We start from the raw sequence: 72089 nt of genomic DNA, 5'->3' as shown, positions 1-72089 counted from the left end.
GTGAGTGTTGAGCCATCCCTGCATACCAGGGATAAATCCCACTTGGTCCGGTGAATGATCTTTCTCAGATGTTGTCAGATTTGGTTGGCTAGTCTTTAGTTGTGGATTTCTGCATCTATGTTCATCATGGAAATTGGTCTGTAGTATCTTTGGTCTCTGTTGTATCTTTTTCAGGTTAAGGTTATGGTGGCTTCATAAAAGGTGTTTGGGAGGATTCCCTCTCTTTCTATTGTTTGAGGAGAATTGGAGATAGCTTGAGAAGAATTGGAGTTAGGTCTTTTTTTTTTTTTTGGCAGGCAGAGTGGACAGTGAGAGAGAGAGAGACAGAGAGAAAGGTCTTCCTTTTGCCATCGGTTCACCCTCCAATGGCCGCCACAGCTGGTGTGCTGTGGCTGGCGCACCACGCTGATCTGAAGCCAGGAACCAGGTGCTTCTCCTGGTCTCCCATGGGGTGCAGGGCCCAAGCACTTGGGTCATCCTCCACTGCCTTCCCTGACCACAGCAGAGAGCAGGCCTGGAAGAGGGGCAACCGGGACAGAATCCAGCACCCCGACTGGGAATAGAACCCGGGGTGCCGGTGCCGCTAAGTGGAGGATTAGCCTATTGAGCAGCGGCGCCGGCCAAGAGTTAGGTCTTCTTTAAATGTCTGCTAAAACTCAGCAGTGAAGCCATCCAGCTCTGGCCTTTTCTTCGTTGGGAGGGTCTTTATTACTGATTCAATTTCCATCTTGGTTATTGGTCTGTTTGCATTTCCTAAGTCTTCATGGCTCAATTTAGATAGGTTTTATATGTCTAGAAATTTATGTCTTTCTTCTAGGTTTCCCAGTTTGCTGGCATACTGTTCTTTGTAATAATTTCTGATTTTTTTTTGTATTTCTGTGGTGTCTGTTGTTACATTTTGTTTATCATCTCTAATTTTATTAATTTGAGTCTTCTCCCTTTTTTTTGGTTAGTTGGGCCAATAGTATGTCAATTTTGTTTATTTTTTTCTAATAACCATTCTTCATTTTGTGATCTTTTGTATTTTTTTGTTTCAATTTTATTTATTTCTTCTTTAACAGTTTATTTTCTCCGAGTAGCTTTGGATTTGGTTTGCTATTGTTTTTCTAGGTCCTTGAGATGCTTTCATAGCTCATTTATTTGATGCCTTTCCAATGTCTTTTTTAAAAATATTTTTTAATTTATTTTTTAAGGAATACAAATTTCATAAGTACAGCATTAAGAATACAGCTATTCTTCCCACCATACTCACCCTCCTACCCACACTCCCAGCCATCCTGCTTCTCCCTCTACCCTTCTCTGTCCCATTCTCCATTAAGATTCATTTTCAATTAACTTTGTACACAGAAGACCAACTCTATACTAAGTAAATATTTCAACAATTATCACACACACACACACACACACACACACAAACTGAGAACTAGTTTTACAGTTAACTCTCATAATACAACTCATTGAGGACAGAGGTCCCACATGGGGAGTTAGTACACAGTGCCTCATTTTTTTAAAGATTTATTTATTTATTTGAATATCAGAGTTACACAGAGAGAGCAGAAGGAGAGAGAGAGAGAGAGAGAGAGAGAGGTCTTCCATTCTATGGTTCACTCCCCAATTGGCCGCAACCACTGGAGCTGCACTGACCCGAAGCCAGGAGCCAGGAGCTTGCTTACTCCACACAATATTTTTGAAAGCACCTGCAGGATTTTATAAAACATTTAACCCATTTAGGCCTTTTGGCCTTTCTGATTAAGATAACCATCATGTCTGACGATATGAGATCATTAGACTTTTTAACTTTTGGACATCTGTATCAGTAGCTTTTTACATTATCATAACTTAAAATTTAGCACCACTTCACATATTGACAGTACCTTTAATATAATCCAAATAGCCTTATTGGTTGGTGTCTCCGCAAGATGAGAGACATATATCCTTTGATATTTCCAGGGGCCCAAGTGGAAATACCGAAGTCCAAAGAATTTGGAACTTTAATTTTTTTGAATGCCTGTCAAGGATGCCAAGAAGGCTTAGAATATCTAACTGAAATAGAATCCATTAACATCATTACATCCCTTAACATCATGTAATATAGACCAGATTTGATCATTGATACAAAGTGATTACCTTAGATTGAGTATATATTCAAACAAACCATAAAAAGATTGAGCTGCTTTTAAACAATCAGAGCTTAACTGAGACATGAAGAGAACACAATAGATTACTTCCACAGAACAAAAAATCTGTGTCTCTTTGGTCATTCCAAAAATCAGAAATAAAATCTTAAATATGAGTTAGCACATGGAATCATCCCATAACATGGAATAATTTTAACAGAGTAAGAACTAGGGAAGAAGAAAAGAGTTTACTGGAGATGGCTAGAAAATAGAGTTTGGTCAAACAGTGCCAGTCCTTGTTACTACCTAGGTTGGTGACTAGGCAGGTGAAGTCACAAAGAAACACATTGGAAAGGCATCAAATAAATGAGCTATCAAAGCATCTCAAGGACCTAGAAAAACAATAGCAAACCAAATCCAAAACTACTCGGAGAAAATAAACTGTTAAAGAAGAAATAAATAAAATTGAAACAAAAAATACAAAAGATCACAAAATGAAGAATGGTTATTAGAAAAAATAAACAAAATTGACATACTATTGGCCCAACTAACCAAAAAAAAGGGAGAAGACTCAAATTAAGAAACAGAGTGGGGGAATAAAATCCTTCCCAGTAAATCTCCTCTGAGGTATATAATACATAGGGAGGACCAGACAGAAGTGACTCAAAGAGGAGACCTGAGTAGGAAGATAGGGGATACCAGAGACATGCTGAGACTTGTCTACGCAAATTCAGGCCATGTGGGGATTTATGGGAGTCTAGATTGAAAAGCTACCTGTCTGCAAACAGGATATTTAAACTTTAACAGAAATAATGAATGAAATATCTAGGAAATACTTGCTAATGGGACCAGAAAATTGAATTCGTAGAAACTGGGGAGGCATGGCAAGGTACAGAAGGCACTTAGAAGATCAGAGATAGACAGGGATTTTTCAGGATCTGGAGTAAAGGAAAGACTCATTGAGGTAGGGAGCCTGCAGCCCATGGCCTCGCTCCAAGCTGTGCCCAGTCTCACTGACAAATTTACCTCTGAGGAAGGAAGAACACACTGCAGTTTTTGGATGACTCCCCAACAGGTCATCCGGGAGTGGTGTCCAGTCAGGGAGTCCTTACAAAATGCCAGAGAGTGCATAAATTGCTTAAATTTTAAGATTGCTCCAAGCCCGTCTCCCATTTGTGCGTGTTGGACAGATCCTTGTGAAAGGAAGTTGAGTTGGACCAAACCAACATTCCCAGAGCTCAAACTAGAAGTATGAAGAATGGAGCCTCTGGCCTTATAGCTGATGAGGACTTCAAAAGGACAAGGGATTTGCTCCCTGCAGGAAAGTGCATTTACCAGCCCAGCACCATTCTGGTGGTCGGGGTCTGGTGCCTGGGCAAGAGACCTTCTGAATGCACTGGTGTGTAGCCCCAGCCAGAATCCATCAGTTATCTCAAGACTTTCTCCTGATCCCATGGGAACGGCCGATCCACACTGGAGAAAAGAGGGGTTAGGATAGACCTTGGCTTAATCAGAAAGCCTTGCCCCTGAGTCTTAAGATCGGCAGCTACACTGATCACTTTTAACTGGCTGACAGGGATGTGGTGCTTTTAAAAAGATGAGAGGGCCGGCGCTGTGGTATAGCGGGTAAAGCCGCAGCCTGCAGTGCCAGCATCCCATATGAGTGCTGGTTTGAGTCTCGGCTGCTCCACTTCCGATCCAGCTCTCAGCTATGGCCTGGGAAAGCAGAAGATAGCCCAGTCCTTGGGTCACTGCACCTGCGTTGGAGACCTGAAAGCTTCTGGCGCCTTGCTTTGTAACAGCACAGCTCTGGCTGTTGTGGCCAACTGGGGAGTGAACCAGTGGATAGAAGACTTCTCTCTGCCTCTGCTTCTCTGTAGCTCTGCTTTTCAAATAAATAAATAAATCTTTAAAAAATATGAGAGAGTTACTATGAAGAGAGTAAGACTCTCAGAAGAAAAAGCTAGAGCAGTCCACATGCTCACCAGTATGACGGGATGATCCGACGCTGGCTGGAATTGAACTCCAGTGGGATTTGCATCGTGTTGGCGTTGCTATACGAGTCACGGCACCAAAATGTTAAAGGGAAATGGTGGAGAACATATTATTATCTCAGTTCTTTGTATCACCTGGAAGAAGAATTTCCAAGCTGACCCTCAGAGAGATTTAAAAGTGAGATTTATTAGGGTCAGAGACATCCAGCTAGGGTGGCATCCAGGGAGGCTTCCAAGAGGGAAAGCCCCCCTTACTGCATTTTTAATGTGAGCTGCTTAGTTCAGAAAATCAGCAGGGTATAAATGATTTACCTCATTATTTAGTGTCACATTCTCCAGAGGGCTGTGAAGTACTATGTGTTGCTTTAGCCACAGCACATTTTTGCCATCCTTGTGTTGTCAATTTCAATTAGGGCTGAGGACATTTAATGAATAGTTGTGGGTGGCCAGGGGAGGATCAGGTCAGATAGGCTGATGGGCATTTTGACAGGCTAGCATATTCTTCAAACCAATTTATTGCTATTTTAATTACTTTGGCAGCTCTCCTTAGAACCCTCTCCAAGTCCCTCACATTAGAAAGTCTTCTCATCAGTGCAACCCAAATTATCAATGATTAAAATGTCATAAACCTTCCAGCTGTCTTCTAGGCTCATCATATGGATGGACTCTAACATTTTTATAGTCTGAGATGTCAAGCTGATTCTCTGGTTGCCATTGGAAACAGTTTAGGCCTCTTAAAAACACCGGATATGCTCTTCAGGTCAATGTAGCTTATTCATATTGGGACTACTGAATAAATCAATTTGGACTAATGAATATTTGATAGAGAATTCAAAGAGGTTTCTCGTCAGAAATTTGTACATTATAATGGGCACTGGGAAACTAACATAAAGAGATTTGTATGTTGTTTGACTCAACCACTTACAGAATTAAATGTAATTTTGACTTTGTTGGGATATGGAGAATATAAGCTTAAATAAGTATGTGACCATACACACACACACACACACACACACACACACGGGAACTTCTAAAAGTCCATGGAAAAATTGAATTGAAAGATACTTTTATTTTGATGCAAAATTTTTTTTGAAATTGGCTCATAGTATTTTCCTAATATACATCTCCATAAGCCATTTTATGATCCTTTAAATTAGTTGATTTCATTTCTTTGCATGAAAATAAACATCTTTTAATTCACTTTTCTGCAATCTTTTTGAAGAACCCTCATTTTGTATGCATGTCTCTGTGTCCACCCACACAAACATTTATAAATCATTTTCACATTTAGAAATGGTCATGATATAATTGTGGGGGAAGATCTAATTTGGATATAGTAGCAGCCTTGGGAGTATAAGAGAGATGTAGGTAAAACAAATCAAAAATGAAGAAATTCCTAGAATTTCCTCTGAGACAAAGCAAAGTGGAAATGGAGCAAAAGTGGCTTGAGAAGAAGGAGCAAGCAAGCCAGTTGGTCCATTTTTTTTTTTTAAAGATATATTTATTTATTTGAAAGTCAGAATCATGGCGGGGTGCTGAGAGAGAGAGAGAATCTTCCATTCGCTGATTCACTCCCCAAATGGCTACAACAGTAGGGGCTGGACCAGGCTGAAGCCAGGAGCCAGGAGCTTCATCTTGGTCTTCCATGTGGGTGCAAGAGCCGAAGTACTTTGGCTATCCTCCATTGCTAACCCAGGCACATTAGCAGGGATCTGGATTGGAAGAGGAGCTACCAGAATTGGAACAGGTGCCCATATGGGATGCTGGTGCAGCAGATGGCAGCTTAATCCGCTATGTCAGAGCACCGGCCCCCTAACTGGACCATTTTGCCTCCAGTGCAATGTTTCCTACATGGTATCAATCTTGGCTTCTTTTTTTTTTAAAGATTTATTTATTTATTTGAAAGTCAGAGTTACACAGAGAGAGGAAAGGTGGAGAGAGATAAAGAGGTTTTCCATCTGATGGTTCACTCCCCAATTGGCCGAAATGGCCAGAGATGCGTTGATCTGAAGTCAGGAACCAGGAGCTTGTTTCGGGTCTCTCACATGGGTGCAAGGGCCCAAGGACTTGGGCCATCTTCTACTGTTTTTTCCAGGCCACGGCAGAGAGCTGGATAGGAAGTGGAGCAGCTGAGTCTTGAAAGGCGCCCATATGGGATGCCAGCACTGCAAGCCAGGGCATTAACCCTCTGTGCCACGGCCCGGCCCCCAAAATCTTGGCTTCTTAAAAGGCTCCAACTGTTGAGATCTGGGGTGTGATCGAATGATGGACACACAGGATGGGGAAAGAAGTAGTATATCTGGTATCTATAGCTGTATCCAGAACCTTTCCAAAACCCAGTGCTTTATTTATTTTTTATTTGAGAGTCAGAGTTACACAGAGAGAGGAGAGGCAGAGAGGGAGAGAGGAAGAGAGAGAGAGGGAGAGAGAGGTCTTCCATCTTCTGGTTCACTCCCCAATTAGCCACAATGGCTGGAGCTATGCCGATCCGAAGCCAGAAGCCAGGTGCTTCTTCCAGTTCTCCCACGCGGGTACAGGGGCCAGAGGACTTGGACCATCTTCTACTGCTTTCCCAGGCCACAGCAGGGAGCTGTATTGGAAGTGGAGCAGCTGGGTCTTGAACCGGCGCCCATAAGGGATGCCGGTGCCTCAGGCCAGGGCATCAGCCCACTGTGCCACAGCGCAGGCCCCAAACCCAATGCTTTAAAACAACACCTATTGATTGTCTCAGATTCTGTGGGTCAGGAAACCCAGGCAGGACTTTGTAGACCTCCAATCATTTTGGTTGAGCTCATTCATGGGATGCTGCTCACCTGAGGGCTGGTGGGGCTGGGAAGTCCCAGATGGCCTCACTCATATCTCCACCTGTCTGTTTTCTTTGTGTGGTGTCTGTTTCCATCAAGATGGTACAGAGTTGAGTATGTGGTGACTCAGGGTAGTAAGAAAGCAAAAGTAGAAGCCAGTGTTGTGGTGTAACAGGTAAAACCACTGCCTGTGATACCATAGGGACATCCATAGGGGCACTGGTTCGAGACCCAGCAGTTCCACTTCCAATCCAGCTCCCTGCTAATGGCCTGGGAAAGGCAGCAGAAGATGGCCCAAGTGCCTGGAACTCTGTGTTCACGTGGGAGACTCGGAAGAAGCTCCTGGCTCCTGGCTTCGGCTTGGCCCAGCTCTGGCCATTGAAGCCATTTGAAGACTGAACCAGCAGATGGAAGATCTGCATCTCTCTGTTTCTCTCTCTGTTTCTCTCCCTCTAACTCTACTGTTCAAATGAAGAAAAGCAAAAGTGGAAGTTGCAGGCTTCTTAAGACCCAGGCCAAGAATTGGTACAGTGGCACTTTTGCCAATTCTATTTGTCAAAGCCAGGCCCAGTGCCCGCCCAGGCTAAAGGAGGGACATAGACTCCGCCTGTAGCTAAGAGGCAGTGCATGGGACCACAGAAATTGTGGGTGGTCCTCTTTGCAGATAGTTTCTCACAGACAGTGGCTCAAATTTGTGCTACAATTGCCTGGTGCCTTTGTCTTCCTATAGGCAGCAGTGACAAAGTTTTCCAATTTTATGGGGGCAGAAGATAATACTCTGGTCCACTGATGCCTTTTCCTTCCATTCTTTGAGAAGAAAAAAGGTGCAGAAGGGAACGCCATGGTTTTGACCTCAGACCTGAATTCTTGCTCTCATTTAACTGGGAGCTGTGTGATGTTGGGCCCACTTTTTACCCTGTGGACATTACTCTCCTCCTCTCTAGTTGGTAGTCAGCAATACCTCCCTTCTAGTGTGGTGCTGAGATGTAACTGAAATTACTTATACAGTGTGTATAGTCCAGTGCCTAGTAAAGTAGGTGCCTTCCCTTTCCCTTTGATTTGGGAGAGGCATACCTGTGTGCTCATAAGGAGGGTGAGCATGCAATTTAAGGTCTAAAGGTACTGTTGAGTGTGAAAGGAAGCATTAATAATTACAGCAGATAAGAGGCAAAAGCAAGGAGCATCCCATGCAAGCTGGGTTATCCTGGTCGGAAGGACCTGCAGATCAGGGGCAAAGAGGGCGGTGACTGTTACCTTTGTTGAGAATTTTCTAGGGTTTGTTTATATTGAACGTGTCTTAAATGAAAGCTATAACACAGATGAGGACACTCTCCAGAGAAAGTCAGAATTCATAATAGCTGCAGGACAAGATTGTTTGCGTTCTATTACCCTGCATTTTTTTTTGTTGGGGATGATGTATCTTACAGCAAATTTATCTTCTGTGTGAAGATTAAAACAATAAACTCACAGAAAAATTAATCAAATTGACTGGAGAGCACCTTCCACACACACACTTCTCTCTTTAGATCCTTTTTCGATCTCTGCATTACTAAAAGTTCAATTTTAGGAAAGAAAAACTGAGAGAAAGTCCAGGGGAATTCATGTCCTTAGAGTCTGGTACAGAAAGTTATGTTCCAAACATCTTGATGGGGACGAAGCAGTAATGACAAGTCCCATTCCAGACAAAACCTCTCAAAGTATTGTTCATAAAGAAAAATATCAGGCCCATAATGTTAATTGGAAGCTGTTTTGAGAGGTCTGTACGGTTTATAGACTCTTGTGAGTCCTTAATAGAGATGTAGAGATGGCAGAGGAATGGAACAAGTTGAAACTGAAGAAAGATGATTCCAGTGGTGTGTTATCATCTTTTCAGGTATGATGTTAAATATTAGGTCCATCTAGAATAGAACAGCAGAACTTTAATTTTTAAATTTTAAAAATTTTATTTTTATTTATTTGAAAGGCAGAAAGAGGGAAAGAGAGAGATCTTTCATCCACTGGTTCACTTCTTAACGGCTTGCAATAGCTCAGGGTGGGCCAGGCTGAATAAACTGATTAATTTTTAGACTTTGTTATGGATATATAGTTTAGTATGCTTGAAGATGCATTAGGGGTAGCTTAACATGCAGTAGGTTCTTTTTTTAAAAGATTTATTTATTTATTTTAAAGTCAGAGTTACACAAAGAGAGAAGGAGAGGCAGAGAGGGAGAGACAGAGAGGTCTTCCATTTGCTGGGTCACTCCCCATTTGGCCACAACGTCTGGAGCTGCACTGATCTGAAGCCAGGAGCCAGGAGCTTCCTCCAGGTTTCCCACACAGGTACAGGGGCCCAAGGACTTGGACCATCTTCTACTGCGCTCCCAGGCCATAACAAAGAGCTGGATTGGAGGAGCAGTTGGGACTTGAACTGGTGCCCATATGGGATGCAGGCACTGCAGGTGGCGGCTTTACCCACTAGACCACAGTGCTGGCCCAGTAGGTTCTTAATATACATTTACTACATCTATTACCATGGTAATAACTTTCCTGTTTAAATTTGGAAATCAGCAGTGCAGGAAATAATCTGTAGAAGCACAAGCTTACAATAAAACTTGCTATTCCTGGGCAGACTTTCGGCACAGCAATTAAGACATCTGCTTGGGGTGGCCACATCCCGTATTAGGAGTTCCTGAATTCAAGTCCTGGCTCAGCTTCCTGCTAATGCAGACCCTGGGAAGCAGCAGGTGATAGCATTAGCATTTAGGTCACTGCCACCCAAGTGAGTTAATTCAGTTCCTGGCCCATGGTCTTGGGCTGTTGTAGGCATATTGGGAGTTAATGCATAAATGTCTATCTCCTTGCTTGTCAGATAATTGTTGTTTTTAAAAAGAGGCAGGAGAAATATGATCATGTATAAATATACATATTTGTTTTAGAGAACTTTTGGGAAATGCACATTTTTTGGTAATTCCATTTTCCATGAACTTCTTGCAGTAGCCTCATAAATAGCTTTTAGTATGGTTCCTGACATGAATCTTGAGATAATATATTTTTTTTGTAATTTCAGTTTGGTTGCAAATGTTTACTTTTTTCCCCTCAATCTCAGATGATTGCTTGATGTAGTGTAGAATTCTGGGTCAACACTGGTTTTCCCATTTTGGAAGATGTTTATTGTCTCTGGCATTTATTTAGGGATATGCTGGTAAATGCTTTCCAGAGACCAGGAAAAGAAATCTGATTTGTAGCATTTATTGATTTTTGTGGGATAAATACTCCCACTAAGTCTGATTTCAAGCTACTAACATTTGAATGATTGGCTCACAAAATTCCTGGAAATTTAACCACGGCACTTATGAGTTGGTGCAGGCTGGCTGCAGTTTACTGCAATATTTACTATTGTTGTTCATCCTTATTTACTTATTTGAAAATCAGAGAGAGAGAGAGAGAGAGAGAGAGAGAGAAACCTTCCATCTGCTGACTCATTCCCCAGACGGCTGCAACATCCAGGCCTAGTGCAAGTAGAAGCCAGGAGCCCAGAACTGCATCTAGGACTCCCACGTGGGTGGGAGGAACCCAAGTAGTTGTGCCATGTTCCACTGCCTTCCCACGAGCATTAGTTGGGAGGTGGATCGAATGAGGGGAAGCCAGGACTTGAATTGGTGCTCTGATATGGGATGTTGGTGTCTCAAGCAGCAATTTAATCTGCTGTTAACTAAAAAAAAAAAAAAAAAAAAAAAAAAAGGTACTTCGGAACAGGAGGCAGGTGTTCCAAGTGGTGGATTAACATGCTGTGTCACAACACTTAGTTAATATTTATTTAGTGTCCATGTGGCACTTTTATATGCATTAACTCACTTAATCCTCCCCAAAAACTATTATGTATAAATTGTCATTCCCCCAAACTATTATATAGTTGTCATCCCTATTTCATACTTAGGGATTCTAAAGTTTTGAGAAGTTAAATGAGTTGTAGGGCAAGTGTTGTGGCAGTGCCTAGCCTATTCCAGTCCTGGATACTCCTCTTCTGATCAAGCTTTATGCTAATGCGTCCTGGAGAGGGAGCATTTGATGGCTCAGATACTTGCAGCCCTGCCACCCCCATGGGAGATCCAGATGCAGCTCTGGGTTCCTGGTTTTGTCCTGTCCCAATCCCAGCTGTTGCAGGCATTTGGGTGATAAACCACGGAATGGGAGATCCATCTTCTCTCCCCCACTCCCACCTTGTCTCTCTTTCATACTGTCTTTCAAATAAATAAATATATAAACTTAAAAATTCAAAAAATTAAATGATTGGTAAAGTCACAATTAAGAGGAGCAGAGCCAGTACAAAGCCTATAATCAGGCTCACTCAAAATTCATTATTCAAGCCAGGCTTTTCTGTGTCTTTTAACTCTAATAACCATTACATTAAACTGTGAACATACATATATAAAAGTGCAGAAATAATAATGGAATGGCATGGTGAATTTTACAAAATGAACAAGCTCATGTCCAGATAAAAAGCAATAGAAATTCCATTTATATACTGCACATGTATTCTCTACTTTGAATTCAATTATTGATTTTGGCAATTTATTTTTATTTTTATTTTCTGTGCACATGATCATTTCTTCTATAAGTAATCACCTTTTTTATTTCTTTCCAATTAGAATTCATTTTTCCTTACCTTGTCCTGTGGGTAGGGATATCTATGAAACATTTAGATATAGTGAATCAGGCACCCTTTATTGTAGACTAAATATTACTAGAATAAATGAAAACTATGTTGATATGTTATCTATTTTGTATTTTTGTGTTTTCTTTCCCAATACTTTTTTTTTTTGATGGGAAGAGTTAGACAGTGAGAGAGAGAGAGAGGGAGAGACAGAGAGAAAGGTCTTCCTTCCGTTGGTTCACCCCCCAAATGGCAACTACGGCCAGCGCGCTGCGCCAGTCTGAAGCCAGGAGCCAGGTGCTTCCTCCTGGTCTCCCATGGGGTGCAGGACCCAAGCACTTAGGCCATCCTCCACTGCACTCCAGGGCCACAGCAGAGAGCTGGCCTGGAAGAGGAGCAACCAGGACAGAATCCGGCGCCCCGACCGGGACTAGAACCCAGGGTGCTGGCACCGCAGGCAGAGGATTAGCCAAGTGAGCCTCGGCACTGGCCTTCCTAATACTTCTAATTTAGATTTATTACTTTATTGACAAGATTTATTTATTTATTTGAAAGGCAGTTAGAAAGAGAGAGAGAGAGAGGTATTCTACCTGCTGGTTCACTCCCCAAATGGCCACAGCGGCTAAAGCTGTGCTGATCTGAAGCCAGGAGCCAGGAGCTTCTTCTGGGTCTCCCATGTGGGTGTAAGGTCCGAAGGACTTGGGCTGTCTTCTGCTTTCCCAGGCCATAGCAAAGAGCTGGATTGGAAGTGAAGCAGCCAGGATTTGAACCTGTACCCATATGGGAAACTAGCACTGCACGCAGTGACTTTACCAGCCACACTACAGTGCCAGTCCCTAACAAGATTTTTAAGAACAAATTAAAACCAAAGCCCTCAGTTAGTTGCCCATTCCACTCATCTGTATTAAATATTTCTTTCTATAATGTCTTAATAACTTTTCAAAAAACATGTCAAATCTGTGAAAATATATCTAACACATATCAATTTTATGCATTTCTATTCTATAATGCAAAGACTTTTTTTTTGCTTGAAACAACAGAAAATGATGGTCTAACAGTACTAGAGGCTAGCAGGCTGAAATCAAGGTGTTGGCCCGGATGTCTGTTGGTTCTAGGGAAGAATATTTTCTTGCTGGCAATCCTTGGGGTTCTTTGACTTACAGGTACACCACTCTAGTTAAATGACCATTTTCTCCCTGTGTGTCTAATTTTTTATGGAAAGTATTTAAAAATGTTTAATTCACAATAATTGTATATATTTATGAAGTATAATATGATATTTCCGTACATATATACATTGTATACTGATTGAAATCGAGTAATCAGTGTTTCCCCATGGATGTTACTTTATAAACAGAGGCTTGGAGTTTCTTTCTTCCGTTTGTTCATACACTATATGCTAGGTTATTGTGAACTATGGTCTCCCTGCTGTGCTTGTAACACTAGGAACTTGCTGCTTTGCTCTAACTCTGATTTGATTCCCATTATCCAAGTTTCCTCTTTCCCTCCAACCCCTTCAGCCTCTAGTAATCACTATATTCATATTGAGCATTTTTAAGCTTTTAAATATGAGGGATAGTTGTGATATGAAGGATAGTATGTGATATTTCTCCTTCTGTATCTGGGTTATTTCACTTAACATGATGTCTTCTCGGTCCATTCCTTTGACTGCAAATGAAAGAATTTCATTCTTTTTTATGGATGAGTAATATTGCATTGTGTAGTCATACTGCTTTAGAAAAATCCATTCATCTGATGACGGGCAGTGTTATTCCGTACATTGGCTATTATAAACAGCGCTGCAAAAACACGACCGCCTACCGGGTGCCCATTGCGCATGTGCACAGGCTTAGTTCTGGTTTCTACCGTTGGCGATGTGAGGGGGCTTCTTCCAGCTCTCGGAGGCGGCGGGGACCTGAGGGGCGCTCAGACCAGAGCTGCTGGGGTGAGAGGCACAGATAGGAGTCTGATCGCAGAGCAGAGCTGATGTTTCCAGGGTAGCACTGGGGCCGCCCCTGCTCCGCCATTCGTGACTCGGCTGTTTAACTGCTGGCGCTTGGTGCTGCGTCTCCTGGTGCGGTGGACGAGTCCTGTTTTCAAGGGCAGATGATGTTTAACAGCTTTGAAGGATCTAAAACGTGTGTGTCTGCAGACAGCAATAAAGATGAAGAATTTGTAGAAGAGTTTAACAGATTAAGAACCTTCACTGGTTTTCCAAGTGATAGTCCTGTTTCAGCAGCAACACTGGCTCGAGCAGGGTTTCTATATGCTGGAGAAGGAGACACTGTACGATGCTTTAGTTGTCGTGCAGCAGTGGACAGGTGCATGTACGGAGACTCAGCAGTTGGAAGACACAGGGCAGTATCCCCAAATTGCAGATTTATCAATGGCTTTTATTTTGAAAACAGTGCCACACAACCTACAAATCCTGGTGTCCAAAATGGTGAATACAGAAGTGCAGACGACCTGGGAAACAGAAATCATTTTGCTTTGGACGGACCATCTGAGACTCCTGCAGACCCTCCTTTGAGAACTGGACAGATTGTAGGTACCCCAGACACTGTATACCCGAGGAACCCTGAGATGTGTAGTGAAGAAGCTAGATTAGAGTCCTTTCAGAACTGGCCAGATTATGTCCACTTAACTCCCAGAGAGTTAGCCAGTGCTGGGCTCTACTACACAGGTATTGATGATCAAGTGCAGTGCTTTTGTTGTGGTGGAAAACTGAAAAACTGGGAACCTGGCAATCGTGCCTGGTCAGAACACAGGCAGCACTTTCCTACTTGCTTCTTTGTTGTGGGCAGGGGTGTTAATAATCAAAGTGAATTTAATATTGTGAGTTCTGATAGGAATTTCTCAGATTCAACAAATCCTCCAAGAAACCCAGCCATGGCAGATTATGCTGCTCGGATCATTACTTTTGGATCATGGAGATACTCAGTTAACAAGGAGAAGCTTGCAAGAGCTGGATTGTACTGTTTAGGTGAAGGTGATCAAGTAGAGTGCTTTCACTGTGGAGGGGGCTTAACTGACTGGGAGCCCAGTGATGATCCTTGGGAGCAACATGCTAAGTGGTATCCAGGGTGTGAATATGTATTAGAAAAGAAAGGACAAGGGTACATCAATAATATTCATCTGACCCATTCACTTAAGGAGTCTCCAGCAAGGGCTGCTGGGAAAATACCATCACTATCCGAAAGAATTGTTGATCCCATCTTCCAAAGTCCTGTGGTACAAGAAACTCTGAGAATGGGATTCAGTTTCAGGGAGATTAAGAAAATGATGGAGGAAAAAGTACAGAGGTGTGGGAGCAACTATAAATCACTTGAGGTTGCAGATCTAGTGACTGCTCAGAAAAACAGTCCACACGATGAATCAAGTCAGGCTTCCTTGCAGAAAGAAGTTAGCACTGAAGAGCAGCTAAGGCGCCTGCAAGAGGAGCGGCTTTGCAAAATCTGTATGGACAGAAATACTGCTGTTGTTTTTATTCCTTGTGGACATCTGGTCACTTGTAACACATGTGCTGAAGCAGTTGACAAATGTCCCATGTGCTACACAGTCATTACTTTCAAGCAAAAAATTTTTACATCTTAATCTGACTTCACAGTAGGCCTGGTTGTGTTCCTGTTATTTCCCTGATTGAACGGGTGATATGAGCTGAATTTAAGTAATCAGCATTGAATTCCATTAGCATTTGCTCCAAAGTAGAGAAAAAAAGATAATGTTTTATTCGGCCATATAAAATTTGAATTTCTGGCTTTTTCAGGTTATTAGCTGTATTTTTCTTCCTATTTTTTTTTTACTGTTATTTGAAACCTTAAAGAACATCTAATTATAACTGATCACAATGTGCATTGGTAGTATGGTGACTAAGTGTACGTGAATTAATCGTCTGAGTTTCTCATTCTTTTCAGATAGGCATAACAAATGGAACATTCTCTAGAAACATGGAAATAAATCTCAATCACATAATTTGTTTTATTTTTCACACTGGTGGAAAGACAAAAGATTATTTTTAGATGCTTGTCTTTTGCCGGCGCTGTGGCTCACTAGGCTAATCCTCCACCTTGCGGCGCCGGCACACCGGGTTCTAGTCCCGGTCGGGGTGCCGGGTTCTGTCCCGGTTGCCCCTCTTCCAGGCCAGCTCTCTGCTGTGGCCAAGGAGTGCAGTGGAGGATGGCCCAAGTGCTTGGGCCCTGCACCCCATGGGAAACCAGGAGAAGCACCTGGCTCCTGGCTTTGGATCAGCACGGTGTGCCGGCTGCAGCACGCCAGCCACGGCGGCCGTTGGAGGGTGAACCAACAGCAAAGGAAGACCTTTCTCTCTCTCTTTCTCTCTCACTGTCCACTCTGCCTGTAAAACAAAACAAAACAAAACAAAACAAAAAAAACACCCAAAAAACAAAAAAACAAAACAAAACAAAAAAACCCAAAACCAGATGCTTGTCTTTTTGTTCCAAGAATCTGCCCATTTTCTTTTAAAATTATAAATCCATAGTTGTGTGATTGATTTCAAAAGAGCAATTTTGTTGTCTTAAAGAGGGTATTCAATGATATAACACTGTCTAGTCAACATGTAATGACTTACCTGGAAAGATGTCAAAGATACTTTTAGTGTCAAAGTAAGTTTGTTAAGTAGCAAAACACTGCATATTATGGGTCGACTCAAGATGTGCATGTGTTTTATGTATGTGTAGAATAAATGTTTTGGAAATAAAACTGTTAAATGTGGTTTCGTTTGGGGGCATGGGGTAGAAGGATGGGTCCCATAGTAGGTTACAGGGTCTTTCACTTTCTATATTTTTCCTTTTTATTCTGTTTGAATTTTTATAAATATGTATTGCTTTTGTAATCAGATTTTATAGAAAGTATTTTATTGATGTAAAGGCTTAGGCATGTTCAAATGCCTGCAAAACTATTGATTGGTAGTTTTACTCTTTCTAATCCAAGAAGGCAGGGAAGTTAATCTTCTTGGTACCAATGTGAAATTTAAATGTTTTTATGTTTTGCCTGTTTTGTGAGTGGAAAATACTTGAGTGGTAGTTTTCTGTCACTTCTTATCTATGACCTTATCTTGTTTCAAAATAAATATTTCTTATTTTTTAAATTTAAATAAAAAGCATGGTAGAGCAGGGGTCTTTCTAATACAATGATTTTATGTCTTTTATATATTTACCCAGTAATGAGATTGTTGGATCATATGGCAGTTCTGTTTCTAGTTTTTAAAGAAATCTCCATACTGTTTTCCATAATGGCTGTATTAATTTATATTCCCACCAACAGTGCATAGGGGTTCCCCTACTTCCATGTTCTTGCTGGCATTTGTTACTTTCTATCTTTTTAATAATAACCATTCTAACAGAGTGAGGTGATGATATAGTGGTTTTGATTTGCATTTCCCTGATGGCTAGTGGCATTGGGCATTTTTTCATGTGTTTGTTAACAATTTGTATTTCTTCTTTGAGAACTGTCCGTTCAGGTACTTTGCCCATTTCTTAACTGGATTAATTATTTGTTGTTGAGTTTTTTGAGTTCCTGTTATATTCTAGATATGACTCCGTCATAAGATAAGTAGCTTATAGATATTTTCTACTATCTGTTGGATTTCACTTCATATTTTTTCCTTTGCTGTGCAGAAGCATTTTATTTAGACACAATCCCATTAGTCTAGCTTTATTTTTGTTGCTATTACTTTATCAAAAGGCTTATCCACAAAGTCATCACTGACATTAATGTCCTGAAGGATTATTCATGTATTTTCTTCTAGCAATTTCATAATTTCAGGTCTTACATTTGGGTTTTTGATCCATCCTCAATCTATTTTTGTAAATGCTGAAAGGTAGTAATTCAATTTTTCTAGCACCACTTTTTTTTTTTTGACAGGCAGAGTTAGACAGTGAGAGAGAGAGAGACAGAGAGAAAGGTCTTCCTTTCATTGATTCACCCCCCAAATGGCCGCTACGGCTGGTATGCTGTGACGATCCGAAGCCAGGATCCAGGTGCTTCCTCCTGGTCTCCCATGAGGGTGCAGAGCCCAAGCACTTGGGCCATCCTCCACTGCCTTCCTGGGCCACTGCAGAGACTGGAAGAGGAGCAACCAGGACAGAATCCAACACCCCAACCGGGACTAGAACCCGGGGTACTGGCACCACAGGTGGAGGATTAGCCTAGTGAGCCATGGTGCCGGCCTAGCACCACCTTTTCAAAAGACTATTCTGGGGCCGGCTCTGTGGCACAGTGGGTTAACACCCTGGCCTGAAGCGCCAGCATCCCATATGGGCTCCGGTTTGAGTCTCAGATGCTCCACTTCTGATCCAGCTCTCTGCTATGGCCTGGGATAGCAGTAGAAAATGGCCCAACTCCTTGGGCTCCTGTACCCATGTGGGAGACCCAGAAGAAGCTTCTGGCTCCTGGCTTCGGATTGGTGGAGCTCTGGCCGTTGTGGCCGATTGGGGAGTGAACCAGCAGATGGAAGTCCTCTCTCTCTCTCTCTCTCTCTCCTTCTCCTCTCTCTGTGTAACTCTGACTTTCAAATAAATAAACGAATCTTTTTTTTTTTTAAAGAAAAGACTATCCTTTCTCCAATATGTTTTCTTGTACCTTTGTCAAAAATCAATTTTTTGTACATGTGTGGATTAAATTCTGGGCTGTCATTTGTATTCCATTGATCTGTGTGTTTATATGTATCATGTTGTTTTAATTACTATAGCTTTGTAGTATGCTTTGGAATCAAGTTTTGTGATACCTCCAGCATTTTTTTCCCTCTCAGAGTCCTTTGGCTATTCTGGATTTTTGTCGTTCCATTACGAATTTTGGGATTGCTTTTTCTAATTCCGGAAAGAATATCGTTGTTATTTTGATAGGGATTTCATTGCACCCACAGATTATTTTAAATAGTATGGCATTATATTGATGTTAATTCTTCTGATCAACAAAAAGCAATATCTTTTCATTTTTTGAATCCTTTGTGATTACTTTCATCAGTGTTTTAAAATTTTCCTTTTTGAGATCTTTCACTTTTTTGGTGAAATTTATTCATAATTTTTAATCTATGTGTATGATATTTCTTAGTTTCTCTTTCAGCAAGATCATTACTCATGTATAAAAATTCTACTCTCTTTTGTATGTTGATTTTATATTCTGTGAATTTACTGAATTGGCCTTTCTATTCTAACAGCTTTTTTGGTGGAGTATTTAGGTTTTTCTATGTGCAAAATCATGTCATCTGCAAATATGGATACTTAGACTTCCTCTTTTCCAATTTTGATGCCCTCTACACTAATTACTATTGCTAAGCTTCCAATAATATACTGAGTAAGTATGGCAAAAGTAGACATCCATGTTTTTTTTTTTTTTAAAAAGATTATGTGTTTATTTATTTGAGAGGCAAAGTTACAAACAGAGGGAGAGATAGAGTTTATTCCCCAGTTGACCGCAATGGCTGAAGGTGGGCAAATCAGAAGTCAGGAGGCAGGAGCTTCTTCCAAGCACTTGGGCCATCCTCCACTGCTTTTCCAGGCCATAAGCAGAAAGCTGGATCAGCTGGGAGACCAACCACGCCCATATGAGATGCCCATACTGCAGGTAGAGGTTTGCCTACTATGCCACAGTGCTGGTTCCGCCATCCATGTCTTGTCTCAGATCTAAGGGGAAATGCTTTCAGCTTTTTTCATTCAGTTTGATATTTCCTATTGGTTTGTTATATAGACCCTTTATAATTTCGAGGTATGTTCCTTGTATTACCAAACTGGAGTTTTGTTTTTTTTTTTTTTAACATGAAGGAATGCTGAATTTTATCAAACGCTTCCTCTATATCTTTCAATATGAGCAAATGGTTTTTTTTATTTCTTCTGTGACTACCCTTGCATCCCTAGGATAAATACCTCTTGATCTTGTTCAGCCCAAGCACTTTGGCCATTTTCTGCTGCCTTCCCAGGTGCATCAGCAGGGAGCTGGCTCAGAAGTGGAGCAGTTGGGTCTCGAGTTGGCGCCAGCTTCACAGGCGGCAGCTTTACCTGCTACGCCACAGCTCGGTCTCCTCTTCAGATTTTAAATTAAGAATGCGATCAGAGCTGTGCTCAGATTCACTGCCTTTTTTGGAACTGTTTTGACTTTTTGGGGCTGCTGCTGTCTGCCTTCTTAGCATTAGCACTTCCTACAGACATCTTACTTTTAGCAGCAACTCTGTTCTGTTTTTCTCTTTTAGATGTCTTTTTTGGTGGTTCCGCTTCACTTTCTTTATCTTCATCACTACAAGATTCAGCTAACAGAACTTCTGGGGTTGGTCCTCTTCACCTTCCTGGCCATTCCAGAACTGTTCTGTTCCTTTTTACTGCCTTCATTGGTAGCTTTTTCAGAGTTTGGCAATGGTTTGCAGAGGCTTGGGATGCATGAAGAGATTCAAAATCCTCTTCGTAGTTTCTTATTTATATCTGATTGTTTCAGTTCCAGACCTCCAAGATTCTCTTTAACATGGCATTTCTAAAATTTTCATCATTTCTTCCCTTTTATACTGAATCATTCCTTTTTCAAATGGAAAACTATTGTACTGACTCACATTATTCTTTAAGGAAAACACTGTCTCATCTATGGTAAAGTAATGTCTATAGATTTTTTTAAAAGAGATTTATTTATTTTTGTGTGAAAAGCAGAGTTTCAGAGAAGAGAGAGACATGGAGAGACCTTCATCCACTGGTTGACTCACCAAATGGTTGCAGTAGCCACGACTGGGCTCGGATGAAGCCAGGAGCCCAGAAATTCAGCTGGCTCTCCCACATGACTGGCAGGGCCGAACACTTGGGCCATCGTCTGCTGTCTTCCCAGGCACATTAGCAGGGAGCTGGATTGGAAGTGAAGCAGCTGGGACTTGAACCACTGCTCATGGAGAATTCTAGTATCTCAGGCAGTGTGGCTTAACCCAGTGTGCCACAGTGCTGGCCCCAGAAGTGTGTGTAAATTTCTAAGTTCATCTGTTTTCTTCTTGCTCAGGAAAGGTTATCTTTTTCTTTTCCCAGTTTATGCCCCTCTCTTGTGCAATTTAAGTGACTCTCTTTGTAAGGAAGAGACTTGTATTGTCACCCTTGCTATGTTTTTCTTTAACAGATAGACAGTGACAAATCTTTGGCATTTGGGTAAAGGTGTTGTCTTCCGTGATTGCTTCCAGCTTGTCAGGGGAATCACGTGGGCACTACCTAGGACTGCCACTTTGCCAGGAGCTTGGGGTATTCCAGGGTTCTGCCTGCAGGGATCCAGCAGGTGGTAGAGCCCAATTTAAAAAAGGATGATCCACTCCATAAATGTCTGCCCTTATTATCCAGGGGACTGTATGTTGGCCTCTGCAGGAGGAATTTTGTTATGGTATGATGAAAGAAATCTTGGTTCTTGTCTCATATTGAAGAAGAATTTCCATGCAGACAGGGACAGTGAGCAAACTAAGATATATTTAAGTGAGAAACCTCCTGCTGCAGCAGTCAGGGGGGGCTTTGAGGGAGGAATTGCCTAGGAAACTTGCCAGTGCTGGGTTTTTTTATACACAAAAGTGCCTATCTAGGTTTAGCCAATCAGGGAGAAGCAGAATGACAGCTAACAACCCATCAGAGGGCTACAATAACAGCCAATGAGGAGGCTGGAATAACAGTCAACCAGAGGGCTGGTGTAATAACAACCAATCAGAGGTAAGGATGAAACCCATCATGGAGCTGGAACTGAAATCCTGTCTTGCCTGTTCATGATAAAACTAAGAAACCCATCAGAGGGATGGGAATTGGTAATGCTGTTTAGCACACAACAAAACTAAATGTTGCTACAGGGAACCTGTGGGAGGAGTTGAGTACTTTGTCTACTCTTAATGGGACTCTGCTCCTTTTTCTCATTCCTATTGGGATCTGACTTAACTGCTTATTAGCCCATCTAACCCCTCGGAAGTTGGCACTGAAGAGGTTGACATCCTCTTCATAATGATAATGATTGCATTATCATTTAGAAATTGATTTGCTGTATTCTGGAAGAGATAATTTGAATTGGTTTGTTTACAAGAGGAGTAACCGGGACAGCCCCAATCAGGACTAGAACCTGCGGTGCTGGCGCTGCGGGCAGAGGATTAGCCTAGTGAGCCGCGGTGCCAGCCAATTTATTAATATTTTGAGATGTTTTAGTTTTTCTTTGAGAAGTAATTTTATGGATATATTCTGAGTGATGGCCATCCTTTATAGTTTGGTGAGGTGTGTTTTGTGAATCAGCTTATTGTTTACTTGAATATTCTATTTCATCAAAATTTCTCTCTCATGTTTAAGAACAGCTTTTGCCCCAGTTTATATGTTGCTGTACAGCAAACTATCTTTAGTGACTTAAAATTATATTATTTGTTTTACACTGAAATATGAAATTTGAGCAGAGTCCAGTATGAACAGTTTGTCTCTCTTCCATGTGATGTCAGCTGGAATACCTTTAAACCTGGAGACTACTTTGTATCATTGATGAATTTGTTCACACTATCTAAGAAGTTGAATTTGTTGTCAGAAATTTATCCATTATTTAAAATTAACATTTTAGTATCAGTGGGACCACAGTGATGTACCTTTGTTTAAATTTTTAAAAAATTTATTTTCATTTTATTTGAAAGAGAGACAGAAAGAGAGGCAGACAAACATGGATCTCTCATCTGCTAGTTCACTCCCCAAATCCCTGTAATAGCCAGGGCTGGCCAAAGCCAGGAGCCAGCAACCAATCCGTGTCTCCCATATATATGGCAGGACCCCAAGTACTTGAGCCATTCCCTGCTGCTTCCCAGGGTGCACACAGGCAGGAAGCTGGATTGGAAACAGAAGAACTGAGATTCAAATCAGGCACTCTGAAATGATGCGGGCATCACAAGCCACGACTTAACTTCTGTGCCAAACACACAAAGAAAAAAATTCACTTTGATAATTTAGACAAGCAAGTTTTTTTCCTTTATATCACACATCATATTTTACTGTGTATAGGAAATGAAAATGATTAATAATGAAGTAAGACTGTCTTTTCTAATCTTTTAAATTGTTTTGCCTTTAAATATATTTCTCTTATTATTTAAAGTACAGGGACAGACAGTGCTAGAAATGGATAACTTCTCCAATCGCCTTTAAATAGTTTTGCCCACAGCTATCTCTTTCATTATTGAAAACACAGTAGATTATAATGGATGGTTAGGGTAGTTTTCCTAGGAAAATTTAAAATTGCTTTATCTGAATACTGTAGTGAGAATCCGTTGTTGACAGCTTCCTCCAAAGACTGTGGGAAAGCTGCTCTGACAACATAGCCTTCAAATATTGTGCTCTAAAGAAGAATGTGGCTTACTTATGTCTCACATGGGAGTTTTGAGGTGAGCAGTCCAGGCAAGGATGTCTCTGCTGCACACAGTGATTCTGGGATTAGGTTTCTTGTGTTTTGTGGTTCTTCCCTGGTCTGGGGTCTTATGTTTATCTGCATGGTCAATCTGAATTTCAGGCGCCCCCCAGGTAATTTTTTCTCACAAATAAGTGAAAGGTCAAGTTGGACACTAATGCTTATTTTAAATTGATGACAACAATCACATGGCTACACTTGGCTTCAAGAATGGTGAGGAAATACAGTGTTAGTAGGTCAACTATTGCTTAAATTATATTATTTTAGAATAACAGGATAATGGATTTTCGTAGGCAATTAGCAGTGTCAAATACTAATGGTAGTACAGGAATTGGCAAGAAAGGAAGTGAGTTTTTGGGGGTAAGTTCTGGAAAAACTTTGCTATTGGTTTAGTCATAAAAAATGATTTAATGTGGTTAAATTGCTTTCAGGAAACTGAGAATTTATTCATATTAGTTTCCCAGTTTGGGACGGCTGAGATATCACAATACCCACCTCTCTCTCTCTCTCTCTTTCTCTCTCTCTCTCTCTCTCTCTCTCTCTCAAGATTTATTTATTTATTTGAAAGACAGAGTTACAGAGAGGCAGAGGCAGAGAGATAGGTAGATATGTAGATAGATAGATAGTTAGATAGAGGTCTTCCATCCATTGATTCACTCTCCAGTTGACCGCAATGGCTAGAGCTGAGTCAGTTTGAAGCCAGGAGTCAGGAGTTTCCTCCCTATCTCCCATGCAGGTGTGGGAGCCCAAGGATTTGGTCCATCTTCTACTGCTTTTCCAGGCCATGGTAGAGAGTTGGATTGGAAGCGGAGTAGCCAGAACTCGAACTGGCGCCCATATGGGATGCCAGCACTGCAGCTATGACCTCACCAGCTACATACACCACAGCACTAGCCCATCATCTCTTTACAAATGAATCAGAGTTACATTAACTGTCTGTTCCCTGGGACAATTTCTGGTCGATTGGACTTTGATTCCAAAACACAGACACAGAAGTTTTACTTTGCCAAGTGTTAAAGTGATGGAAGACAGGAATGACTTTCTGAGCTACTGCAATTGAGGTGTGAGTTTACTTAATGGGAATACATTAAGTGCTGCTGATTGAGGATGAACCTTTTGATACCAGCTGTTATAAAGCATTCTTGATTGGCCATTTTATGCTTTTGAAAATCTTGTATTAAATCTTCCTAAATGTGAGTTGATGAAATAGAACCATTTTGTCTCCCACACCACACATCTAAAGGGATAGTTATGCTATGTCCCAAATTGGCCAAATCATCTTTTTTAGCATTGAAAACATTAACTTGCAGGAGGTATATGAAAAATCTCTATAGCTTCCATTCAATTTAATGAGAATATAAAGCTGCTCTAAAAATAAAATCTAATAAAAATAAACACTGGTTTGTATGTAGAATAATATGAAAAATTCACTATATTTAGCTAACCTAGTAACTCAGTCTGCATATGGCATTTTATTCTTTCTGGCCCCTCCTCATGCTCTCCTCTCTCCCATATCTCTTGTTCCATACTTACTTCTCAGACACCTTTACTTACAAATCAGTCCCTGTGAGTGGCATGATGTAGGTTGGGATGTTTGGAATACATAGGGATAATGGTGTTGGGACAGACTTGACAGGTTTATGAGTGATCCTGGAACATTTTGCTAAAACTACGGAGATGAATTCTTGTGTATTTTTGTTTTTGAAACTGTTTTGGCTCTACTCACTTTGCTACTTGAAGTGTGGTCCCTGGAAGAGTCACATCATACGAGATTGTTAGAAATGCAGAATTGGAGGTCCTACTTCATACTTTCTGATTCACAGTGGGGATACTAACCACACTTCCCTGTGGGAAGCACTGCGCTGGAAAATAAGATATTTGATGAAACCTGGTTATCTAGTTTCTTATAGAATTTTAATAAAATTACTCCAGGTTTACTGCCCCATAGATAAAGCACTTTAGTCAAGTCTCATCTCCTTGAGACTTTAGAATCATCATGGAGGAGTCAGTGTTGTGGTGTAGTGGGAAAAGCCACTGCCTGCAATGCTGGTTTGAGCTCTGGTTCCTGTCCTGGCTGCTCCACTTCCAATACAGCTCTCTATTTATAGCTTGGGAAAAACAGCATAAGATTCCAAGTTCTGGGCCCTTGCCACCCACATGGGAGACCTGGAAGAAGATCCTGGTTCCTGGCCCAGCTCTGGTCATTGTAGCCATCTGGGGAGTGAACCAGAGGATAGAAGGCATCTCTCTCTCCCTTTCTCTCTCTCTCCCCTCTGTTAATTTTGACTTTCAAATAAATAAAAATTTCTTTTAAAAAATTTTATTATTATTTATTTATTTATTTGACAGGTAGAGATAAGATAGTGAGAGAGAGAGACAGACAGAGAAAAAGGTCTCCTTTCCGTTGGTTCACCCCCGAAATGGCCACTATGGCTGGCACTGTGCTGATCCGAAGCCAGGAGCCAGGTACTTCCTCCTGGTCTCCCATGTGGGTGTAGGAGCCTAAGTACCTGGGCCATCCTCCACTGCCTTCCCAGGCCACAGCAGAGAGCCGGACTGGAAGAGGAGCAACAAGGACTAGAACCCAGTGCCCATATGGGATGCTGACACTGCAGGGGGAGGATTAACCAAGTGAGCCATGGCGCTGGCCCCCAAAATTTCTTAAAAAAGAAAGAAACATCATGGAAAAGGGAGGGAGGAAGGGACTATCATCATGTTCTTAGAATTGCATCTACAAATCCACAGTGAATCTGTTAAAAACTAATTAAAAATTACAATAAAAAATTAATGAAAAGAAACACCATGAAGCCCTATGGTTCACCAGATAATTGAAGCAGCTCCTTTTAGTGTAACCTGGTGTGGCAGTTTGAACTGACAAAAATGTAAATGCAAAGCATAGGCTGAGAGAAATGATTAATAATACAGATATCTCACAAAGGACTTCTCTCTAGAATACATAATAAACTCTACAAGTCAATAATAATAGGATAAACCAGGAGAAATGGTAAGACATTTGAGTGGACACCTTACAAATAACGTCAGTAAGCATATGAAAAGATACTGCACATCATTGGCACAAAAATACAAATTAAAGTTATAAGATTTGATTTGCAAGCCCACTTGACTGACTACCATGAAAATATGCAGCCACACAAAGTGATGGAAAGGATGTGGAACACTGTGCCTTGCCACTGAAAGTATACAATGGTACAAACTTAAAAGTTTTGCATTTTCTTAAAATGTTAACCATGACTGAGAAATTCCACTTCTCTGGGTGTTTACCCAAGAAAGAAGAAAACATATATCCAAGAAAAGATTTGCATAAAAATGTTTGTAGCAGTATTATACATATGGTTCCCAACCTGAATCCAACTCAAATGTTCATCAACAGGTGAATGCATAAAGGCACCATGATGTATCCATATAACAGAATGTCAAACAGCCATCAAAAGCAATATATGTAGCAATATAGAAGAGCAGGATAGAGCTATGTAAAATGATAGAAGTCTAATCTTCAATAGTTACAAGTGGCATGATTCTACTTACCTGAAATTCTGGTAAAGGCAACTTGTCTACAGTAGCAAAAAGCAGACAAATGGTTACCTGGGGCTTAGGGTTTAGAAGACTTGACTGCAAATGGGCACAGAAAAACTTTTTTGGGGGTAATAGAATTCTATACCTTGATTACTGTGGTAAAGTGTGTCTGTGTGAAGAATTTGTTAAAACTCATTCAGACACATTTAAAATGAGCCAATTCTTCTGAATTGTACATTATTAACCAATAAAATTGACTTAAATACACCCCTCTCTGCTCAGAGCAAACTTAAGCTCCTAATTACCAATATCTATTCTATAACATCTGAGCAAGCCTTAATGTGTAGCTTCCTTGTTCTTTCTGTTTTCCCCCTAGGACCTTAAAAAATAAAAAAAGGAAGATAAGAAAAAAAATAATTTGAAAACAATCCAAAGATGTTTATTTTTAAATTTTTTTAAATAAAGATATATTCATTTATTTGAAAGACAGAGTTACAGAGAGAAACAGAGAGAAAGGTATGGGGGAGGGAAAATGAGAGGGAGAGAGAGAGAGAGATTCCATCTGCTTGTTCATTTTCCAAATGACCTCAATGTTTGGGGTGTTCCAGGCCCAAGCTAGGATCCTGGAACTCAGTCTGGGTCTCTCACATGGTTTTCAGGAGCCCAGGTCCTTGGACCATCTTCCAGTGCTTTTCCAGGTGCTTTAACAGGGAGCTGGATGGAGTTGGAGTAGCTGGGACTTGAACCCATGCCCACATGGGATGCTGGTATCACAGAAGGCAGCTTAACCTGCTGTACTACCATGCCAGCCACTGAATTTCTTTTCTTCTACAACTTTAATTATAAAAGTCTTTCATGTTCTCAAAAACTGGAAAAAGAGAAGGCAACAGTCTGGTAGTACAAAAATATGCAACTGGAAGAGATTAGCACCAAGTAGATGGAGCAATTAAATCCTACCCAGCAATCTGACAACAAAAGCAGATTTAGACAAAGTGCTAAGCCAATGGCTCTAATATACCCCGGGATATTCATTACCTAGGAGAACTTTCCAAGTTAATGTAGAGCTGGGCCATTCTGGAAAGCTAAGCTAATGGGCTGGGAATTTGACTGTGTGTTTTGAAATATCTCCACAGTCAACAGCATTGCAAAGCACTGTACTAGCATGGAACAGAGCTCTACAAGCTGCCAGGATTTCTCATCCAGATGGCGGGTTTGAGTGTGAACCACAGTGGACTGCAGTCCAATAGGTAGGGATGCCATTTACAGATCATAGTATCTTTGTAAGGATCTGCAAGATATTGAAGTATGTAAATGGTAAATAAAGGCTATCTACATCTGATAAAACCAAAATTTCTCTTGATAATTTGTTTTCAAATTTTGCTTAGGATGTGATGGTGGGAGGAGGGGCAGTATTGTGGTCCAGTGGTTGAGTTTCTGCTTGCAACTCCAGTATCTCCTTTCTAAGTGCTAGTTTGAGTCCCTGCTGTTCTTCTACCAATTCAGCTTCCTGGTAATGTTCCTAGGAAGGTGATGGATGATGGCCCAAGTTCTTGGGCCCCTGCCATTCATGTGGGAGACCTGGATGGAGTTCCTGACTCCTGGCTTTGGCCTAGCCCATTTAGGGAATTGTGGCCATTTAGGGAATGAGCCAGAAGATGGAACATCTCTCTGTCTCTCTGTCTCTCTCTCTCATTATAGCTCTATCTTTGTTTTAAAAAAAGATGTGTATGGGGGGCTTAATGGGTAAAGCTGCTGCCTCCAGTGCCAGCATCCCATACAGGTGCCAGAATGAGTTCCGGCTGCTCTGCTTCCAATCTAGCTCTCTGCTCTGGCCTGGGAAAGCAGTAGAAGATGGCCCAAGTTCTTGGGCCCCTGTATTCATGTGGGAGACCTGGAAGAAGCTCCTGGTTCCTGGCTTCAGATCTGCCCAGATCAGGCCATTGTGGCCAATTAGGGAGTGAACCAGTGGATGGCAAATCTCTGTCTCTGCCTCTCTGTGGCTCTGCCTTTCAAATAAATAAATAAATAAGTAAATAAATCTTTTTTTAAAAAGATGTGAATATCAGAAGGAACTCACAATGAATTTAGAGCCATAAATCAACTTAAAGATTCTCATAGCATGAAAACTAACTCCTTAGCTGTTTCCTTAAATTATCACCAAGTATTAGCAGTGACCTCTCATGAACACCAGTAATAATTAAACTACACGTCAAAGTTGTTATGACTCCTTTTAGTATTGCACTCAACTCAGAAATGGTGGCTAAAGTGAGTTAAAATTTCCAAAGTTATAGAAGCTTTAGAATTTCTGAACAACCACAGCATGAATGCACCATTCAAGGCTTTAATAGTTTTTATGTTCCATATTTACCTAGCATAAACCAAGGTGTTAATATTTTATGTACCATGTTTAGGATTTTTTGGGAAGATTTTTCTTTTTCTAAATGTTATTTATTTTCAGCAGAGGGAAAAGAGATAGAGTGAGCTAGAGAGCTCTCCTGTCTGCTATTTCACTCCCCAAATGCTCACAGTAGGTAGGGCTGTACTGTGCTGAAGGTTGGAACCAGGAACTCAATCCAGATCTCCCACATGGGTGGCGTGGGCACAACTGCAAGCAGTCATTTTCCTCCTTTAAGCATTCTGGAGTGAGGAACTGGAGGCAGGTCTCTAATCCAGGTCCTCTGATTAGGGACACTGGCATCTTAAGCCTTAGGCCAAATGCCTGCCCCAGTAATAGTTTTCAAATGTCATAATATATAAAATTGAAAGGAAATTTTACCTATGAAGTAAAATTGACTTTCTAAAATGCCAGGGGAAAAATAAAAACTGATATAGAAACTGAAATGAAATGTAAATTCTGATCTATTTCTTTTCTTAAACTCAGCAGTCTGTCCACATCCCCTTGTTTTATCTCCTCGTAAGTTCTATTTTCTATTACTCCAACTTCAACGTATGGCTCCCAGGTTTTCAGCACTTTTCATTTGAGTGACTCATGGACACATAGAATTTCTCTTCTTACCTGAGAATTTCTACACTATCATTTTGAGGCCTCAAGGAAGTTTCAACTGCTTTGGTCTTCACTTCCCTCCAACCCTAGGGGAAGGTGGGTAGCTCAGAGGTGTCAGAGAAGAAGGATCTTAATCTTCTGGTTTCTAAGACAGTAATTCAATGATATAATGAATTCCAGTCTTTTTTAAAATTAATTAATTTTACAAAGAAACCTTTTATTTCATGAATACAAATTTCATAAGAACAACTTTAGAAATATAGTGTTTTTTTCCACCATACTGCCCTCCCAATACTCTCACCCTTATTCCTCCTCCTTCTCCCATTCCCAGTCCCATTCTCCGTTAAGATTCATTTTCAATTAACTTTATACATAGAAGATTCATTTCCAATTAACTTCATACACAGAAGACTAACTCTATACTAAGTAGAGTTCAACAATTTACATGCACTCACACTCACAAACAAAACTGAGAGCAAGCTTTACAGTTGACTCTCGTAATACAACTCATTGAGAACAGAAGTCCTGCAAGGGAAGTTAGTGCACAGTGACTCCTGTTGTTAACAATGAACGCTCTTATGTATGATGTCAGTGACCACCTGAGGCTCTTGACATGAGCTTTCTAGGCTATGGAAGCCTTTTGAGTCCACAAACTTCATCAGTATTTAGATAAGGCCATAAGCAAAGTGGAAGTTCCCTCCTAGCTTCAGAAAAAAGTACATCCTTTCCCCTGGGGTCTCATTCACAGAGATCTTTCATGTAGAACATTTTTTGCCACAGTGTCTTGGCTTTTTATGCCTGAAATGCTCTCATGAGCTTTCCAGCCAGACCAGGATGCCTTAAGGGAGTGACTTTGAGGTCAGCATGCTACTTAAAGCAATTGTCATTCTATGAGTCTGCTGTGTGGACTGCTTCCCATGTTGGAACATACTCTTCTTAATAATTATTATTATTACCAGACACTTGATCCTATTTATCTGATCACTTTAACACTTAATCCTATCTACATGCTCACTTTAACAGTTAATATTATCACTTTAAGACTTAATATGACATTTTTACCACCCAGATTAATGGGATTTGGGGTCCCATGGCACTTTTTTAAATGTACCCTTAGAGGGGATTAAGATGGCGGAGTAGGGAGGGAGCTTGCTGCTCTAGTCTAGGAGAAGATAGCTTAAAAAAAAGTGGAAATAGGGATTAGCGGCAAGATGGCGGAATAGGAAGGGAGCACACTGATAGTCTGGGGAGAGATAGTTTAATAAAAGTGGAGATACTGCAGGTTCAAGGAAGAGTAGGGGAGGAAACAGCAGAAGAAACTCTTCCGGAATGCATGACTCACAGCGGACCTGCGTGGAGAGCGTGGGAGCCCACAGTTCGGGACACCAGCGGCAGACTCAACACACCAGCGCTGGAACGCGAGGTGAGCCGAACCTCAATAGCCCGAGACACCGGCAGGCAAGCGGAGAGAGGAGACTAGAGGGAACGACCCCCGGCGGGGGGAAGTTCGCCAGGCTAGCTGGAAGAGAGAGAGAGAGAAAAAAAAAGGGTGACTGGTACAGACATGGGTTTCTCTCTCTCCGCTCACCTCTCAAGGGCGAGCAAGACAAAGAGCAGGCGCCATCTTGGACATACGTCATAAGCAGAGCGACCTCAGGTCTGCACCGGCCCTGAGCCTAGCAGAAAAACCTGACTCTGGGTGGGGCGAATTAACAGGAGATTAGGACCTAGTAAATTTGTGGTGCTACTGAACTGAGACTGTGAAAAAAGAGACGGTGGGGGAGAGAACTCACAGAATTCACGTGAGCACTCTCCAGAGACGCTACAATTCCATAACTTTGGCAACCCAGTGGGAGACTGAAGGAGAATTTGAGCCCACTCTGAGGGCCAAACAGATTCCCTGTGTGGTCCTTGGGAAAGAGCTTCCGATCTCTGGCTCCTGTGGGTATATCATTTGCCTGCTAACTACCTCCAACTTCGTTCAGCTGTGCGGAATAACTTCCCTTTTGAATCAAAAAAAGAAAAAAAAAAAAAGAAAGAGAGAGAGAGAGATTTACCACGCCTAACCTGGGAGTGTCACCTTTGGCACACCAAACAGAGCTCTCAGGCCACACCCATCTCAAGCCCTAAGGCTCCATCAAAAACAGATAGTCCACTTAATCTAGAGTCATAGTATAACAAGAAAAAGCACCACAGTGAAGAAACCAAATATCTCCAATATGCCAAATAACAAACGCAAAAACCGAGGTAATAAAAACAAGGAAGTCACCATGACGCCCTCAAATGAAAAAGACACCCCAATTCAAGATTATGAAGATGATGACATAGAAGAAATGCAAGAAGCAGATCTCAAAAAATTGATAAGAACATTAAGAAGTTCTCAAAAACAAATTCTTGAACTACACAAATCCTTAATGGACAAGATAGAAAATCTCTCTCGTGAAAATGAAATATTAAGGAGGAATCAAAATGAAACGAAACAACTAGTACAATAGGAAACTGTGATAGTGACTGAAGTGAAGAATTCAATAGATCAAATGAAAAACACAATAGAGAGCCTTACAAACAGAATGGGTGAAGCAGAAGAGAGAATATCGGACTTAGAAGACAGAGAACAGGAAAGGATACAGTCAGACCAAAGAAAAGAAGAGGAAATTAGAAATCTAAAACATATTGTCGGGAATCTTCAGGATACTATTAAAAAACCCAACATTCGGGTTCTAGGAGTTCCTGAAGGCATGGAGAGGGAGAAAGGATTAGAAGGCCTTTTTAGTGAGATATTAGCAGAAAATTTCTCAGGTTTGGAGAAGGACAGAGAAATCCTAGTACAGGAAGCTCACAGAACCCCTAATAAACACGACCAAAAGAGACCCTCACCACGACACGTTGTAATTAAACTCTCCACAGTAAAACATAAAGAAAAGATCCTAAAATGTGCAAGAGAGAAACGTCAGATTACTCTCAGAGGATCTCCAATCAGACTCACCGCTGACTTCTCATCAGAAACTCTACAAGCTAGGAGGGAATGGCGAGATATAGCCCAGGTACTAAGAGAGAACAACTGCCAGCCCAGAATATTATATCCTGCAAAGCTATCATTTGTGAATGAAGGTGAAATAAAGACTTTCCATTGCAAACAGAAATTGAAAGAATTTGTCGCCACTCGTCCAGCCCTGCAAAAGATGCTTAAAGATGTGTTACACACAGAAACACAGAAACACGGTCATCAATATGAACGAAGGTAAAGGAAGGAAACCAAGGAAGGAAAGCTCACAGCAAAAGATCACAGGGAATTCAAAGCATATATTAGAACTTATCTTTGGCAAATGGCAGGGCAAAGTTACCACTTATCATTAGTCACATTGAACGTGAATGGCCTGAACTGTCCAGTTAAAAGACACCGATTGGCTGATTGGGTTAAGGAACAAAACCCGTCTATTTGCTGCTTACAAGAAACACATCTTTCCAACAAAGATCCATACAGACTGAAAGTGAAAGGCTGGAAAAAGATATACCATGCCAACAGAAATGAAAAAAGAGCGGGCGTAGCCATCTTAATATCGGACAACATAAACTTTACCACAAAAACTGTTAAGAGAGACAAAGAGGGACACTATATCATGATTAAGGGATCAATTCAACAGGAAGATGTAACAATTATCAATGTATATGAACCTAACTACAGGGCACCAGTTTATCTAAAAGATTTATTAACGGACTTAAAGGGAGACTTACACCCCAATACAGTAGTACTGGGGGACTTCAATACTCCACTCTCAGAAATAGACAGATCATCCGGTCAGAAGATCAACAAGGATACAATAGATTTAAACGACACTATAGCCCAAATGGATCTAACAGATATATACAGAACTTTCAGTCCTACAGCTAAAGATTTTACATTCTTCTCAGCAGTGCATGGAACCTTCTCTAGGATTGACCACATACTAGGCCATAAAGCAAGTCTCAGCAAATTCAAAAGAATTAGAATCATACCACGCAGCTTCTCAGACCATAAAGGAATGAAGTTGGAAATTAGCAACTCAGGAATCTCTAGAGCATATGCAAACACATGGAGATTGAACAACATGCTCCTGAATGAACAATGGGTCATAGAAGAAATCAAAAGAGAAATCAAAAACTTTCTGGAAGTAAATGAGGATAACAGCACAACATACCAAAACTTATGGGATGCAGCAAAAGCAGTGTTAAGAGGAAAGTTTATATCAATAGGTGCCTACATCAAGAAATTGGAAAGGCACCAAATAGATGAGCTTTCAATTCACCTCAAGGATCTAGAAAATTACAGCAAACCAGACCCAAATCTAGTAGGAGAAGAGAAATAATTAAAATCAGAGAAGAAATCAACAGGATTGAATCAAGAAAAACATTCCAAAAAATCAGCCAAACGAGGAGCTGGTTTTTTGAAAAAATAAACAAAATTGACACCCCATTGGCCCAACTAACTAAAAAAAGAAGAGAAAAGACCCAAATCAATAACATCAGAGATGAAAAAGGAAACGTAACAACAGACACCACAGAAATAAAAAGAATCATCAGAAATTACTACAAGGACTTGTATGCCAGCAAACAGGGAAACCTATCAGAAATGGATAGATTCCTGGACACATGCAACCTGCCTAAATCGAACCAGGAAGACATCGAAAACCTAAACAGACCCATAACTGAGACAGAAATTGAAACAGTAATAAAGGCCCTCCCAACAAAGAAAAGCCCAGGACCAGATGGATTCACTGCTGAATTCTATCAGACATTTCAAGAAGAACTAACTCCAATTCTTCTCAAACTATTCAGAACAATCGAAGAAGAGGGAATCCTCCCAAATTCTTTCTATGAAGCCAGCATCACCTTAATTCCTAAGCCGGAAAAAGATGCAGCATTGAAAGAAAATTACAGACCAATATCCCTGATGAACACAGATGCAAAAATCCTCAATAAAATTCTCGCCAATAGAATGCAACAACACATCAGAAAGATCATCCACCCAGACCAAGTGGGATTTATCCCTGGTATGCAGGGATGGTTTAATGTGCGCAAAACAATCAATGTGATACACCACATTAACAGACTGCAGAAGAAAAACCATATGATTATCTCAATAGATGCCGAGAAAGCATTTGATAAAATACAACACCCGTTCATGATGAAAACTCCAAGCAAACTGGGTTTGGAAGGAACATTCCTCAATACAATCAAAGCGATCTATGAAAAACCCACAGCCAACATCCTATTGAATGGGGAAAAGTTGGAAGCATTTCCACTGAGATCTGGTACCAGACAGGGATGCCCACTCTCACCACTGCTATTCAATATAGTTCTGGAGGTTCTAGCCAGAGCTATTAGGCAAGAAAAAGAAATTAAAGGGATACAAATTGGGAAGGAAGAACTCAAACTATCCCTCTTTGCAGATGACATGATTCTTTATTTAGGGGACCCAAAGAACTCTACTAAGAGACTATTGGAACTCATAGAAGAGTTTGGCAAAGTAGCAGGATATAAAATCAATGCACAAAAATCAACAGCCTTTGTATACACAGACAATGCCATGGCTGAGGAAGAACTTCTAAGATCAATCCCATTCACAATAGCTACAAAAACAATCAAATACCTTGGAATAAACTTAACCAAGGACGTTAAAGATCTCTACGATGAAAATTACAAAACCTTAAAGAAAGAAATAGAAGAGGATACCAAGAAATGGAAAAATCTTCCATGCTCATGGATTGGAAGAATCAATATCATCAAAATGTCCATTCTCCCAAAAGCGATTTACAGATTCAATGCAATACCAATCAAGATACCGAAGACCTTCTTCTCAGATCTGGAAAAAATGGTGCTGAAATTTATATGGAGGCACAAGAGACCTCGAATAGCTAAAGCAATCTTGTACAACAAAAACAAAGCCGGAGGCATCACAATACCAGATTTCAGGACATACTACAGGGCAGTTGTAATCAAAACAGCATGGTACTGGTACAGAAACAGATGGATAGACCAATGGAACAGAATTGAAACACCAGAAATCAACCCAAACATCTACAGCCAACTTATATTTGATCAAGGATCTAAAACTAATTCCTGGAGCAAGGACAGTCTATTCAATAAATGGTGCTGGGAAAACTGGATTTCCACATGCAGAAGCATGAAGCAAGACCCCTACCTTACACCTTACACAAAAATCCACTCAACATGGATTAAAGACCTAAATCTACGACCTGACACCATCAAGTTACTAGAGAACATTGGAGAAACCCTTCAAGATATTGGCACAGGCAAAGAATTTCTGGAAAAGACCCGGGAGGCACAGGCAGTCAAAGCCAAAATCAACTATTGGGATGGCATCAAATTGAGAAGTTTCTGTACTGCAAAAGAAACAGTCAGGAGAGTGAAGAGACAACCAACAGAATGGGAAAAAATATTTGCAAACTATGCAACAGATAAAGGGTTAATAACCAGAATCTACAAAGAGATCAAGAAACTCCACAAAAACAAAACCAACAACCCACTTAAGAGATGGGCCAAGGACCTCAATAGACATTTTTCAAAAGAGGACATCCAAATGGCCAACAGGCACATGAAAAAATGTTCAAGGTCAATAGCAATCAGGGAAATGCAAATCAAAACCACAATGAGGTTTCACCTCACCCCGGTGAGAATGGGTCACATGCAGAAATCTACCAACAACAGATGCTGGCGAGGATGTGGGGAAAAAGGGACACTAATCCACTGTTGGTGGGAATGCAAACTGGTCAAGCCACTTTGGAAGTCAGTCTGGAGATTCCTCAGAAACCTGAAGATAACCCTACCGTTCGACCCAGCCATCCCACTCCTTGGAATTTACCCAAAGGAAATTAAATTGGGAAACAAAAAAGCGGTCTGCACCCTAATGTTTATTGCAGCTCAATTCATAATAGCTAAGACCTGGAACCAACCTAAATGCCCATCAACGGTAGACTGGATAAAGAAATTATGGGATATGTACTCTTTAGAATACTATACCGCAGTAAGAAGCAACGAAATCCAGTCATTTGCAACAAAATGGAGGAATCTGGAACACATCATGCTGAGTGAAATAAGCCAGTCCCAAAGGGACAAATACCATATGTTCTCCCTGATCGGTGACGACTGACTGGACACCAAGAGGGAAACCTGTTGGAGTGAGGTGGACACTATGGGAAACGATGACTTTATCAGCATAGCCCTGACTGTTAATGAACAACTTAATACATTATCTCTCTTAGTAGTTTTTTTAATCTGTTCTACTTAATATGACTGATTTAGTTCTGTAATTGATGCACAGTTATTCTTAAGTGTTGAAAATTAACTGAAATGTGATCCCTGTTGAACATGGGAGTGGGAATGGGAGGGGGAAGAGATGTATAATTTGGGACATGCTCAAGCTGACTTGCCCCAAGTGGTGGAGTTGGAAGCATACCAGGGGATTCCAATTCAATCCCATCGAGGTGCATTTACCAATGCCATCTCACTGTTCCAGGTGATCAATTTCAGTTCACAGTTGGTCATGGTGGAGGGACTGGGAGTCAAAGGGACACATAGACAAGTCTAGTACCTGCTAACGCTAACCGATGGAGTAAATAAAGGGGAGAGTGATCCAACATGGGAAGTGAGATACTCAGCAGACTCATAGAATGGCAGATGTCCTAAATAGCACTCTGGCCTCAGAATCAGCCCTAAAGGCATTCGGATCTGGCTGAAAAGCCCATGAGAGTATTTCAGGCATGGAAAGCCAAGACACTCTGGCAAAAGATCTCTGTGAGTGAGATCCCAGTGGAAAGAACAGGTCTTCAAAGAAGGAGGTACCTTTCTCTGAAGGGAGGAGAGAACCTCCACTTTGACTATGACCTTGTCTAAACAAGATAAGAGTCGGAGAACTCAGAGGGCTTCCATAGCCTTGGAAACTCATGACTGGAGCATAGGGAGATTACTGATGCCATAAACAGGAGTGTCAATTGGTAAAGTCAACAACAGGGGTCACTGTGCACTTACTCCTCATGTAGGATCTCTGTCCTTAATGTGCTGTGCATTGAGATTTAATGCTATAACGAGTACTCAAATAGTATATTTCACTTTGTGTTTCTATGGGGGTGCAAACTGTTGAAATCTTTACTTAATGCATACTAAACTGATCCTCTGTAAAAAAAAAAAAAGAAATTATCAATTCCCAACTTGACTCTCACTGGGATTAAACATGACAATAGGTCTGCTCTGATTTCATCATCGTTTAAAAAAATCATCTATTATTCCTCACTTTATGTTTCTGTGTGGGAGCAAACTGTTGAAATCCTTACTTAATGTATACTAAGCTGATCTTCTGTATATTAAGATAATCGAAAATGAATCTTGATGTGAATGGAAGGGGAGAGGGAGTGGGAAAGGGGAGGGCTGTGGGTGGGAGGGACGGTATGGGGGGGAAGCCATTGTAACCCATAAATCGTACTTTGGAAATTTATATTCATTTAATAAAAATTAAAAAAAAAAGTTTAAAAAAAAAAGTTGAAATAGTGCAGTGTCAGGGAAGAGTTAGGGAGAAAACAACAGAGGAATGTCTGCGCAAATTGGAGCGACACAGTGGACACCACATGCCTCTAAGTATGTCCTGAAAGAAGACACTCCACTAAGCCACACAGACATAGTCCAAAGATAAATGCCATAACAATAAAAAAACCAGAGGAAACCAACGAGTATCTCCACAAATGCTGAATAACAAATACACCAGTTCAAGAAACAAGAATAAGAAAGCCAACGTGACTCCCCCAAAAGAACACAACACTTCAATACTAGATTGTGAAGATAATGGAATTGAAGAAATGCCAGTAATGGAATTCAAAAAGTTGATCATAGGATTACTTAGAAGTAATAAGATGGAAATGCAAGAACTAATGAAATCCACACATAGAAACTAGCCTTTTTCCATTCGCAGGGGATAGTCACAAGGCCCTTCCATGATTTCCTTGCATTCTTTTTTTTTTTAAACTTTTATTTAATTAATATAAATTTCCAAAGTACAGCTTATGGATTACAATGGCTTCCCCCCATAACGTCCCTCCCACCCACAACCCTCCCCTTTCCCACTCCCTCTCCCCTTCCATTCACATTAAGATTCATTTTCGTTTCTCTTTATATACAGAAGATCAGTTTAGCATACATTAAGTAAAGATTTCAACAGTTTGCTTCCACACAGAAACATAAAGTGAAAAATACTGTTTGAGTACTAGTTATAGCATTATATCTCAATGTACAGCACACTATGCTGCATATCCTAGGCTAGGGGTTGGCAAACTGCAGCCATGTTTAAATGTTTTTATAAAGTGCACAATTAAGTAAAAATTTTACATTTTTACACTTGATCTTAGCCAAAAGTCCGAGAAGCAATAAAATTTTACATTTTAAATAGTTGATCAAAATATCAAGAGAAACATTTTGTGATGCAATTGATCCCAACAGCTTTCATGTTATAATGGCAGAGTTGAGCAGTTATGACAAAGACTGTTGACTCATGAGACCTGAAATATTTACTGTATGGTCCTTCACAGAAAACATTTGAAGACCTTATGCCTAGGGCTTCTCTTTGCTCCTGAACTCCCTCGTCCAGGTGATCTATTTCTAATTTGCCCCAGGACACCCTGGATATATAATTCCATCCCCTTTATGTCACCACACATACATAAAAAACATTCCCATGAAATCTTTACAGGTTTTTGAGGGCTTTACTGGATTTGTGGGGAAATGATATAAGAAAGGATCACAAAACACATTGTACACTCTTGCCATCCTGTTTGCAATACCCTGTTCTTCTTTCTCTTGTTTTATTCCTCTCTCCACCTGACATAACCCAGAATTTCTTTCTGGTCATTTCTATAACTTTCAGTTTCCCTGCAAGTCTTGCTGTCTATCTGAGGCTGGTGCATGGGAATCATTTCTAAACAGAGCTAGTGTAATCTTTGCAAAGGAATTCTGGTGAACCCAATTTTCTCCACTTCATTACAATAGGAGGACAATAGTTCTCTAGAGATTTAGTTGAAGCTGAGCCCTTTTTCTGGGAGCTAATGGCTTTGCATTGCAATGCTCTTAACCTGGATCTCAGTTGAATCATAACGTTTCTTACTTTGGACACTTGATCTGTGTGTTCTGTTAGATATCAGACCTCTGGATGGTCTTTTAACTTTAATCCTCCTGCCTACATCAATGAAAGATGGGATCAGAGGCTATTCTTTCAGATGCTTTCAGCTGCTTAAACCCATAATTATAGCAACCTGGTTTTTATTGTACAAGGTTTAGCAATTTAGTTTTTAATCAAAGTAACACACTTAGAATGTTAGTGAGAATGACATGTCTGTGATCTGTTGTTACACAGAAAGATTGCCTGGTGAGTAGTTAGGGTTATTAAAATCTGCAGCAATGTCAGAAATTCTGGCTGGATTCCTGATTGACAATGATTGGAGGATATTTATTAAACTCTTCTGAAGGCTGCGTTTTGTTCTCCTGGTCATGGTTTTAGAAGAGAGTTCTTGAAAGCACAACTATAGATAGTAAAATATATCTATGAAATCTGTCACATTTTCTTTTAGCATATGTAAGGAAAATTTCAGTAAGTATGTTTGCATATTATTGTAGATTTCTAATAAAGCTTTAAATTCTGCTCTAAATGTGTGAGATTATAGAAAAATAAAAAAGGCATAGTAGGCTCAAAAATCCAGAGAAACTTCTCTATAGGGGTAAAAATATCAAAGGTTTGATTGTTTTCAAATGCAGTTTTGCTGAACATTAGGTGAACATGCAAGGATTAAAGGGGGATCACAATTTAATGTCCTCTATTCTGGAAATGAGATAGAAAGAGGCTATTGTAGGCCTATGACTAATAGGAATCTGTGGGCCCAGGGAATGGAATTTGGCCACATTGAAAGAAACTGAACAATCCCATCAGTGGCTCAGTAAGTGAACTGGTTTTGCGGTATTATGTCAAATAACTTTGAAAGAAGAACTTGAAAATTATCAATATAAGACTGAAGGTCCACCTGGAAGGAGGAAGAGGAGGAGAAGAAAAGGAGCAGGAGGAGGAAGAGGGAGAGAGAGAGATAGATAGATAGAGAGAGAGGTAAAGAGAGAGAGGAGAGAAACATATAAAACAGACTCAAAATTCTACAATGAATTAAGAAATCTTAAGTCAAGAATGATGGTGCAACAAACCAATAATCAATTGGATAAAAAATTAGACATCAAATTCCAAAGCCATAAAGCAGATAAAAATTTTGACTCTGTGGGACTGCCATTGTGGGTTAAGCCTCTGCCTGTGATCCTTCCATCCCATGTGAGAACCTGTTCAAGTCCTATATGTTCCACTTCTGCTCCAGCTTCTCACTAATGTGTCTGGGAAAGCAGTGGAAGATGGCCCAGGTACTTGGATCTCTGCCACCTGTTTGGGAGACCCAGATGGAGCTCCAGGCTGCTGACTTTGGCCTGGACCAGCCCTGGCCACTGAAGCCACTTGGGGAATGAACCAGTGGATGGAAGATACCTCTCTCTCTCTCTTTCTCTCTCTCTTTCTTTACCTCTCTCTTTCTCTCTCTATCTTGTTTCTCCTCTCTCTGTAACTCTGCAACTATGCCTGTCAAATAAATAAATAAACCATTAAACATTTGACTGTGTAAAAATGAATGAAATTTGTGTTATGATAGCCATTGCATTGATGGTGGCATCAATTGATTGGCTCTGATTGCTAAAGAAGACACACAGGATCCAAGTGACAATGTTTGTGTTACAGGATTTGTTTTGTTTTGTTTTGAGAGTGATACAAAAACATCTTTAAAATAAAGGTATGCATAACATCTAAAGGCAGCCTGGCAGCAAAGGTTTTGGAGCAGGTAGGTACAAACTCCATCTGTATTCTCTATGAAGGTTCATACCAGGATTCACTTTATCTCTCAGATCAGGAACCACTGACATGTGTACAAGAGACCTGAGAACAAAGGAGACTCAAATGGAGTTCAGATGCTGCTGTTTCTACTTTGCTGATCATTTAGGCATGTTATTGCTAAGTAACCACCCTGTATGACAAAGCTCTTCTAGAGTCTTCATGAGAACAATTCCAAATAATCAATCTCACAGTTATCAAACAACATTAATAAGTTGGTATAAATTACTCCCAAACTCACTTGAAGCCCATGTTTACAAAACAACACTATCAGTTTGTACCTAGACCAGACATTAATGCTGTACAGGTAGTTCTTCAAAAACAATTTAGTAAATTCTAGGCTTGCTGGAATTAATTCTCAAAACATATGCACCAAAAACACAGTCAAAAACAAATGAAAATCTAGGAAAATGAGTTACAACTTAACATTGTGGATAAATGGTTAATTTCAATAATATACAAAGAATTTCTACAAATTAATATTGAAAATATAACAGTTCACAATCTCAGAAGGGCTGTGCAAGTCAATGAGCCGTTTATGGATTCGCATCTGGAAGCGGTCCCATGTCTTAGAACCTTCACCACAAGGGGTTTTTCTTGTAGTGATTCGCAGTGTCTTGGTAGGCATCCGAACAGGTCCTTTCACTTTCAGATTCTTCTCCTTTGCTCCTCTGATCAAGTCAGCACACACCTTCTCCAGGGACTTGACGTTGCGACTGGTCAGGGTGATCCTAATTCGGTGAATGGCCACCTCTGGTTCCACAGGTGTCTTTCCGGTGTCTTTAAAAGCCATGGCTGCGGCGCGGCTTCCTGACCTACTTGTTCCTCGGCGAGAGCGAACAGCGGTGAGTCAGGAGCAGGAGCGGGCGCAAACACGCTCCGCACCTAAGGCTACCGCGCGTTCTACTTAATATGACTGGTTTAGATCTGTAATTGATGCACAGTTATTCTTAAGTGTTGAAAATTAACTGAAATGTGATCCCTGTTGAACATGGTGGTGGGAATGGGAGAGGGAAGAGATGTATAATTTGGGACATGCTCAAGCTGACTTGCCCCAAGTGGTGGAGTTGGAAGCATACCAGGGGATTCCAATTCAATCCCATCGAGGTGGCATGTACCAATGCCATCTCACTGTTCCAGGTGATCAGTTTCAGTTCACAGTTGGTCATGGTGAAGGGACTGGGAGTCAAAGGGAACACATAGACAAGTCTAGTACCTGCTAAAGCTAACCGATGGAGTAAATAAAGGGGAGAGTGATCCAACATGGGAAGTGAGATACTCAGCAGACTCATAGAATGGCAGATGTCCTAAATAGCACTCTGGCCTCAGAATCAGCCCTAAAGGCATTCGGAGCTGGCTGAAAAGCTCATGAGAGTATTTCAGGCATGGAAAGCCAAGACACTCTGGCAAAAGATCTCTGCGAGTGAGATCCCAGTGGAAAGAACAGGTCTTCAAAGAAGGAGGTACCTTTCTCTGAAGGGAGGAGAGAACCTCCACTTTGACTATGACCTTGTCTAAACAAGATAAGAGTCGGAGAACTCAGAGGGCTTCCATAGCCTTGGAAACTCATGACTGGAGCATAGGGAGATTACTGATGCCATAAACAGGAGTGTCAATTGGTAAAGTCAACAACAGGAGTCACTGTGCACTTACTCCTCATGTAGGATCTCTATCCTTAATGTGCTGTACATTGAGATTTAATGCTATAACGAGTACTCAAACAATATATTTCACTTTGTGTTTCTATGGGGGTGCAAACTGTTGAAATCCTTACTTAATGCATACTAAACTGATCCTCTGTAAAAAAAAAAAAAGAAAAAAAAAAAAGAAATTATCAATTCCCAACTTGACTCTCACTGGGATTAAACATGACAATAGGTCTGCTCTGATTTCATCATCATTTAAAAAAATCATCTATTATTTTTCACTTTATGTTTCTGTGTGGGAGCAAACTGTTGAAATCCATACTTAATGTATACTAAGCTGATCTTCTGTATATTAAGATAATTGAAAATGAATCATGATGTGAATGGAAGGGGAGAGGGAGTGGGAAAGGGGAGGGTTGTGGGTGGGAGAGACGGTATGGGGGGGAAGCCATTGTAATCTATAAGTCGTACTTTGGAAAATTATATGCATTAAATAAAAGTTTAAAAAACAAACAAACAAACAAAAAAAATAGCAAACTAATACCTCCATATAATAGGATATTATTGAGTGTTAAAAAATGAATTATTAAGCTGTGAAGACACAGAGAACCTTAAATGCATATTGCTAAATAAAAGTTCAATGTAACAAAAAAAAAAAAAAGAAAATGATAACAGTTCAGTAATGAAAAGGACATTAACATACACTTTATAGCAATGAAGTCATTCAAACACATGAAAAAATGGTCTTCAACCAACTTCATGGAAAAAAAAGTACTTATTGAAATTTCACTGAAATCTCACTTTTCACCTATTGTGTAGGTAGAAGTCAGAAAGTTTGAGTTCACATTGTGTTGGCAAGGCTATCAGCTAATCATACTCCTCACAGCCAGGCAATAGGTCCTTTCTTGAAGGGGTTTCTGAGTATCACATTTCATTGTCTAGTACATAAGAAATCTATGATATAGGATCTCTGCTTCCACAGACCTTTGCATCTAGAGGGATTTTCTTAATAAACAAATAAATTAGTTAGTGTCCTTTTGTACTCAGGCATCCACCTTACCATGTGCAGTCCATGCTCCTTGTATTCTAGGTATCACTGCACATGCTAATACCTTCACCTGGAATTTAAGAAATAATAATGAAAATAAAAATTGTTATAATCAGTCAGATCACCTAATTATCTTTTTTTCAAAAGGTCTCACATATTTATTGCTGAACCAACCCACTGGTCACAGACCTAATCAAACATGTCTAGCTGTGCAGATGATGGTGACATCTTCAGCTTGATGTGGTGATAAAGATAGTGACATTGAGACAGCAGAAATATGTGTGGCAGCCGTTCAAGTGTAATTCCTTATAGATCCAGCTGGGTTCTTCTCCAATGTCTCCTCTTGGAGTTATACCTGATTTTATTAGTTTCATCCGACTCCACTGAGGAATGGGGTGGTTTAGTTTTTGTTTTTTTTTTTGGCCATGAATCTCTTGATTCTGAAGGTCTTGTGAGAAGACATGGCGAGGAAGAGTCAGGTACACTCACAATGATGGTGGAGGAAAGGAGAAAAAAAGCCTGATTAACTATTGACTAACAAGAAAACTCCTAATTTCAGGGAAGAGTTAGGGAAAAAACTGCAGAGGAAACTCTTCTGGAACTAGTGGGACATGGTGGACCTACGTGAGGGCATGGGCACCCACAACTTGGGACCCCAGCCACCGAGTCTACACACCAGTGCTGGGAAGGGAGGTGAGGCAAAACTGCAGTAGCCCAAGACACTGGTAGAAAAGTGGCAGGAAGAGCCTAGAGCGAATGAGGCTTGAAGCCCTGTGGAAGAAAGTTCACCAGGCTAACTAGAGGAGAGAAAAAAATAAAAGGACTGGTACAGACACAATTTTCTCTTTCCACTCACCTTACAAAGCAAGACAAACAGCAGGTGCCATCTCGGACATACATAACAGCTACTCCAGCTCAGGGCTGTGCCTGTCCTCAGCCAAGCAGAAAAACCTGACTCTGGTTGGGAGAAATAACAGGAGGTTAAGACCTAATGAATGTGTGGAGCTTATGAACTGGGACTGTGAAAAAAAAAAATTGAGGGTGTGTGGGAGAACTAATGGAGTGCCTGAGACATACTCTTGGTGGGTGTAGCCACAAACTTGGTACCTTGGCAACGCGGTGGGAGATTGCAGGGGAATCTGAGCTTACAGTGAGGACTGCACAGATCCTTTGTGTGGTCCTTGGGACAGAGCAGACAAATATTAAACCCCCAGGTGCTAGCACTAAGGCACTGATTGCCTTCAAGGAGAATAGCTCAGTTGTGCAGAATTACTTCCCTTCTGAATAAAAATAAATAAAAAAGAGATATATAGAGAGAAGATTTGCCATGCCTAACCTGGGTGTGTCACCTTTGGCACACCCTTAACCCTGAAGAACTGAACAGAGCTCTCTGGCCACACCCACCACAAGCCTCTAAAGATTCACCAAAAGCAGACAGTCCATTTAATCTAGAGTCATAATATAATGAGAAAAGCCACCACAGTGAAAAAAAAAGAATAAACCAAAGAATATCTCCATAATGCAAAGCAACAAATGCAGAAACCGAGGAAACAAGAACAAGGAAGACATTATGACACCCCCAAATGAACATGACACTCCAATACAAGATTATGAAGATGATGAGATAGAAGAAATGCAAGATATGGATTTCAAAAAATTTATGATAAGAACATTTAAAAGTTCTCAAAAGCAAATTCATGAACTACAGAAATCCTTACTGGACAGGATAAAAAATCTCTCTCGTGAAAATGAAATATTAAGGAGGAATCAAAATGAAATGAGGAATCTAGTAGAACATGAAATTGTGATAGTGAAGAGAAATCAAAATGAAATGAAGAATTCAATAGATCAAATGACAAACACATTAGAGAGCCTTAAAAACAGAGTCAGTGAAGCAGAAGAGAGAATATTGGACTTAGAAGACAGAGCACAGGAAAGTATACAGTCAAACCAAAGAAAAGAAGAGGAAATTAGAAATCTAAAAAATATTGTTGGGAATCTACAGGATACTATTAAAAAACCCAACATTCGGGTTCTAGGAGTTCCTGAAGGCATGGAGAGAGAGAAAGGATTAGAAGGCCTTTTTAGTGAGATACTAGCAGAGAACTTTCCGGGTTTGGAGAAGGATAGAGACATCCTAGTACAGGAAGCTCACAGGACCCCCAATAAATATGACCAAAAGAGATTATCATCACAACATGTTGTAATCAAACTTACCACAGTGAAACATAAAGAAAATATTCTAAAATATGCATCAGGTTACTCTCAGAGGATCTCCAATTAGACTCACAAAAGACTTCTCATCAGAAACCCTACAAGCTAGGAGGGAATGGCGAGATATAGCCCAGGTACTAAGAGAGAAATACTGCCAGCCCAGAATATTATATACTGCAAAGTTCTCATTTATGAATGAAGGTGAAATAAAGACCTTTCATAGCAAACAGAAATTGAAAGAATTTTTCACCACTCGTCCAGCCCTGCAAAAGATGCTTAAAGATGTGTTACACACAGAAACACAGAAACACGGTCATCAATATGAAAAAAAGTAAAAGAAGAAAACCTCCCAGTAAAAGATCACAGGAAGTTCAAAGCATATGTTAGAAAATATCTTTGGGAAAATGGCAGGGCAAAGTTACTACTTATCAATAGTCACATTGAACGTTAATGGCCTCAACTCTCCAGTTAAAAGACACAAACTGGCTGAATGGTTTAAGGAGCAAAACCCATCTATTTGCTGCTTACAAGAAACACATCTTTCCAACAAAGATGCATGCAGACTGAAAGTGAAAGTTTTGAAAAAGATATTCCATGCCAACAGAAATGAAAAAAGAGCAGGCGTAGCCATATTAATATCAGGCAAAATAAACTTTAACACAAAAATTGTTAAGAGAGACAAAGAGGGGCACTATATAATGATTAATGGTTCAATTCACCAGGAAGATATAACAATTATCAATGTATATGCACCTAATTACAGGGCACTGGTCTATTTAAAAGATATGTTAAGGGACTTAAAAGGAGACTTAGACTCCAATACAATAGTATTGGGGGACTTCAATACTCCACTCTCAGAAATAGACAGATCAACCGGACAGAAGATCAACAAGGAAACAGTAGATTTAAATGACTCTATAGCCCAAATGGATTTAACAGATATTTACAGAACTTTTCATTCTACACATAAAGCATTTACATTCTTCTCAGCAGTACATGGAACCTTCTCTAGGATTGATCACATACCAAGCCATGAAGCAATCTCAGCAAATTCAAAAGAATTAGAATCATACCATGCAGCTTCTCAGACCACAGTGGAATGAAGGTGGAAATTAGCAACTCAGGAATCTCTAGAGAGTATGCAAGCACATGGAGATTGAACAGCATGCTCTTGAATGAACACTGGGTCGTAGAAGAAATCAAAAGAGAAATCAAAAACTTTCTCAAGTAAATGAGGATAACAGCACAACATACCAAAACTTATGGGATACAGCAAAAGCAGGAAAAGTTTATAGCAATAGGTGCCTACATCAAGAAATTGGAAAGGCCACATAAATGAGCTTTCAATTTATCTCAAGGATCTAGAAAAACTGCAGCAAACCAGACCCAAATCTAGTAGGAGAAGAGAAATAATTAAAATCAGAGAAGAAATCAATAGAATTGAATCCAAAAAACATTACAAAATATCAGCCAAACGAAGAGCTGGTTTTTAGAAAAAATAAACAAAATTGACACACCACTGACCCAACTAACTAAAAAAAAAGAAGAGAAAAGACCCAAATCAATAACATCAGAGATCAAATAAGGAATGTAACAACAGACACCACAGAAATAAAAAGAATCATCAGAAATTACTACAAAGAATTGTATGCCAGCAAACAGGGAAATCTAATAGAAATGGATACATTCCTGCACACATGCAACCTACCTAAATGGAGCCATGAAGACAGAGAAAACCTAAAAAGACCTATAACTGAGACAGAAATTGAAGCAGTAATAAAGGCCCTCCCAACAAAGAAAAGCCCAGGACCGGGTGGATTCACAGCTGAATTCTACCAGACATTTAAAGAAGAACTTATTCCAATTCTTCTTAAGCTGTTCAGAACAATCGAAAAAGATGGAATCTCCCAAATTCTTTCTATGAAGCCAGCATCACCTTAATCCCTAAGCCTGAAAAAGATGCAGCATTGAAAGAAAATTATAAACCAATATCCATGATGAATATAGACACAAAAATCCTCAATAGAATTCTGACCAATAGAATGCAAGAACACATCAGAAAGATCATCCACCCAGACCAAGTGGGATTTATCCCTGGTATGCAGGGATGGTTTAATGTGGGCAAAACAATCAATGTGATATACCACATTAACAGACTCAGAGGAAAAACCATATTATTATCTCAGTAGATGCAGAGAAAGCATTTGATAAAATACAACACCCTTTCATGATGAAAACTCTAAGCCAAATGGTTATAGAAGCAACATTCCTCAATACAATCAAAGCAATTTATGAAAAACCCACAGCCAACATCCTATTGAATGGGGAAAAGTTGGAAGCATTTCCACTGAGACCTGGTACCAGACAGGGATGCCCACTCTCACCACTGCTATTCAATATAGTTTTGGAAGTTTTAGCCAGAGCTATTAGGCAAGAAAAAGAAATTAAAGGGATACAAATTGGGAAGGAAGAACTCAAACTATCCCTCTTTGCAGATGATATGTACTCTATAGAATACTAGACAGCAGGCCAGCACCGCGGTCACTAGGCTAATCCTCCGCCTGTGGCACTGGCACTCTGTGTTCTAGTCCTGGTTAGGGCACCTGTTCTGTCCCGGTTGCTCCTCTTCCAGTCCAGCTCTCTGCTGTGGCCCAAGAAGGCAGTGGAGGATGGCCTAATTCCTTGGGCCCTGCACCCGCATAGGAGACCTGGAGTTAGTACCTGGATCCTGGCTTCGGATCGGCGCAGCATGCAGGCTGTAGCGGCCATTTTGAGGGGTGAACCAACGGAAGGAAGACCTTTCTCTCTGTTTCTCTCTCTCACTATCTAACTATACCTGTCCAAAAAAAATAATTCTAACAGCAGTAAAAAACAATGAAATGCGTCATTTGCAACAAAATGGAAGAATCTGTTAAACATCATGCTTAGTTAATTAAGCCAGTCCCAAAGGGACAAATATCATATGTTTTCCCTGATTGGTGACAACTAACCGAGCACCAAAAAGGAAACCCGCTGAAGTGAAATGGACACTATGAGAAGCTGTGAATCGATCAGCCCCTGTCCTGAATGTTGATGGGCAACTTAATACTTTATCCCTTTTAGTATTTTTTTGTTCTATTTAATACTATTGGTTGAATTCTTTAATTAACACACAATTATTCTTAGGTGTTTAAATTTAACTGAAAAGTGATCCCTGTTAAATATAAGAGTGGAAATAAGAGAGGGAGGAGATGTACAGTTTGGGACATGCTCAATCGGACTTGCCCCAAACAGTAGAGTTAGAAACGTGCCAGGGGTTTCCAATTCAATCCCATCAAGGTGGCATGTACCAATGCCATCTCACTAGTCCAAGTTATCAGTTTCAGTTGACAATTGATTATAATGATAGGATTAAGAGTCAAAGGGATACATAAAGAATACTAGTGTCTGAAAATACTGATAGAATTAAAAAAGATAGAATGGTCTGACATGGGAAGCGGGATACACAGCAGACTCATAGAATGGCAGATATCCTAAGCAGCACTCTGGCCTCAGAATCAGCCCTTAAGGCATTTGGATCTGGCTGAAAAGCCCATGAGAGTATTTTATGCATGGAAAGTCAAGACCCTCTGGCAAAAACAAACAAACAAAAAAACAAACAAAAAAAACCCCAAAAAACAAAAAACCGAAATGAAGGATCTCTGAGTGAGATCCCAGTGGAAAGAACAGGTCATCAAAGAAGTAGGTATCTTTCTCTGAAAGGAGGAGAGAACTTCCACTTTGACTACGACCTTGTCTAATTAAGATTGGAGTTGGTGAACTCAAAAGGTTTCCATGGCCATGTCAACTCATGACAAGAGCCTGGGGTGATTACTGATGCCATAAACAGGAGTGTCAATTGTTAAGTCAACAGGAGGAGTCACTGTGCACTTACTTGCTATGTAGGATCTCTGTCTTTTGTGTTTTGTACAATGTGAATCAATGCTATAGCTGGTACTCAAACAGTATTTTACACTTTGTGTTTCTGTGTGGGTGCAAACTGTTGAAATCTTTACTTAATATATACTGAGTTGCTCTTCTGTATATAAAGATAATTAAAAATGAATCTTGATGTGAATGGAATGGGAGAGGGATCAGGAGATGTGAGGGTTGTGGGTGGGAGGGAAGCTATGGTGGGGGGAAGCCACTGTAACCCAAAAGCTGTACTTTGGAAATATATATTTTTTAAATAAAAGTTAAAAAATAACAAGAAAAGAAAATTCCTTAATTTTAGGAAGATAAACAGATGAAAATATGTACAGTCTGGATGAAAGTTACAAGATGAATAGAGTTGAAAGTGTATATGTGTGTGTGTTTGTGTGTGCATATATGTGAAATATTCTAAGTTCCTAATTGTGATGTGAATAATGATAGAAACATTATGTCTGAACTATTTTTATTTAATCTTTTTATTTGAGATCTTTAAAGAAGCATATGGTATGCATTCATATATTTCCTCTTCAAATATTTATTGAATGCTTTTTTCAATAAATACTAGAGATCATGAGATAATTTTAATGAAAATGAAACAATTCTTCCATTAAATGGTTTATGTTGTAGTCTATAAGGAGAGTAAAATGTGTAAAAAGATAACCTGGTTTAGGGGCTGGAAAACGTTCTGGGAAGAGCCAAATATTAAATATTTCAGGGTTTGTTGGACATGTGGGATCTGTTGTATCTACCTAACGCTACTCAATTCTAGCGAAAAAGCAGCCATAGCACAATATGTAGACAACAGGGTGTGGCCGTGCTCTAATAAATGGAATTTCATGAAGGGCTAGATTTGGTTCTTGCACTTAATAATTACATTTGAGAAATTCCATTAAGTAAGTCTGGAGGCAGGAGAATTCGCATCCAGCTGGCAACAATTTGAGAGGACTTCATGGGGTGATGACTTAATCTGTGTTCAGGGCAATGGTAGGGAGAAAAGTGAAGGCAAGTTGGGAAGGAACCTCTTGGTAAAGAAACAAGTAAGCATAACGTAGTGGAATTGGGCAGGAAATGTATGGGCAGAAGCAATTCAATCTGGTATACAAATAGTATACAAAAGTAGAGTAATAGGAGCATCAGTGTTTGGGCACGGCCAAAGAAGCTTTTACAATTAGGCCAAGGAGAATGAATTCGTTATGTAGTCAGCTTGGGTGGGTGCATGCTGAGCCACAGAGTGAGAGCGTGGCAAGGTCAGTCACAGCAGTCACTATGCCATTCAAGAAAAAAGTATGCAATATAATGGATTTGACGTGACAGAACCTTAGTGCTGGATTCGCAAATCTAAGCTTCACCAGCTTCCTAGAAAATCCACCTCTGAAAGGGTATTATATAGGATGGCTACAATGATAGTCTTGGTAACAATGAGTTACAGGGAAATTCTAGAAGGAACTGGAAGTAAGGGACCAAACATCAGCCTTTATATGGGTCAGAGTGCAGGGCTTGGCCATTATTGAATGCTGGAGGCAAAAAAGGAGACAGAAATGGATCTTAGATTTTCAGTCTAGAGGAGACAAGGAAGGATGTGATGAGATGGACAGAAAAAATTAGTGTGAGAGGAAGTTTTTAAAAGAAGAGGATATGATCAATTTTGAACAGAGTGAGCTTGAAATTGTCTAGTTAAAAATGTTCATCAGGTCATTGAAAAACGTGAAATCAATGACTGGAAAAGAAGTCAGGATTGGGAGCTACCTACATCAACATGGGTGTTGTGTAAGAATAACATTGTTAAGAAAGGATTGTGGAGAGATCAGCAGTTTTTAGATGGAATACTTCATTTGATAAAGTCTATAATGGAAATATGTTATCCATAGAAAATTAATACACTATCTGGGTATTCTCATTTGCTTTCTGTCTGTAAAAATTTTCTATGAATCACTCTCTTTTAAAAAATAAATTTAAAAATTATTTACTTATTTGAAAGGTAGAGTGACAGAGGCAGACAGAGAGATCTTCCATCCACTGGTTCACCTCCCAAGTGCCCAGAACAATCAGGCTGTCTCAAGCTGAGTGAGCTTGAATGATAAATTTCATCTGTGTCACCCACTTAGGTGGCAGGGACTCAAGGTCTTGGGCCATTCTCTTCTGCCTTTCCTGATACATTAGCAGGAAGCTGGGTTGGAGGCAGAGGAGCTGGTACTTGAACCAGCACTCTGAGATGTTGACTGAAGATTTATTAACTTTAGTAGATTATTTAGATTAAAACTACTTTTTATGCTACTTTATTATCCATTAGAACTTATTGGTATTATCCTGAAATTTAACATTTAAATAAAAGAAATTTAACATTTAAATAAAATTGCTGATTCTGATTTTAAGCACCATGTTAAAAAAGGTGACATTCATCATCTTATTTTAGTCCCTTTTCAGAAAGGCACAAAATTTTATGAAGTGTGTGCTGCCCTCCTTGGACAGATAACCTTTAAATCTGTCTTCCTCCTCTAGTATTTACAATTATTCTACCTCAGAAGGGGTCAAACCTCTAGAACAAGAAGAAAAGAGGCACTCCTGAGAGGCATGTCATTATAAGGAATAGTTATGCTCTTTTACTGTAATTACTGCTCCATTTTAGTGCTTCTGTCTGCCCCTTCATGATTCCTTCTGACACTAACAGGATCTCAGAAGTTCGGTTCAAGCTTTTGGAAAAAATAGATGTACTTACTGAGAGTGTGTTCAAGTATCTGATTTCAAATGGCTGGTACAAGAAATCAGGATATTCAGGATATTGATTCTGTCCAATTGGTCATCTTTTTTTCTTTAAGAAACCTAGTTACAATATGCATTATACCTTCTCCCTTTTATTGTGATTTTTTTTGTCTTAATGATTTTTTCTAAGTTCTCCCAATAAATATTTTTACTGAATATTTTGAGAGGCATATTCCCCTTCCCAACATTCTTAGAATTATTCAAAACATTGAAGAAGTGGCTTCACCAGAGTTTATTAGGAAAAAAATTTGTAAAACTGTAGTTTTCAGTCTGGCTCACTATCAGAATCCTCTGGGAGACTAGAAATACACCAGTGTGAGTCATCTGCATTGCTACATAATGTTTTTCTTTCTCCTTTCTTCACATCTTCACTGAGATATTTAATCTATTCTCATGACCTAAAATATCATCTGTATTTGGATTATACCTATATTTGTGTTTCCAGTCCAATTATTTCACTGAATCAAATTACATGCTTGCTGGCGCCGTGGCTCAATAGGCTAATCCTCCACCTTGCGCTGCCGGCATACCGGGTTCTAGTCTTGGTCGGGGCGCTGGATTCTGTCCAGGTTGCCCCTCTTCCAGGCCATCTCTCTGCTATGGCCCGGGAGTGCAGTGGAGGATGGCCCAATGTACCTGTACCCGCATGGGAGACCAGGAGAAGCACCTGGTTCCTGGCTTCAGATCAGCGTGATGCACAGGCCACAGCACGCTGGCCGCAGCGGCGGCCATTGGAGGGTGAACCAATGGCAAAAGGAAAACCTTTCTCTCTGTCTCTCTCTCTCACTGTTCACTCTGCCTGTCAAAAAAAAAAATTACATGCTTGACTTGGCCATTTGATGATTCACTTGGATTTCCAATGCAAAATTTACTGAACTCTTGATTCTTCCCACCTGGCCTGTTTTTCTCCAAATACAGTGCTTATATGAGAGAAGCATCTATGTACTCAGATATGTAGGAATCACCTTTGCTTCATTGTTTTATCACAGTCCATCTCTGCTTGCCATCAATTCAGTAGCAATTGTTGATTTGTTTCTAATACATAGGCTAGAAGCTGTTCATTTCCATCACCGTGAACAACATTCTACACTTCTTTGGTATCTGATGTGCACTAATGTAATTGGACTCACTGACTAAACTGGGCTCTCTGACTTTTGCCTCTCTCATTCCCTAACAGCCAATGGGTCTTAACCTTGGTTATATGTTGTCTTAGCCTGAGAAACATACAGAATACTGCTGCTTGGGTCTCAATCCCAGAGATTTCAATTTAATTGGTCTAAGGGTGTACTCTGGGTATGAGGAATTCAAATACTTTTCCTTGTGGTTATGATGTGCAACTAAAGTTGACAATTACGTGCATTCATTCTTGGAAGTAGCTAGGTACATACTGCTCATGGATTATTTTTCAGAAAGGCAATTTCACCCTACCTTTCAGTTATATAATGTGTACTGGGCAGGCCGCATTTTCCTGCTCCTATCCGCACTCCCAGTTTGTGGTCAGGAAAGTGAACCAGGCTTCTAGAATACTTGTTGGAGTATCTTTCAGTTAAAGACTAATAAATTTTTATTTTTTTTCTGACAGTTTGTGTCTGAAACTGTGAATTGTTGGAGTTGTGAACCTGCCAAATCTGCCAATGGGAAGAGCCACCTCCAATGGAAGAGCAAGTGACCCACGAGTCAAGAAAACAGAAGTGTGGGGTTGGTGTTGTGGTACAGCTGGTTAAACCACTGCTTGGGACACTATATCCTTTATCAAAGGGCCTGCCTGCATCCCAGTGACTCTATGTTTCTGATCCAGCTTCCTGCTAATTTACCTGATATGCAGTTAGTAATTATCCAAGTGCTTGGGTCCCCGTCACTCATGTAGGAAACTCAAATGGAGTTCCTGGTTCCTGGCTTCAGCTTGGCTGGTGTAGGCATTTGGAGAGTGAACCCATAGATGGAAGGTTTCTCTCTCTCTTTCTCTCTCTCTCTCTGTGTCACTCAAATAAATAAATCTTTAAAATAAGATAAACTTTGAGATGCAGAATGCTTCATTCACATTTTCTCCTTCAATCTTTAACATATCCAACTAGATTATTTATTGCTATCCCTATTTTGCTAATGAGAAAACTGACCTTCAGAGAGATTATTAGGTTTACCTGTTACCATTTGAGTTAGAATGTCATTTTAGGTGTAAGAAATATTAGCGTGTAGAAATCGATTTCTGAAGTATTATTTACAAAATTAATTTTCTCTACCCAAGAATAAGTTTGTCACGAATATTTCACATCAGTATGTGAAAACTACATCTTAAAAATGTGTTTGGGGCCAGCGCTATGGCATAGCAGGTAAAACCTATGCCTGCAGTGCCAGCATCCGATATGGAATCTGGTTCAAGTCCGAGCTGCTCCACTTTTGGTCCAGCTCTCTGCTATGGCCTGGGAAAGCAGTAGAAGATAGCCCAAGTCCTTGGGACCCTGCACCCACATTGGAGATCTGGAAGAAGCTCCTGGCTCTGGCTTCAGACTGGCACAGCTCCAGCCATTGAGGACATATAGGGAGTGAACCAGTGGATGGAAGACCTCTCTGTCCCTCTCTGCCTCTGTGTCTCTGTAACTCTGCCTTTCAAATAAATAAATAACTCTTTTAAAAAAAGAATGTGCTTAATTGCTCACTAACACCGGTGAACAAATGGGATTAATTTGATATAAAAGGTTAGAGGTAGTGGCTCTGAATGCCTTGACTGTAATGGATTGAGTTCAGTTAGGACAGGGCTTATCCAAAAGCAATGTGAATAAGAATGACCTGGAATATTTTAAACTGTAGTTAATGGTTCAGTAAGACTGGGATAGGATTTGAAATTCTGCCATTCTAACAAGCTCCCAAGTTATGCCCATGCTGTTAGTTCTTGGACTACTCTTTAATTAGAATATCAGGATGTACAACATGGGAAGCGAGATACTCAGCAGACTCATAGAATGGCAGATGTCCTAAATAGCACTCTGGCCTCAGAATCAGCCCTAACGGCATTCGGATCTGGCTGAAAAGCCCATGAGAGTATTTCAGGCATGGAAAGCCAAGACACTCTGGCAAAAGATCTCTGTGAGTGAGATCCCAGTGGAAAGAACAGGTCTTCAAAGAAGGAGGTACCTTTCTCTGAAGGGAGGAGAGAACCTCCACTTTGACTATGACCTTGTCTAAACAAGATAAGAGTCGGAGAACTCAAGGGGCTTCCATAGCCTTGGAAACTCATGACTGGTGCATAGGGAGACTACTGATGCCATAGACAGGAGTGTCAATTGGTAAAGTCAACAACAGGAGTCACTGTGCACTTACTCCTCATGTAGGATCTCTGTCCTTAATGTGCTGTGTATTGAGATTTAATGCTATAACGAGTACTCAAACAATATATTTCACTTTGTGTTTCTATGGGGGTGCAAACTGTTGAAATCTTTACTTAATGCATACTAAACTGATCCTCTGTAAAAAAAAAAAAATTATCAACTCCCAACTTGACTCTCACTGGGATTAAACATGACAATAGTTCTGATCTGATTTCATCATCATTTAAAAAAAATCATCTATTATTTTTCACTTTATGTTTCTGTGTGGGAGCAAACTGTTGAAATCCTTACTTAATGTATACTAAGCTGATCTTCTGTATATTAAGATAATCGAAAATGAATCTTGATGTGAATGGAAGGGGAGAGGGAGTGGGAAAGGGGAGGGTAGTGGGTGGGAGGGACGGTATGTGGGGGAAGACATTGTAATCCATAAATCGTACTTTGGAAATTTATATTCATTAAATAAAAGTTAAAAAAAAAGAGTATCAGGATGTAAGTTATATTTATGTCACAAATCTCCCTGTAGCCTTCTGAAAGATTATAGCCTAAATTGCAATCATATCCAAGAGGTTACTGTACAAAATTTATTGACACATAAAATAAAAGAAAGCCTACATCAGAGTTGGTGCTTGTGTGATTAAAAATTAGATTCTTGGCCGGTGCCGTGGCTCACCAGGCTAATCCTCCACCTTCGGCGCCGGTACCCAGGGTTCTAGTCCCAGCTGGGGTGCCGGATTCTGCCCCAGTCCAGCTCTCTGCTGTGGCCCGGGAAGGCAGTGGAGGATGGCCCAAATCCTTGGGCCCTGCACCTGCATGGGAGACCATGAGGAAACACCTGGCTCCTGGCTTCACACCAGCCGTAGCGGCCACTTGTGGAGTGAACCAACAGAAGGAAGACCTTTCTCTTTGTCTCTCTCTCACTATAACTCTGCCTGTCCAAAAAAAAAAAAAAAAAAAAGAGTTAGATTCTTACTGTGCTGTCAACCTTGGGCAGACTGGGGAAAACACTGATTCTTCTGGGTGACTAATAAGTTCTTACAGAATAGTCAGTAGCAGCTGTAGTGATGGGGAAGCTCCAGAAAGAACACAAATGGTGGAAGTGAAGAATCTTTAGTAAGGCAGATTCTACCTTAGAGTTCTTCACAAATGTCAACCACAATACGAAAGAGTCAGGAGTGAATGACTTGCCATGCACACACAGAACCATTCTTGATTGTTAGAAAACTTAATGCTTACAATTTAATTTATTTAATTTATTTTAAATGGTGGATTTAAAAGACTCCCTAGAACCTAAAGCTGAGTTTATCAGTTGAGACTGGACATGCTCAAGGTGATATGGCTGTAGACAAAGCTGAGATTATCCATTTCTTTTTTAAAAAGTATATAGGAGAGAGATATCTCCTACAGATCACTGCTTCACTTACCAAATACCTGCAAAAGCTGGGGCTAGGTCAGGTCCAAGCCTGGAACTGGGAAGTCAATCTAGGTTTCCTCTGTAGGTGGCAGGGACCCAAACACCTGAGCCATCACTGATGCCTCCCAAGGTGTGCAATAGCAGGAATCTGGAATTGGAAGCTGAGCCAGGATTCAATTCCCGGCACTCCAATATGGGATGTGGGTGTCCCAAGTGGAGCCTTAACTTCTGTGACAATCACCTGCCCCAACCCTTAGATTTTGTTTTAAAGATTTATTTGTTTATTTGAAAGAGTTACACAGAGAGAGAAGGAGAGGCAGAGAGAGAGAAAGAGAGATCTTCCATCTGCTGGTTCACTCCCCAGTTGGCTGCAATGGCTGGAGCTTCACTGATCCAAAGCCAGGAGCCAGGAGTTTCTTCCAGGTCTCCCACATGGGTGTGGGTGCCCAAGGACTTGGGCCACCTTCTACTGCTTTCCCAGGCCACAGCAGAGAGCTGGATAGGAAGTGAACCAGCACCCATATGGGATACCGCCATGGAAGCAATAGCTTTACCTGCTATGCCACAGTGTTTACCCCTATCCTTAAAGTTTTTAAACAGTGAAAGATTTTTTTTTTGAGGAGAGAGACAAGAGAGAGAGAGAGAGAGAGAATAATTTGTCTCCTTGTCTATCTTTCAAGCTTGATTCTTAGGAAAAAGAATTCACTTAATTAGTCTGCACTCAGGAGAATTTAAAATTCTTAAAATTTGAATACATTGGAGTCCCTCTGCCAAATATTTTATGAGCAAAATACCCCCCAGTACCACTATGTACATAGCAAAATTAACGCAGTTTAATATTTCATGAGTCTTTAAGGAAATTGAATTTTTGGTGTAGCTTTACATTGAACAAGGCCACAGTCTCAAAACCAGTATTATTCTGCTTGTGTGTGGGCCCAGGGGTCAGTATTATTCTTTTGTTTGTGGGCAGCCTTATCACTATGAGGCCCTGGCTGGGGAGAGGAAGTCAATTCTATGTAGTTACTATCTTTGGTGAAATGTAAAGAGCATTTTTCCCCCTGTAAATAGGAACTGAGGACAATTTTTAATGTTGTAACAGACATGTCAACGAAAGAGATTAATTTAAACAGAGCCCAGAGAAGAAGCTTGCAAAGCAGTTCTGAGCTATTTTGAATATTTCAAATGCCTTAAGGAAATTGTCTGGCTATTAGGCAAGAGAAGCTTGTTATAACAACATAGCTTCTTCATTCTTTCTTTTTTTTTTTTTTTTTGACAGGCAGAGTGGACAGTGAGAGAGAGAGAGAGACAGAGAGAAAGGTCTTCCTTTTTGCCGTTGGTTCACCTTCCAATGGCCGCCGCGCTACTGCTGCACATCGCACTGATCCGAAGCCAGGAACCAGGTGCTTCTCCTGGTCTCCCATGCGGGTGCAGGATCCAAGGACTTGGGCCATCCTCCACTGCACTCCCGGGCCATAGCAGAGAGCTGGCCTGGAAGAGGGGCAACCAGGATAGAATCCGCTGCTCCGACTGGGACTAGAACCCGGTATGCTGGCGCCGCAAGGCGGAGGATTAGCCTAGTGAGCCACGGTGCCGGCCTGTAGCTTCTTTATTCTGGCTGCTGTTATAGAATAGCAGAGAATTTAAAGAGATAGTACTGATGATCTGGAGACCATTGGAAGCATAGACTGGGCTTTATATGCTTGTGTTTAATATTGGGATAAATTATTAATTTTAATGTGATGGATTAATTCTTTCAAACATACAGGATTGATGTGGACTTGGAGGGATAATGAAAAGGTCTTTTGAAAGTTGAAAAGCTTGGGGGCTGTTAATAAAATCAATTTTATTATTTCTCAGTGGATACATCTTGAAACAATGAATTTGCAGCCAGTCTGCAAATATTTAAGGAGCATCTTCCATGTGCTGGACATCTGTTGTGCATTTTGGGTAAACAGTAGTGAAAATGTCATGGTCAAAGCTCCTTTGGGACTTACAGAAAGAAAAGGAAACATTAAAGAAATAAGCAGTTAATTTCTAAAAAAAATTGAGGGTGCATTTGGTACAGTTGTTAGATGCTACTTGGGATGCCTGTATCCTAAATCAGAGGGCCTGGTTCAGTCCCTGCTCTGCTTCTGATTCCAGCTTTTAATTAATGCAAACCCTGGGAGGCAGCAGTGATGGCTCAAGCAGTTAGATCCCTTCCCCCTCAAGACCAGTATTGAGTTCCTGGCTCCTGGCTGCAACCTGGCTGCAACCTGGCTCAGTCCAGGTTGTTTCAGGCATTTTGGGAGTGAACCAGTGGAGGGAGATTTTTCTGTCTGCCTGTCTCTACCTCTCTCTCTTACCTTAAAAAAAGGATAATACCTAGCTATACACAATGTTAATGTAAGCTATCCTAGAAGTACTCAGCGCTAAATAAGATATTAGTGAATTAATACATTTACATATTTAATTTAAGATATACAGTTCTGAAGAGAACAGTATCTATGACTAATATGAGCTGAAAATAATCCTTGGTGTTCAACCGATGATGTTCCTTGGTTGCTGTTACCTTACACACATCCCTTCCAGTTTTTTTTTTTTTGGGGGGGGTGGAGTATACCTCCTGTTAGCAATACTCATATATATATATTGGTGTCTAAGACAATTGTAATGTGAACCACTTTCACCAAAATAGCATTTGTTCTGTTTTGAATTCTTGACTCAGGGATTTTCCATTTTAGGGCTTAGTGTTCAAGCTCATGCCCTTCCCTAGTGACAAAGTAGCTGTTGGCAATTTGTGTGTGATACTTCTGTTTTATGAATCCTGTTTTGATGTATCATTTGTTGATCTTTGTTGTCATAGAATCACATAGAATCTTAGTCTACTATTTACTTTTTATATGTTTTCTTCTACAGTTTTTCAAACAATGTAGCCATTTATACATATATATATATATATATATTCTTTTGACAGGCAGAATTAGACAATGAGAGAGAGAGACAGAGAGAAAGGTCTTCCTTTTGTTGGTTCACCCCCCAAATAGCTGCTATGACCGACATGCTGCGCTGATCCGAAGCCAGGAGCCAGGTGCTTCTCCTGGTCTCCCATGCGGGTGCAGGGCCCAAGCACTTGAGCCATCCTCCACTGCCTTCCTGGACCTCATCAGAGAGCTGGACTGGAAGAAGAGCAACTGGGACAGAATCCAGCGCCCTGACTGGGACTAGAACCCGGGGTGCCAGTGCTGCAGATGGAGGATTAGCCTAGTGAGCCACGGTGCCGGCCAATATTTTTAAAATGCTGGAATATTGATTAATAAAACTTTAATTAATTAAACTTTCAGAATCACAAAAATTATTTGATTGAATAAGCTAGTGTCCAGAAAAACAATGATATCAAGTGAATTCCTTTATATGTAGTGTTTTGATTTCAGACTTGGTGACACATGTTTGATGTCATGTGTTACAGGACTTTGAAGGCTAATTGCAAGTGTTCTGTTTCTATATTTATTTATTTAAAAGGCAGATCAAGAGAGACAGAGAGAAGAAGAGAAGGAGACAGACAGACAGACAGAGATCTCCCATCCATTATTTACTCCCTCAGTGCCAGCAACAGCTTGGGGCAGTCTCCATGGAGATGACAGAGAACCAAGGACCTGAACATCCCAAGGTGCACAAAAGCAGGCAGCTGGAATCAGATGTAGAGCCCAAGGATTAGCCTAGTGAGCTGCGGCGCCAGCTGCTGCTCTATTTCTTAAACAGTGTGGTGAGTTTGTGTTCAAGTAGATTCCTCTGTTGTTATTCTTTAGGCCTTAGATAGTTTATTTTTATGCAATCTTTTAAGTTTAATTTGTTCTTTTTACTACTATGTAAAGGTTTTATATATTTGTAGGGTACCTTATGGTGTTATTTTATTTATTAAAGATCTATCTATTTATTTGAAAGTAACAGTTACACACAGTGAGAGAAGGAGAGACAGAGAGAGGTCTTCTATCCACTGGTTCACTCCCCAGTTGGCCGCAACAGCCAGAGTTGCGCTGATCCGAAGCCATGAGCTAGGAGCTTCTTCTGGGTCTCCCAAAGGTGCAGGGGTCCAAGGAATTGGGCCATCTTCCACTGCTTTCCCAGGCCATGGCAGAGAGCTAGATAGGAAGTGGAGCAGCTGGGACTTGAACCAGTGCATATACGGGATGCGGGCACTGCAGGTGGCGGATTTACCAACTATGCCACATTTCTGGCCCTGTTATTTTTATTTAATTTTTAAAAATCTATCTTACTGTGATAAGAGTACTTAACATGAGCTCTACCCTTTTAATAAATTTGTATATGTACAATATATTATTGTTGTAAAATATTGTACAGAAAACCTCTAGAGTTTATTCATCTTTCTTACCTGAAACATTATGCCTACTGATTAGTAATTTCTGGCTTCCCTCTCTCCTCAACCTCTGACAACAACCACTTCACTCTTTGATTCTATGCACTTAAGTATTTTATATACCTAATATAAGTGGAATCATGTTGCATTTGTCATGTTATGGCTGGCTTATTTTACTTTGCATAATACCTTCAAGTTTCATCCATGTTGTCACATACTGCAGAATTTCTTTTAAAGGCTAAATAGTATCCATTGTATCTTTATTACACATTCTCAAAATTCGTTAATCTGTCTATGAGAAATTAGTTTTTTTCCATGTCTTGAGTATTGCAAATGATGCAACAATGGACTTGGTATTATCAGTATCTATTTGAGATGCTTATTTTAATTATATTGGATTTTTTAAAAAAGTATTTTATTTATTTGAAAGGTAGAGTTTTAGAGAGATGTAGAGAGAGGTAGAGAGAGAGAGAGAGAGAGAGAGAGAGAGAGTTTTTCTATCCACTGATTCACTCCCCAAATGGTTGCAATGACTGGGGCTGAGCCAGGCTGAAGCCAGGAGCTTCTTCCAGGTCTCCCACATGGGTGCAGAGGCCCAAGTACTTGGGCCATCCTCTGCTGCTTTCCCAGGAGCATTAGCAAGGAGCTGGATAAGAAGTGGAGCAGCTGGGACCCAAACCGATTTCCAGATGTGATGCCAGTGCTGTAGGCTGGGGCTTTAACCTGCTACGCCCCAGTGCTGGCCACGATTATTTTGGATACCTTATCAAAAAGTAAGTTTGCTATATCATATAGTATCTGTAATTTTTCCACATCTCTACTCACAATTTTTTTTTTTTTGGGATATCAGTCAGTGTAGCAGATGTGAAGTGATATCTCATTGTGGTTTTATGTGCAATTTGTTGATGAGGATTTACATTAGAATGATTTTTATATACCTGTTGGCCATTTGTGTATCTTTGGAGAAATGTCAACTAAAATCTTTAGCTCATATTTTAATTGTATTATTAGTTTTCTTTTTTTGCTATTGAGTTATAGGAATTCTTTATATGTCTAGGAGATTAACTCTTTGTTAGATATGTGTTTTACAAATATTTTCTCCTATTCGGTAGGTTGCCTTTTCACTTTATTCATTGTTTTATTTGCTGTGAAGAAACTTTTAAGTTTGACATAGTCCCCTTTATTTAACAAAAATAATTAATAAAGATCAGAATTTATAGTCTTCAGCAATAGAAACCTGGAGAAATATTGAATCAAGATCGTTTGACAGCACTCTGGCCTCAGAATCAGCCCTAAAGGCATTCCGATCTGGCTGAAAAGCCCATGAGAGTATTTCAGGCATGGAAAGTCAAGACACTCTGGCAAAAAAAAAAAAATGACCTAAATGAAAGATCTCCATGAGTGAGATCCCAGTGGAAAGAACAGGTCTTCAAAGAAGGACGTACCTTTCTCTGAAGGGAGGAGAGAACTTCCACTTTGACTACGACCTTGTCTAAATATGATCAGAGTCGGTGAACTCAAAAGGCTTCCATAGCCTTGGAAACTCATGACTGGAGCATAGGGAGATTACTGATGCCATAAACAGGAGTGTCAATTTGTTAAGTCAACAACAGGAGTCACTGTGCACTTACTCCTCATGTAGGATCTCTGTCCTTAATGTGCTGTACATTGAGACTTAATGCTATAATGAGTACTCAAACAGTATATTTCGCTTTGTGTTTCTATGGGGGTGCAAACTGTTGAAATCTTTACTTAATGTATACTAAACTGATTTTCTGTATATAAAGAGAATTGAAAATGAATCTTGATGTGAATGGAAGGGGAGAGGGAGCAGGAAACGGGAGGGTTGAGGGTGGGAGGGAAGTTATGGGTGGGGGAAGCCACTGTAATCCATAAGCTGTACTTTGTAAATTTATATTCATTAAATAAAAGTTAAAAAAAAGATAGTTTGAGAGCTTAGAGGTTATAGTTAGACAGAACAGTTTGCTTCCATTGATTGAACAACTATAAAAAAGAACATTTTCTTACTATTTACTATGACACTCAAGGTAAATCAACATTTTTAACTTATGTCTATTTCTTAAAATGCTTAGATAGTAGTATTAAGTTGAAAATTTCATTGCAATAATTTTACTACCATTATGACAAAATGTATTTGTTAGAATATTTGTGTAGAAAAAATTGTGTTTTTTCACTTAAGTCTGTACATTATACTTTCCATGGCAGGATGGTTTTGTGATAATTAACTCATTGGTCTTATTTAATAAACTTGAATGAGTTCAACTATTTAAATAGGCTGTGAGGATGTTTCCCTACATCAAGAAGATAGCAAAATCCATCTCTCTTTCAGCACTTATTTGATAAGTAAATAAATAGTATTGTAATTTAAAAATATGTAGAATCTTGATTTTTTTGAGAAACTATTGATATTTTTAAATTAAGTTATGTTTTTAGAGTGATCGTTGAATATTCAGTTATTATTTGGCTAAATGTAAACACATAAATATTACTTCTAGATAGACTTTGGATATGCTGCTGATAATTTTTTATGTATGCCTAGCTCCATAAAGTTAATTGGTGTTATAGACAAAATTAAACTGTGTAAAAATGTTGTACAATACAAGACATAATGTAGTCTGAGAATATCAAAATAAATTATTGTGTTAGAAGGATGCTATGGTGGTGAAACACAGTTTAAATTTAATTGGTATGGACTATTGAAGAGAGGCCGAGGCAGGAAACCAGGATGGGAGCCCCTGGGTTGTGAAAATGAAAAAAGGATAGTGGGGGGCATTTAGAGGTTAAATTGGCTTCTTCACAGCCAAGCACATGCTGTGGTCTCTACCTAGAATATTCTTCTTCTTCCTTCTACTCCCTCCCCTCCCCTCCCCTCTTTCTTTGTATGGCTAATTTTTGCTTACCTGCAAGTCTCATGTCTAGGTCTTCTCACCATAAGGTCTTACTTTATATAGTCTCCTGCCCCCTACCAAGTAATTCTTAGTCCCTCATAGCATTCATCACTGTTTTCAATGATTTGTTTGCTTGTTTGTATTGTGATTATCTCCATTCCTCATTATCCTTCTCTACTAAATTTTATTCTGTAAACTCTGTAAGTTCCAGGGCTGTGGTATAGTATGTTAATCCTCTGCCTGTGGTGCTGACATTCCATAGAGGTGCTGGTTCTAGTCTGGACTGCTCCTCTACCAGTCCAGCTCTCTGCTGTGGCCTGGGAAAGCAGTAGAAGGTGGCCCAAGTCCTTGGGCACCCACACCCATGTGGGAGACCTGGAAGAAGCTCCTGGCTCCTGCCTTCGGATCAGCACAGCTCCGGTCGTTGTGACCATTTCGAGAGTGAACCATCGGACAGAAGACCTTTCTCTCTGTCTCTGCCTCTCTCTGTCTGTAACTTTACTTCTCAAAAGATAAATTAAATAATTTTAAAAAAGAAGTCATTGTTTGTCCAAGTGACTACTTGAGGGACTGGCAGACAGGAATCACTCCATGGCAATCTGGTACTCCTTACTGCTTTCAGGTAGCAATATAGGTAATACAACTGTGACACAGGAGAATTAGGCAAACATTTAAAACATTTCTGTATAGGAAGATCTATAGATCCTTTTAGCTGTCTTCTCCCTGCACACTGCTGCTTGTCTCATTTTGGGATCTTCTGTTAACTTATATAACATACATGGTTTATGAATGAAACATTTACTCACTGAAGAATTTTTGTAAATCACTTGAATTGTCTTCAGTAGTTTCAAACATAATTCAATCTTTCCACTGGTGTTGATATATTAAGAAGGAAAACAGCTTTCTTTCTCTGCAGAATTTTATGAACGCATGGGGTGCTTCCATTCTACCCTTCTGAGAGCCTCATGTAGTCTAATGTATGCTGATGGCTGCTTTCAATGTTGGTGTAGTGTTCCTTGATGATTTATAATTATATGATTAATTTCTTTCTTTTTTAAACATTTATTTATTTATTTGAAAGGCAGAGTTACACCGAGAGAAGGAGAGACAGAAAGAGGAGAGAGAGAGAGAGAGAGAGAGAGAGAGAGATAGGTCTTCCATCCTCTGGGTCACTCCCCAATTGGGTGCAACTGCTGGAGCTGCGCTGATCCAAAGGCAGGAGCCAGAAGCTTCGTCTGGGTCTTCCCACACAGGTGCAGGAGCCCAAGGACTTGGGCCATATTCTGCTGCTTTTCCAGGCCATAGCAGAGAGCTGGATCTGAAGTGGAGCAGCTGTGAGTCAAACAGGCACCCATATGGGATGCGGGCACTGCAGGCGGCAGCTTTACCCGCTATGCCACAACACTGACCCCTGTATATGATTAATTTCTAATTGATCATTAGGACATATGTTTTTTCACTCAAAAAGCACACTCTGAGGGAGTTTCTACAGGGCTTGACTCTTGGGAAATAAAGATTGCAGATGACTTGTACTTGAGTTGATCCGGAACTGAATAAATAGTTCAGCATTCATGCATAAAACAATGAAAGGCAACTATAAATTATTTAAAACAGTGAAAAAAAGCAACGCAAATGTGTAATAACAGGAAAATACTTGAATAATTGTCATATATATACACACACATACGATGGAATTTTTACTTCTTACTTGCTAAATTATTTTTATTTAGTAGAGTGTAAAGCCTTTTAGTATAATGTGAATTAAAAATATATTATCTGAAGAGATTCCATACTGCTCTAGGTTAGGAATAAATAGTAAAAAAAGGTAAGACATACACTCTCAGGAGGAGAATTGGAGAGAAAAGCATGCTGGAATTCCTACAAGAGGAAGAGGAACATTGTGGACTTGTGTGGAGGGTGCAGACACACAACATGGACATGAACACAATACACAACTATAAAAGCTGAGAGCCAGAGTAGGTGGCAGCTCGGAGATTGGTAGGAAACTGGACTGGAGAAACCCATGGTGATATAGCTGGAGTGAGAGTGTGACATGAGTCCAGACTGGAGTCCTGGGGCTAGTTACAAGTGGTTGCCCGCAAACCAAGTGGAAGTAGAGGGGGCATGTTTATCTCGTCCCAACTTCCCCACAATAGCACATACTTCCTGGCTGAGAATGGGCAGGCATCATTTTGGTTTTGGGTGGGAGCTGAGGAAGCCTTTGGGCTCATGCACAGCAACTGGCTGAGACTGGACACCATTTTCTTGGTAATACTGGTGGCAGTGGTGAGGAGAGAGCAACGTTTGGCCAGTGGCTCTTTTGTACCTGTGTGATCCAGAGATTCTAGCAGAGGGAAAAATCTAGCAGAGGGAAAATGGCAGTCCCCACTGCCATTGAGTCTGGCTGGGACTCAATGTAGGACCCACGTAGGACTGTGAGGAACTCTCAGCCTGGCAGGATCAAGATGCTGGTCTGTTGACTGGACAGACTGGCAGGGAAGAGCAAAACCGCTGCACCCAGTGACTGTGGGAACCCTTTGTGCTGAGACTGTGGGAGCCTGGTGGTTACGTGAGAGGGTGCAGGATGTAGCTGGGTCTCTGGGAAATTACTGGTTGTGGCTCCATACATTCGGAACTTCTTGGTGGCCTGGGTCAGGTCATTGCAGTGACAACTGTGCTCACAGTGAGGACTGTGCAGATCATTGCGTGGTTCATACAGTAATGTGGATGAGTGTTGAACACACTGGGGTTAGCACCTGGGCATTGTTCACCTTGGAGGAGAGGACTGATCGGGTAATCACAGCAACAGAGATGACCATACCCCCTTCTGTTAACAAGAGGTAATCTACCATGCCCAACTTGGGTGTTACCATGGATACTCGCCCCACCCTGGAGCACTGACCAGAGCTACCTGGCCATATTTTGGTATCCACTGAAGGTGCAGACATTCCACTAAGCCACACAGGTGTAACTTAAAGATAAAAGCCATCAGAGGAAATAAACAACAATTAACTCCACAAATGCCTAAAAATAAAAACAGAAATATAAGAAACCTAAATAAAGATGACACCATGACCCCCCTTCAAAGGAACACAGTAACATTTCAATATTAGAATGTGAAGACGAAGAGATTGATGAAATGCCAGAAATGGAATTTAAAAGATTAATGATAAGATTACTTAGAAGCAATGAGAAACTAATCCATGAATTAAAGAAATACATACAGGACATGAATGAAAATTTTTCTGATGAAATTGAGATTTTAAAAAAGAAATTGGAATGGGATGTTAGAAATGAAGAATTCAGGCCGGCGCCGCGGCTCACTAGGCTAATCCTCCGCCTTGCGGCGCCGGCACACCGGGTTCTAGTCCCGGTCGTGGTGCCGGATTCTGTCCCGGTTGCCCCTCTTCCAGGCCAGCTCTCTGCTGTGACCAGGGAGTGCAGTGGAGGATGGCCCAACTGCTTGGGCCCTGCACCCCATGGGAGACCAGGATAAGCACCTGGCTCCTGCCTTCGGATAGGTGCGGTGCACTGGCCGCAGTGCGCCGGCCGTGGCGGCCATTGGAGGGTGAACCAACGGCAAAGGAAGACCTTTCTCTCTGTCTCTCTCTCTCACTGTCCACTCTGCCTGTCAAAAAAAAAAAAAAAAAAAAAAAAAAAAAGAAATGAAGAGTTCAATAGAACAAATAAAAAATGTGGTTAAAAGCCTTAACAGAAGACTTGGTGAGTCAGAAGAAAGAATATGCAAGTAAGAAGACAAAATCTTTGCTAATCTGTCAGTCAGACCAAAAAAAAAAAAAATGGAAAACATAAAAACAGTGTTGGAGATTTATTGGACACATTCAAATGACCCAACTATTGGTCTTAGGATTTCCTGAAGGTGTGGAAACATAAAATGGATTAGAATGCCTTTTTAGTGAAATAATTACAGAAACATCCCCAATTTGGAGAAAGAAAGGGATGTTCAAGTACTGGAAGCACATAGAACTCCTAACAGACATGACCAGAAAAGGTCTTCACCATGACACATTGTAGTCAAAGTTTCCAGAGTAAAACATAAAGAAAAGATTCTAAAATATGCATGATAGAAATGCCAGATTACTTTCAGAGGATATCCAATTAGACTAAAGCCGACAACTCATCAGAAACCCTACAGGCTAGTAGAGATTGGTAAGATATATTCCAAGTCTTAAGAGACAAAAACTGTCAACCCAGAACATTGTACCATGTGAAGCTGTCACTTATGAATGAAGGTGAAATAAAGACTTTTCATAACAAAAAGAAATTGAAATAATATATCAGCACTTGTCTAGCCTTACAAAGGATGCTTAAGGATGTGCTACACACAGAAACATAGAAAGATAGCCATCACTGTGAAATAATGTGAAGGCAAAAAATCTCCCAGTAAAAGCAAAAAAGAAATCCAAAGTAAGCACTAAGAATATTTATGGATAAATGGCAGCACCAAGTTGTTATTTATCAGCAGTTGCCTTGAATGAAAATGGCTTCAAATCTCCAGTTAAAAGACAAAGACAGGCAGAATGGATTAAAAAACAAAAATCATCTATTTGCTGCCTACGAGAAACACATCACACCAACAAAGATGCATCCAGACTGAAACTGAAAGGATGGAAAAAGATATTCCATGCTAACAGAAAGCAGAAAAGGGCATTTGTCACCATCCTAATATCAGACAAAAAACTCTTAATACAAAAACTGTTAAAAAAGACAAAGAAAGACACTATATAATGTTTAAGGTATCAATTCAACAGGAAGATGTAACTATTATTGATGTATATACACCTAATTACAGGGTGCCTGGCTATCTAAAAGAAATGCTAATGGATTTAAATGGAGATGTAGATTCCAATAAAATAATAAGGGGGGACTTTTTTTAACTTTTATTTAATGAATATAAATTTCCAAAGTACAGAATATTGATTACAATGGCTTCCCCCCATAACGTCCCTCCAACCCGTAACGCTCCCCTTTCCCACTCCCTCTCCCCTTCCATTCACATCAAGATTCATTTTCGATTCTCTTTATATACAGAAGATCAGTTTAGCATACATTAAGTAAAGATTTCAACAGTTTGTTCCCACACAGAAACATAAAGTGAAAAATACTGTTTGAGTACTAGTTATAGCATTAAATCTCAATGTACAGCACACTAAGGACAAAGATCCTACATGAGGAGTAAGTGCACAGTGACTCCTGTTGTTGACTTAACAAATTGACACTCTTGTTTATGGCATCAGTAATCACCCTAGGCTCTTGTCATGAGCTGCCAAGGCTATGGAAGCCCCCTGAGTTCACTGATTCTCATCATTTTTAGACAAGGCCATGGTCAAAGTGGAAGTTCTCTCCTCCCTTCAGAGAAAGTACCTCCTTCTTTGATGACCCATTCTTTCCACTGGGATCTCACTCACGGAGATCTTTCATTTAGGTTTTTTTTCCCAAGGGGGGACTTTAATACCCCACTTTCATCAATGGGCAGATCATCTAGACAGAAAATTAACAAAGAAATAACAGTGCTGACTGAAACTATGGACCAAATGGACCTAATATATCCACAGGACTTTAACCCCATATTTGCAGAATACATATTCTTCTGATCAGTTCATGGAACTTTCTCTAGGGTAGACCATATACTAGGCCATAATCAAGTCTCAGAAAGAAAAAAAAAATTGAAATCATACTATGGATCTTCTTTGACCATGTTGCAATGAAGCTGGAAATCAACAACTCAAGAATTTCTAGATTGTATGCAAACACATGGAGACTGAGCAAAATTGTCCTGAATGAACAGTGGGTCATAGAAGATATCAAAAGAGAAATCAAAAAAATTTCTGGAAACAAATGAAAATGACAATACATCATATCAAAACTTATGGGATACATAAAAACAATATTAGGAGGGAAATTTATAGCAATTGTGCCTACATCAAGAAATTGAAAAGACACCAAATAAATGAGCTATCAATTCATCTCAAGAACGTAAAAAAAAAGCAACAAACTGAAACCAAAATTAGAAGTAGGATATAATAAATTAAAATTAGAGAAGAAACAAACAAAATTGAAACAGAAAAATACAAAAATCAGTGAAATAAAGAGCTTTTTCATAAAAAAATAAAACGAATACATCATTGGCCCAATTAACCAAAAAAAGAGAAGACCCAAATCAAGAAAAATGTTACAACAGATATCACAAAAATGAAAAGAATCATCAGGAATTACTACAAACAGCTGTCTACCAACAAATCGAGAAACCTAGATGAAATGGATAGATTCCTAGATGCATACAATATACCAAAATTGAGCCATGAAGATATAGAAAACCTGAACAAATCAATGACCAAGATGGAAATTGACTCAGTAATAAAGACCCTCTCAGCAAAGAGAAGCCCAGGACTGGATGGCTTCACTGCTGAATTCTACAAAACATTTAAAGAAGAATAAACTCCAATTCTTCTCAAGTTATTCAAAACAATTGAAAGGGAGAAATTCTCCCAAACTTTCTCTGAAGCCAGCATCACCTTAATTTCCAAACCTGAAAAAGATACAACAGGGTAACAGAACTATAGACCCGTATCCCTGGTGAATATAGATGCAATAATCCTCAACAAAATATTAGCTAACTGAATCCAACAATACATCAGAAAGATCACTCACCCACACAAAGTGGAATTTATCTGTGGTATACAAGAATGGTCCAACATTCATAATCAATCAATGTGATACATCACATTAACAAACTAAAGAATGAAAACTGTGTGATTATCTCAATATATGCAGAGAAAGCATCTGATAAACTGCAACACCCTTTCATGATGAAAATTTTTAGCAAATTGGGTATAGAAGGTACATTCCTCAACACAATCAACACAATTTATGGCAAACCCACAGGCAGCATTCTGTTGAATAAGAAAAAGCTGGAATAATTTCTCCTATGTACCAGAACCAGACAAGGATGCCCACTCTCAACATTGCTATTCAATATAGCCCTGGAAGTTTTAGCTAAAGCTATTAGGCAAGCAAAAAGT

The 72089-nt window shown here is 40.1% G+C and overlaps 2 protein-coding genes and 1 pseudogene across 2 annotated transcripts; 1 reads left to right on the top strand and 2 right to left on the bottom strand.

Annotated features, from left to right (window-relative positions):
- Positions 1-13401: 13401 nt before the first annotated feature.
- On the top strand, positions 13402-16278 carry LOC100345253 (E3 ubiquitin-protein ligase XIAP). Its single transcript, XM_051858853.2, has one exon. It carries the CDS (start codon positions 13655-13657, stop codon positions 15140-15142), a length of 1488 nt encoding a protein of 495 aa, XP_051714813.1. The 5' UTR covers positions 13402-13654; the 3' UTR covers positions 15143-16278.
- Positions 16279-19559: 3281 nt separating this feature from the next.
- Positions 19560-41453, bottom strand: LOC108177883 (protein DEK-like; annotated as a pseudogene).
- A 437-nt stretch (positions 41454-41890) lies between these two features.
- Positions 41891-42214, bottom strand: LOC100350423 (small ribosomal subunit protein uS10-like). The gene has a single exon (XM_051859156.2). It carries the CDS (start codon positions 42212-42214, stop codon positions 41891-41893), a length of 324 nt encoding a protein of 107 aa, XP_051715116.1.
- Between the last annotated feature and the right edge of the window lie 29875 nt (positions 42215-72089).

The sequence above is a fragment of the Oryctolagus cuniculus genome, chromosome 4 (assembly GCF_964237555.1).
Source record: "Oryctolagus cuniculus chromosome 4, mOryCun1.1, whole genome shotgun sequence".
In the NCBI taxonomy this organism is placed as follows: Eukaryota; Metazoa; Chordata; class Mammalia; order Lagomorpha; family Leporidae; genus Oryctolagus; species Oryctolagus cuniculus.
The sequence above is the reverse complement of the archived record's forward strand: the minus strand, read 5'-3'. Positions and strand labels throughout refer to the sequence as shown.

Bases quoted from the DNA above. Each gene is read 5' to 3' on its own strand.
- LOC100345253 (XM_051858853.2), top strand. From the start codon at position 13,655: ATGATGTTTAACAGCTTTGAAGGATCTAAAACGTGTGTGTCTGCAGAC.
- LOC100350423 (XM_051859156.2), bottom strand. From the start codon at position 42,214: ATGGCTTTTAAAGACACCGGAAAGACACCTGTGGAACCAGAGGTGGCC.